This window comes from Lontra canadensis, unplaced genomic scaffold, assembly GCF_010015895.1.
Source record: "Lontra canadensis isolate GAN:19392208 unplaced genomic scaffold, GSC_riverotter_1.0 scaffold5, whole genome shotgun sequence".
NCBI classification, from domain to species: Eukaryota; Metazoa; Chordata; class Mammalia; order Carnivora; family Mustelidae; genus Lontra; species Lontra canadensis.
This window is the reverse complement of record NW_022630999.1, coordinates 27557623-27629711: the sequence shown is the minus strand read 5'-3', so window position 1 is coordinate 27629711 and position 72089 is coordinate 27557623. Positions and strand designations below refer to the sequence as shown.

General features: G+C 37.1%; 2 protein-coding genes across 2 annotated transcripts; one reads left to right on the top strand and one right to left on the bottom strand.

The window, feature by feature from the left end:
• Nucleotides 1-16179: 16179 nt before the first annotated feature.
• On the bottom strand, nucleotides 16180-53063 carry HMMR (hyaluronan mediated motility receptor). The gene is made up of 18 exons (XM_032851738.1): nucleotides 52929-53063; nucleotides 47488-47586; nucleotides 46944-47023; nucleotides 42962-43009; nucleotides 42607-42795; nucleotides 41353-41439; nucleotides 41163-41263; nucleotides 39684-39758; nucleotides 39339-39517; nucleotides 38751-38899; nucleotides 33349-33563; nucleotides 30171-30287; nucleotides 24876-25022; nucleotides 24438-24590; nucleotides 24259-24358; nucleotides 22980-23156; nucleotides 17035-17197; nucleotides 16180-16334 (listed from the first exon to the last, which is right to left on the bottom strand). The coding sequence occupies exons 1-18, from the start codon at nucleotides 52972-52974 to the stop codon at nucleotides 16315-16317; spliced, it is 2145 nt and encodes a 714-aa protein (XP_032707629.1). The 5' UTR covers nucleotides 52975-53063; the 3' UTR covers nucleotides 16180-16314.
• A 257-nt stretch (nucleotides 53064-53320) lies between these two features.
• On the top strand, nucleotides 53321-59502 carry NUDCD2 (NudC domain containing 2). The gene is made up of 4 exons (XM_032851739.1): nucleotides 53321-53814; nucleotides 55628-55676; nucleotides 55904-56055; nucleotides 59015-59502. Exons 1-4 carry the CDS (start codon nucleotides 53626-53628, stop codon nucleotides 59096-59098), a joined length of 474 nt encoding a protein of 157 aa, XP_032707630.1. The 5' UTR covers nucleotides 53321-53625; the 3' UTR covers nucleotides 59099-59502.
• The last annotated feature ends 12587 nt before the right edge of the window (nucleotides 59503-72089 follow it).

Here is a 72089-nt window from a genome sequence, read left to right as displayed (position 1 = left end):
GAATATTAATTGCAGCTTAATTCAAAATAAACTAAAACTGGAAATAAGCCAAATATCCACTAATAGATGAACAGATAGATTGTGATATATTCATAGTGTTGGAATATTACTTAGCTATACAAAGAAATGACCTGCGTGAATGAAACTCAAAATCATTGTGCTGAGTTAAGGAAACTAAAACAAAAGAGTATGATTCCATTTATGTGAACTTCTGAAACAGTTGAAACTATCTATGATGAAAGACACTAGCTTGGGGGAGGGGAGACAGATTGATTGTGAAGGCCATAAATGAACTTTGTGGGGTAATGGAAATATTTTATAACCTTTTTTAAGTAATGTTAATATGAAATATTTTATAACTTTTTTTTATGTTATGTTGATTAGCATATGGGTAACAAGGGTATACATGCTTATCAAACTATAAGAGTTAATATCTGGGGGCGGCGGGCTAGCTTGGTAGCTTGATCTCAGGGTCATGAGTTCAAGCTCACGTCAGATATAATAGGTTGCTTAAAAAATAATAAATATATATATACATATATAGCAATTGAATTTTTTAAAAAGAATTAAGATCTGTTCATTTCACTTTCTATATTACTATATATAATTTATAACTCAGTTTAAAACAGTAACAGTCATGTTTTGGTTCATTTGGGTCACAGCCTTAGACTCAGTCAACAATTCCCAAGATACAAGTTTGAAGTAGTGTTCACTACTTCACTGGTACTGTTAGCTAGGATGCAATGGGAAGTTATTTAGATCAGAGACCTGAAAGCTATTAGCAGAAGGGGGGAAGGGGAGTAGGGACAAAAGCAGGAAAGTAATGTGTTTTGTTTTGACAGATCAGTACTTCCTGTTAACACCTAGCTAGGTATTTTCCTGATAGCCCCTTGCAAGAGCCATTCTGAACTAATTTGGAGCTAAGGACTTGTACAGAAGTCTCCCTGAGCCGTCCTGAAGTTACTTTAGCTCATTATAACACTAAGATCTCCTCCAGTGGGTGGGGTTTTCTGCCATTTTTTTGAACGTAACAATGTATGCTCTAGCATGTTGGAGTGCTAGGCATGTGTAATTGAACCAAAGTGCCTAAGTAATAGAATATGTATACGCTCCTTAATATGCATGCAAACTCCCCGCCCACTAATACACTGAATAAAAGCTTCCTTTACCAACTCCATGGGGAGCTAGTGCTTTGAGAGCTATCCCTGTCTCCTAAAAGTAATAAAAATTTCTTTGCTTTAGCCCTTCTCTGGGTTTTAATTTAGTGCACCCGGAGAGGTGAACCCCTTGAGTTCAGTTACAGTATAAATGATGAGCTAAATGGACAGTATTTAAATTTTTAAACTCATTAGGACCTAAGAAATCAAAATCTTTTTCCTTGATAGGATATGCACACATTTTTCAAGTTTAAGAAATATATCCCGAGGGGCACCTGGGTGGCTCGGTGGGTTAAACCTCTGCCTTCGGCTCAGGTCATGATCCCAGGATCCTGGGATTGAGCCCCGTATAGGGCTCTCTGCTCAGCAGGGAGCAGGGAGCCTGCTTCCTCCTCTTTCTCTGCCTGCCTCACTGCCTACTTGTGATCTATCTCTCTCTCTCTCTCTCTCTCTCTCTGTCAAATAAATAAATAAATAAATCTTTAAAAAAAAGAAAAGAAATATATCCCTAAGTTATAATGATACCCCAAGGGCAAGAACAAAGGTTTTTGTTTTTCTTGTTTTTCTCCTCTCATCTCCACACTCCTATCCATTTTTTTTTTAAGATTTTATTTATTTATTTGTCAGAGAGAGAGAGACAGAGAGCACAAGCAGGCAGAGTGAGAGAGAGAAGCAGGCTCCCCACCGAGCAAGAAGCTGGATGCAGGACTTGATCCCCGGACCCTGGGATCATGACCTGAGCCAAAGTCAGCGGCTTAACTGACTGAGCCACCCAGGCGTCCCTACTATCCATTTTTAAAATAGCCTTTGATTCCACCATCCCAGCTGTTCCTATCTCTGTGACTCCTATACTCATATTAATGGCTCTGTCCCAAACTCTCTCTCAAGCTATGGTTTCCCATTTCCAGATGCCTAAAAGACATCTTCACCTGTGGCAAACGTATGTTCCTCTGGTATATCAAACTCACATGTCCAAGGAACTAAAAGTAAATTTAATATTAATTCATCATCTTGTCCCCCAAAACCTGATCTTCCTTGTAACCCCCCAGGTTTGTGAGAAAGATACTTTAATACTAATTAACTCATAGACTCAAATTTAGATATGGGAATTTATTAGGGAATAAAGATAATTTAAAAATGAATCATTAGGGGTGCCTGGGTGGCTCAGTGGGTTAAGCCTCTGCCTTTGGCTCAGGTCATGATCTCAAGCCCCGAAATGGGCTCTCTGCTCAGCAGGGAGCCTGCTTCCTTCCCCCTCTCTCTCTGCCTGCCTATCTGCCTACTTGTGATCCCTTTCTCTATTAAATAAATAAATAAAATCTTAAAAGAATCATTAAAAATAATAAACTGGATTCCTACTTCACTTATACTAAAATAAGCTCTCAACAGATTTAAAATTTTAAGATTTGGGGAAAACTGCTAGAGAAAAATGTGTTGGAGTACCTGAGTGGCTCAGTCGCTTGGGCATCTGCCTTTGCCTTAGGTCATGATCCCAGCGTCCTGGAATCGAGCCCCGTATTGGGCTACCTATTCGTGCGGGAAGCCTGATTCTCCCTCTCCCAGCCTTTCTTTCTCTCATTCTGTCAATGGACGAAATCTTAAAAAAAAAAAAAAAAAAAAAAAAGATGAAAATATGCATAATAATCTTGGAGTGAGGTAACCCTTTATGAGCATATCATAAAATTCAGAAACCAAAAGTAAAAATAACGACATAGACTATATAGATTTTTGTAAATCTCTGCATACTATTGTTGGTATGCAACAATAATAGTGATCATTAACCAAGTCGAAAGACAAAACTGGGAGAAAATACATATGATGCATGAGAAATCCAGAGCTAATTGCAACGCTATATAAGGAAATTGAAAAATCAATTCAAAAAAATCAATTGAAAATTCAGCATTTTAAAGTGTAGAATTCAATGGTTTTCAGTATATTCGGAGTTGTGCAACCATCACCACTATCCAAGGGACACTGCCAAATTCTCTGAAGTGGCCACTGGACTTGGCAGGTTAGTGGAGGACTGGTATAGAAGTTCAAGTAAAGGGTGAGAGAAAGGACTGGAAAAAAAGGATGTGGAACTCAGTATTGTAGAAAACTCTTCCAAACACTGTTTCTGTGAAGAGATCAAGGTGTGGAAGGGTGGAGGGTGCTATATGATCCAAGGAGGACTGTGAGTTTTGTTTGGCCTTGTTTTTTGTTCAGTTTTAGAAGGTCTACTACTAGAGCACATTTGTAGGACAGTGGGGATGATCCATCAAACTAATAGGAGGTGTTACAAGTTGAAATGTGACAATGACATGGTGAAGTCCTAATCCCCAGCACCTGAGAATATGACCTTGTTTAGAAATAGGGTTGTTGTCCAGTTCACATTTACAGAGACAGAAATGTAGAATTCTCCTGAAAGGAGGGGCACCGAAAGTTTCATGGCCCAGCCTGCCATCAGTGGAGTGGAGGATAATCCTCCCCTTCGAATTACTGTCTTTCAAACAATAATACAAGGTACTACAAGGAGTAAGAGAATATAAGAACACATGGTTTCAGATTGGAAAATTTAATAGAGGGAAAGTAAGGAAGTCCTGTCTGACTGCTTCAATTTTCAGTTAAGTATGTGGTAATGCCATGAGTTGAGGGTAATGAGGAAGGAGGGATACATGAGTCATAACTTTGAGGACAGGACTGAACTAAAATTGTACCTATGTAACTTTTTAGCTAATGCAGGAGGATTTTAAAAACTTTTTATTATAAAAATGTTCAAATTTACAGAAAATTTTAAAGAGCTTAATGAACATCCTTATACTTTCTACCCAAACAATTGTTGGTATTTTACTATAATGGCTTTCTCTGTATAGATTTTATTTTATTAAAGATTTATTTATTTATTTTAGAAAGAAAGAGCACACAAACAGGGAAAGGGGCAGAGGGAGAGGAAGAGAATCTCATGAACTTCCGCTGAGCAGGTAGAGCCTGACACGTGGCTCAGGGCTTGATCTTACCACCCAGAGACCATGACTTGAGCTGAAATCAGGAGTCAGTAGTTTAACCGACTGAGCCACCCAGGCACCACTCTCTCTCTATATTTTAAATTAAATTTGTTTTCCTGAAACATTTCAAAATAAGTTGTAGACATCATGACATTTTACTTTTTTCCCCTTAATGTCATGACATTTTACTTTTTAAAACATCAGCATTCATTTTCTAAGAATGAGGTCATTCTCTCATATGACTACAATACCACTGTCACACTTAAGAAGATTCACAATTCCATAACATCATCTATATTTAAATTTCTCTAATTGTATCAAGAATGTATTTTATAGCTTTTTAAAAAAATCAATATATCACCAAAGTTCCCACATTTTGTTTACTGTTTTCATCTTTTTTAAAAAGCTTTAAATTCGTGGGAAAAGTGAGTAGAAGGTACAGAGATCCCTCATATTGGCTTTCCCGGTCACCCCCCACCCCTCACACTTGCAAAGCCTCCTTAGCAACAACCTGGCAAGAGTGATACGTTTGTTACAGTGATGAACCTACACTGATACATTGTAATCAACAAAAGTGCACAGTTTACATTAGTAAACTCTTGGGGTTGTACATTCTGTGGACTTGGACAAATGTATAAGGGCATATATCTGTCTCTTGGTGCCAAACAGAGCATTTTCACTGCCCTAAAAATCCTCTGTGCTCCGCCTATTCATCCCCGCCCCCCCCCCTGCCCCCCTGCCAGCTCCTGGCAACCATTGACCTTTTTGTCTCCAGATTTTGCCTTTTCCTGAATGTCGTATAGTGAGAATCACAGAGTACACAGCCTTTTCAGATGGACTCTTTTCGCTTAGTAATATGCATTTATTTCCCCCATGCATTTTCATGCCTTGATAGCTCATTCTTTTCAGCACTGATTAATGTTCCATTGTCTGGACGCACCAAAATTTATTTAAACATTCACCTACTCAAGGAGGTCCTTGGCTGCTTCCAGGTTTTGGCCATTATGAATAAAGCCGCTGGAAACATTTGTGTGCGGGTTTCTATGTTAACATTCATATTCTCCCCCCTTCACATTAGCTTTTTGAAGAGACAATACCAGTTACCTGATGATTTTCTTCAGGGATTCATATAACATTCCACTAAGCCTTGTATTTTCTGTAAAGTGATTTTTTTTTTTTTGAGACTTGATTAGATTGATAGTGCTGTGCATACATATTGTATTGTATCAGGAGGCAAAAGGTCATCCTAATATGAATGGTGTTTTACCATTTGGTGTGGTGGTCCTTCCTCCTTTTCACCTTCCTTTCCTCCTTCCCTCCCTTTCTTCTTTCCTTTAGTAATCTCTGCATCCAAGGTGGGGCTCCCGTTCATGACCCCATGATCAAGTGTCACATGCCCTATCGACTGAGCCAGCCTGGTGGCACATTCTTTTATCCTTTGCAATTAATAAGTAATCTTTAGAATCCTACTTTGGGACCTGTGAGTATCCTGTAACCTAACAACATTCACCTAATTGCCTCCACTGATATTCCTCTTCTAAACTAGTGATTATGTTGGAAGGGGCAAAGTCCCTAACACTTAATGAGGTCACCTAGGGAGTGAGTGTAGCTAAAGAAGAAGAGAGAGTGGGTGTGGCTAAAGAAGAGAAGAGAATCCAGGTTCAACTCCTTACTCTAGTAATTACAAACCGGATACAGGACAGTGCAGCAAAGGAGTGAGAAAAGCAATAGTTAGGTGAAAGGAAAACCAAGTACATGGCATTGGCTCTCTGGACAAAGAATTTCAAGAAAGAGGAAGTTCTGTTAGCATAAGATGAAATTAGAGAAGTGCCCATTGGATTTGGTAAGATAGCAGGAGCTTTGCAGAGGACTAGGGACAAAAATCAGACTACAGTGAGTTAGGATGAGAAAGACAAGGGAGAAAGAGCTATAGCATGTACTTTTTTTAGAGTTGGATTTATTTATTTATTAAGATTTTGTTTATTTCTTTGAGAGACAGAGCGCGTCCGTGTACGCTCAAGGTGGGGAGGGTTAGAGGGATAAGACTTGCCACTGAACAGGGAGTCCCAGGACCCTGAGATCATCACCTAAGCCAAAGTCAGACACTTGAAGGACCGAGCCAGGCACCCTTCAGAGGTGGCTTTAAATATCTCTAGCACGTGCTTGTCAATAAATATTGTTTTTCACAAATTGTACACTTACTTCTCTTCCTTTGGTCATTTCTTTCAACATGAGCTTTGAAATACAGTGTAGTGACAGAAGATTTTGAAATATTAATCTTTGTATTTTTTAATTTCTTACAGCACCCTCCTAATTTTCTCCTACCCACTTTGCAGCATTCATAGAGCCAGGAGGAGAACTAGGATGGTTCAAGTGAAAATACACAAAAACAGCAAGTATTTGTCCTGCTATTGTTATTCTCTAGAATCTAGAGCTAATGAGGACTATGAAGTGGATGGGGGGGGGGGTGACAGATCAGTCCTTTCTCCCTGATTGAGGGAGAAGAGATAAACATTATTGTGACTGAGATGGGAAGAGAGAGTATTGGAGCCACGCTTTGTATCGTAAGAGTCTCCAGAAAATCAGTTGACAAAATTTGACTTGTGATTAAGGCTCCAGTGACTCCTAAATTGAAGGAATATTAGACTTGGAGTCTCAATGAAAGCTTTTGTAAGGAGAATGAATGTCTCCCACATCTTTGAGCTCTAGGGCCTTCTCTTTTACTTTGCCACTACTTTGGGGGCCCCCACCCTATTTCCAGGAGATAGTCCCATACAGTCATGAATAGCAACAAGAGATCTGGAGTGAGGGTTTCCAGGGATGGTGAGGAAGGAGGTCAGGGCATCCCACACAATGGTGCTCTCTTGTCAGTAGTGTGAACATGGACAGGTATTCAAGGTTAAGGGCTAATGTGGATATACAGGGCCTGAGTGGAAGTAGACATGGCCCTCAGTTCTGAAGCCCAGGCTTCCTATCACTTGGGGTTTTACCTGTCAGCCTCAGCACACACAGGCCAGGTCCTGCATGTTCCCTGGGAGGCAGCATGTCAAAAATCTTGAAGCAAAACTTGAAGGGTCAATAAAAAGTCGAAAGTTCAGCTCTTTCTTTCTAAAGAAACCTCATCCACACCTTCAGTACACACTAGCCTGGCACTCCCTCAGAAATGTAGTCCATTCATTTCACAGCTGATTTCTGAAAGGTCTAAAATTTCTCCCTTCGATATCCTCCTCTGGGGAGAACTGGGACTGTGATGATGATGATGATGACGACGATGATGACGACTACTTTTGGCAACACTTTGGAAAGCTAACATCATTGGCCGCTCACTCATGTAGTCCTTGATGTAATCCATTGCTGGTCATTTATTATCCTCCATATCTCCATCCTCATATTATGAAAGCTGTGCTACTTTTTCTTCAGCATAATTAAATCAGTTTGTAACTTTATGTATGCCTAAGTGTAACTGTCTTTCTTGCTAGACTGAAAGCTCTGTGAAGACGAGAACCATCTTCATACATTTCTTTGGCCTCTAGCATAGTAGTTATTTAAAAAAATCTTGGTAGCTGTTAAATGACTCTAACACTGGCAAATCTCACCGATCCATAAGAAACAGTTGCCATCCACACATTCACCATTCCCAGATGTGTCCTTTTGTTCAGGGCCTTCTCCCAAGCCACCTATATATGCAATGTTCTGCCTGACATCTCCACTCCACCTCAAACTCAGTGTGTCCCAAACTGAATGTGTCCACCTCACTTGACAAATGTGCTCTTTCACCCAAGTACTTTATCTCAGGGAACAAGCTCATTCACCCATTGTCCAAGCCAGAAAGCCTTTAACTCTCCCTCAGGCTCATCTTCTGTTTTTACCTGCCTTACTATCTTTTTTTTCTTCTAAAGCAACTAGACGGTGTCTAATGGATACTAGGTCCAAGTAAATATTATTGGATAAATGATCTGACTTCTGGTTTATTTCCATAGAATTAATTTCCCACTCAGCAGTCAATGCAACATTTGGAAACATCTCATGTTGATCCGTTGCCCTTTAATGACTCACTATTGTCACAGGTTAAAGATCAAATTTCATATTATACATTTTTCTCTTTATCATTCACACAATCAGATCCACTTATCCTTGCAGTTCAACTTCTTGCCACTTTTCTCCTGGTGATACTGAATGTTGCTTACCAAAGGGGGCAAACTCTCTTACTTTCCCATTTGATAATACATTTCCATTGAATCCTCATATCTCTGATCTTCCTGACACTCCTACACATTTCTTCAGTTCCTAGCTTAGTACTCACCTCCTGACCTGACCTGGAAGGGTTGGAAACTCCTGCTAGATTGCTAAGTACTTCGCAAACCAAGATCTTAGTTAACTACTTAGCTAATCAAAGACCTACATTGTCTTTGCTTCCAAACAATTTTGTAGGGGGCATTCTTACACTGAAGTCTTTGTATAGATAGCTGAAAGACAAAGCCCTGGGAGAAATATTTCTGGGTCAAAGGGCCAATGATTTTTTATTTTAGCAGATACTGTCCAGTTGATTTTTATATAGTGATATACCTATAGTGTATCATCATTGATCATTGTTAATCTGATATAGAAATGTTGGAATTTCATTTTATTTTGCATTTTCTTGGATGATAAGTCAGATTATCCTTTCCAAAATAAAGAACGCTTGCATTTCTTCTGGGTTCTATCTGCATAGATCTTGCCTACTTTCGGACAGTTGGTGTTATCCTTAATTTATAAAACTCTCTAATCAGAAGAAATTTGCTTTGTTGGTTATATGTGCTTGTCAGTTGACCATGGAATTTTTCTCCATTTGGATTCTTTTACTTTTTATGAAATCACAGCTATGTTTTGTGGCTTCAATCTTCTTTAGAAAATCTCTCCATTTTGAAATTATGAAGACACATTATTATGTACTATGATTATAGTGGCTTTTTTAAAAAAAGATTTTAGTTATTTATTTGAGAGAGACCATGAGTTGGGGGAAGGGGAGAGGGAGAGAGAGAAGCAGACTCTCCACTGTGCGAGGAGCCCGATGCGGGACTCGATCCCAGAACACTGGGATCACGACCTGAGCTTCACTGAGCCAGGAAGGCGCCTGTGTGGTTTTTTTTTTTTTTTAAAGATTTTATTTATTTATTTGACACAGAAAGAGCACAAGTAGGCAGAGTGGCAGGCAGAGGGAAAGGGAGCAGCAGGCAGGAAGCCTGATTCAGGGCTCGATGCCAGGACCCTAGGATCATGACCTGAGCTAAGGTAGACTCTTAACCAACTGAGCCACCCAGGCACCCCCCCCTTCTTTTTAAAAAAATTTAAATCAGTAATTTATTTTTGGTTTGAAAGTGACACAAAAGATACAACTTTTTCCCCCTAAATGGAAAGCCGGTTATCCCCAAACTACTTATTGAATAACCTGTCTTTTGTAGACATTCCATCATTGATTATTTTTCTCTTTGTGAAGTGGAAGTAGCTCTCATTGGCTAAGGGTGGGGCTGAAGTCTGAGGTTTGGGAAAAATTAAAAATGGGAAAGAGGGCTGCCTCGCTGGCTCAGTCAGTAGAGGATTCGACTCTTAAGGTTGTGAGTTTAAACCCCACGTTTTGTGTGGAGCCTACTTTAAAAAAAAAGTGGGAAAGAAAAAGAAACATAGAATTATTAGGTGACTTCAAGAGCCTAGTTAAGGTTGGAAAGCAGGAACTTGCCATGGCTACTAATTTTGATATTAGAGGATTTTATTTAGTACTTTTCAACAGCCTGGGTACAAAATCATAAGATGCAGACAGTTCAGTTTGTACATGTTGAATTTTAACAAGAAGGTGAGAGGAAATAAATGGAAAGATAGAGTAGTGAGCCATGACATCTAAGTAGTAAAGTGAATTAAACAGAAGGTGGTCTGGTAAGAATTTTAGGATCAATTATTGTTATATTTGATGTTATTTATTTTGCCCAAGAATCTGTAATTTGGGCAGGGCTTGAACCAGGCCATTCAGTACTGCTCCACATCACCTGGGGCAGTTGGCTTTAAGGCAGGGAATCAACTGAAGAAGGCAGGATTCCAAGAGTGAGTGTTCTAGAACACCACAGAAATGCTGTAGCATCTTTGATGACTATGGTAAACAAAATAATGGCTCCCTCAGAGATGTTCAGATCCTAATCTCTGGAATCTGTGGCTATTACTTTACATGACAAGGAATTTCATAGAGGTTGTTAGAGACTTTGATGATTTGTGTGGGTCCAATATAATCAAAAGGGACCTTAGAAGAGGGAGGAAGGAGTGTCAGAATAAGAAAGGTGTGACAACAGAAGCAGAAGTTGGAGAGTTATGCTTTGAAGATGGAGGAAGGGGCTATGGGCCAGGGAATGTAGGTGGTCACTAAAACTTAGAAAAGACAGGGGGCACCTGGGGGCTCAGTCAGTTAAACATCCAACTCTTGATATCAGCTCAGGTCATGATCTCAGGGTCATGAGATTGAGCCTTAAGTGGGACTCTGTCTAGTGGGGAGTCTGCTTGAGATTTCTCTCTCTGCTCTCCCCCTGCCCTTTCTCTCATACCAATCAATCAATCCGTTAAAAAAAAAAAAAAATTTAAAAGAGAACTGATTTGTCCCTGGAGCCACCAGAAGGTAGGTAGCCCCACCAATACCTAGATTTTAGCCTTATAACATTCATTTCAGACTTCTGACCTCTAGAATTGTTGGGTAATAAATCTGTGGTCTTGAAAGCCATTAAATTTGTGTTAATTTGTTAGAGCAGCGATAACACTAATGTAGATGAGTTAGCTGCTGAAGTTGAATAGTGCCACTTCCACTGTAGTTATAGGCCCCACCCAGACTCATGGGGAGGAGAGACCACCATATATCTCCCAATGGAAGTGTGTCAAGGTCACACTGAAGAAAAGCATGTTGGGTGGGAGATAGTAGTATAGACCATCTGTGGGGTGCCTGGGTGGTTCAGTCAGTTAAACATCTAACTTTAGTTCAGGTTATGATCTTGGGGTCTTGGTATCGAGCCCTGTGTATCAGGCTCCACACTCATGGGAGAGTCCGCTTTTCCTTTTCCCTCTCCCTCTGCTCCCGTTCTCTCAAATAAATAAAATAAAAAAAAAAAAAAGGAAAAAAATATTGTCGGCAATAGGAGGAAAACTGATATCAACTCAATCACTTAAGGCCTAGATCAGAAGCCTAGTCTTTAGGAGCTGAGTATCTGTCAATCTTCATTAGGCCTTAACTATAAACACTTTCCAATATGTGGAAGACTAGAAGCTTCTCAGAAGTTACTGAGGTAGTGTTAGCAAAATGCTAGGAATACACTTTAATAAAACTGTTCCAGATATCTACTATGGTATTTTCTTTAATGAGATGAAGATATTTATATCATACTTGAAGGATTATAATGTTGGGGATGATGAGGATTAGGAGAGGAAAAAAAATAAAGTTTGGGACTCAACCTTCTCAGTCTGAAGCCATCACAAACGTGGTATTAAAGATTCCTCCCAACAAGCTGTTCCATTTTCTTCATAATCTCAAAAGGGAAGAAACTGTTAGCTTCATATTGTTTATAGTCATTTTTGAAAACGCAATTTTAACAAGGGCATATTTTCTTCTCTTGAGAATTTTCTTTCAATGATTAAAAAAAATTTTGAAGCCGTCCTCACAAAACTCAAATTAAAAAAAAAAAATGCAAGAAATACCCCCACATCAGACTCCCTGCTGAGTGGGAAGCCTGCTTCTCCCTCTCCTCTCCTTGCTCGTGTTCCCTGTCAGATAAATAAATAAAATCTTTAAAAAAAAATGCAAGAATGCAACTTAATTTGATTTAAAACATATTAACAAAAAACAACACATATAAAAGTAAACAAGTCTTCATAAATAAAGCCATTTTATACCAGTAGTCCAAAAAATAATCCCAACATTAAGACTTTAGTTTGAGAATAAACTACTTAAGAGCTTTATTGAAGTATAAGTGACAAATAAAAAACTGTATATATTAAAGATACACAATTTGATGTTATGACATATACACATACACACCCCTATGAGACCATCACCATAATTAAGGTAGTAAATATATTTATCACAAAAATAATACCTCTTTTATTCCTAATATTGGCGGTTTTTTCCCTGATCAGTCTAGCTAGAGGTTTATCAATTTTATTGATCTCAATAAATAAACTTTCATTGACTTTTCTCTATTATTTTTGTTTTCTAGTTTATTGATTTCTGCTCTGATCTTTAGTATTTCTTTTCCTCTACTTAGTTTGGGTTTAAGTTGCTTTTCTGTTTCTCATTCCTAAATTAAAAGCTGAGGGCATTGATTTGAGACCTTTCTTCTTTTGAAATATAGGCACTCAGTGAGATAATTTTGTTCTAAATCTGCTTTAGTAGATTTAGATATAGCAGCATTCCCTATATTCTGATACACTGTGTCTTCATTTTGATTCTCTTCGAAATAGTTTCTAATTTCCCTTTTGATCTTTTCATTGACCCATGGTTTATTTAGAAGTGCATTATTTAGTCTCCCAACTATCTACGGGTTTCCCAGAGATCTGTTATTTCTCAGTTAATTCTATTGTGGAAGAGAATATATCAGGTATGACTGGAATCCATTTACACTGAGAACTGGTTCTGTGGCCTAGGATATAGTCAATATTGGTAAATTTTGTATGTTTACATAAAAAGAATGTATATTCTACAGTTGTTGGTTAGTTTTTTATAAATGTCAATCTAATCAAGTTGGTTCAGGGTATTGTCCAAATCTTCAATATCCTTTCTGATTTTCTATATATTTATTCTACCACTTATTGAGTGGGGCTTTTTTTCCCCCCAACATAGGGCTTGAACTCACGACCCTGAGATCAAGACCTGAGCTAAGATCAAGAGTCAGACACTTAACCAACTGAGTCACCCAGGTGCCCAGAGAGAGGGTATTGATATCTCTAATTATAGATTTTTCTGTTTCTCCCTGCAAATATTTTTGATTTACACATTTTGAAACTATGAGTGGGTGCTTTGTTTACATTTTGTGCTCCTACTGATCTGACCCATTTATCATTATGAGATGAACTTTATATTCCTGGTTATATTCTTTGCTCAGAAATCTGTTTTATTTGTTCTTAATATAGCCACTCTAGCTTTTTGTTTTCAATTGGTTTACATTATCCTGCCCTATCTTTTTTTTTTTTTTTAATTTGTGGTAAGACTACTTAACAGATTTACTCTCTTAATAAATTTTAAGTGCAAGATACAGTGTTTTTAACCATAGGCATGATATTGTAGAACACATCATTACAACTTACTCATTTAGCATGACTGGATTAAACATTCTCCATTTCCCCCTCCACCCAACCTCTGGCAACCACAGTTCTACTCACCGCTTCTATGATTTTAACAATTTTAGATAACTTATGTAAGTAGAACTGCATGTATCATTTGTCTTTCTTTGATTGACTTATTTTACTTAGCATAATATCCTTAGAGTTCACCCATGTTGTTGCATATGGCAGGATTTCCTTCTTTTTTTTAAGGCCAAGTAATATTTCCTACATTTTCTTTATCCATTCATTTGTCTTGGGCATTTGTTTATACACCTTGGCTACTGTGAAAAATGTTGCAATGAATATGGAAGTGCAAGTATCTCTTTGTGATTCTCATTTCAATTCTTTTGGATAAATACTCAGGAGTGGAATTCCTGAATCATATGGTAATTCTCTTTTAAATTTTTTGAGAAACCCCTATACTATTTCCATAGTGGCTGCTCTATTTTACATTCTCACCAGCAATGTACATGGGTTCCAATGCTTCCATATCCTTGCCAACACTTTTCTCTCTCTCTCTTTTTTTCTTTTTCTGATAATAGCCATCCTAACAGGGTGAAGTGATAGATCTGTGTGATTTTGATGTGCAATTCCCTGACAACTAGTGCCTCTGAGCATCTTTTCCTATCTGTTTGACACTTGTATGTTTTCTTTGGAGAAGTAGCTATTCAAATTCTTTGACCATTTTGCAACAGGTTTTTTTTTTTTTTTTCTATTGAGTTGCAGTTCCTTATACATCTTAGAAATTAACCCCTTTGATATACAGTTTGCAATTATTTTTTTGAACTCTGCAGGTTCTTTTCACTCTGTTGTTAGTTTGTTATGCAGAAAAAACCACAAAGTCCCACTTGTCCGGTTTTGGTTTTGTTGACTTTTAGTATCATAACCAAGAAATCATTGCCAAGACCAATATCATGAAGTTTTCCTGTATTTTCTTCCAGTTGTTTTATAGTTTAAGGTCTTTGAGATTATTTTTTTGTGTGTGTGGTTTGTTTTGCATTTAGATATCCAGTTTTCCCAACACTATTTGTTGAAGAGACTTTCTGATCCCTACTTATATTCTTGGCACTCTCAACTAGTTTCTGGATTGCTCACAAAGGGAATTTGTCTCTGCATTATCACTGATTCAGTATGTTTATGGGGGAGAGGAGGGTCCAAGGTTTCTATTCTGCCATCTTGCTGATGTCATGTCTCAGCACGGTATATCTTTTAACACTCAAAGTTTTATGGGGCACCTGGGTGGCTCAGTCAGTTAACCATCTGCCTTAAACTCAGATTATGATCCCAGGGTCCTGGGATCGAGTCCCATGTTGGGATCCCTGCTCAATAGGGAGTCTGCTTCTCCCTTTCCCTTCGCCGCTGCTCTCTCTTGCTTACTCTCTCAAATAAATAAAGTCTAAAAAAAAAAAGTTTTAGTTTTCACCTATTTTTGTCTTTATATTTGAAGTGCATTTTTTCTAATTTCTAATTTCTAATTTTTAAATTTCTAGTTTCTATATCATATGATCTCCCTGATATGAGGAAGTGGAGATGCAAGGGGGAGTGCGGTTAGTGGGGGTAGGAAAAGAATACATGAAAAAAGATGGGATTGGGAGGGAGACAAACCAAAAGAGACTCTTAATGTCACAAAACAAACTGAGGGTTGCTGGGGGGAGGGGTGTAGGGAGAGGGTGGTGGGGTTATGGACATTGGGGAGGGTATGTGCTATGGTGAGTGCTGTGAAGTGTGTAAACCTGGCGATTCACAGACCTGTACTCCTGGGGCTAATAATATATGTTTATAAAAAAATTTAAAAATTAAAAAAAAATTTCTAGTTTCTACATTTCTTCTGAACTTGTGGCTTATAGTAGCATACCAACTTTGTAAATCAGTTATTTTAGATGAAGAATCACCATTTTCTAAATGATATACTACCATGTGTGATTCTGGGGACAAGGTAGGGAGGGCAGAGCAAAGAAAAGAAATATACCTTAAATAAAACCATTAATGTAATTTTATATAATACAAGTTGAATAATGCGTAAATGACTAATGTGTGGTTTTATTTCCTATTACACAAATATTAATCAAGCAGCCAGTTGTCAGAAGCCAAACACTCTAAGACAAATTCTCTTGAGGATAGTTTCTTAGATTTTTAGTGTACCTAAGAATTGACTGCACATTTTATTAAAAATGCAGATTTTCAGGTGAAACTCTAGATTTTAATTTAGGAGGAATCTGCAAATTACTGACCAACTCAGTGACCCTGATAAGAGACAAAGAGATTACTGTGGAGTTCAGCATAACCTTTTTTCTTATTTTAACTGGATAAATGGATGATGGGTATGACAGAATGAGCCTTATTAGACAATCCAAGTAGAGGCAGGAACAAACCAAGGTGTTTTAGCCTAGCTTAAGAGGTTCAGATTAGAAAAGGCCTCCGGTATCAAGCTAAAAACCTATGATTAGAATCTGGAAACCATCTAAGGTTTCAGAGTAGGGGAATAATAATCTGAAAAATTTTTAAAGGAATGTTGATTGGATGGGATGAGTTGTAAGTTGGAAAGCCTGTGAGAAGGTGTAGAATAAGGTGATAAAGGTAAGCATCGAGGAGGAGGTACAGACAATACAAAATAAAATATCAGAAGTCATGCTGGTAAAAAATATTGAACTTCCCTTCACATACTTAAAAATAGGAAGTTAATATTAAATACATTAAAAACATTCATTAAAAACATTAAAAACATTCATTAAAAACATAGTAACAGCAACAATAGCAATAACAATAATAAAAATAGTAAGAATAAAATAATTTTTAACAGGTCTTTCCGATGTTTACTTGCATCATTCTTAAAAGTCCATAGGAGCTCAAGAGCAGTTTGTATTGCCTGGAAGAATCATCAGAAAGAGGTATTAGTCTTCTAAGTTAAAACTAATCCATCAGTCATTATAAACTAAAAACAGGCATTTCTTATCTTCTGTAAAGTAGGTGAAGCAATGTTTGCATTCTATAGCATAATTATATTTCTATTTGAAAAAATTTTTTAAAGTTTTATTTATTTAAGTAATCTCTATACCTAATGTGGGGCTCGAACTCATGACCTGAGATCAAGAGTTGCATTCTCCTCCAACTGAGCCAGCCAGGTGTCCCACATAATTACATTTCTTCATTCACTATTTCAACCAATGTTGATTTATTGTCAAAGATAAAAAGATTCATAGTCAAAAAAGAAAACTTTACTTCTCCACACCTACAAATTCAACATTTAGGTTAAAATTTTGAGGGTATGAAAGAGGGAACAATTCTGGGGGTAGGTGGGGTTGGTGGGTAGATAGAAGCAAAAAAGTCAGACAAGGCTTCAAGGAAGATGGGAACTAAACTGGGCTTAAAGGTGGGACCTAGACATGTGGTAAATTGAGAGTAAAAAAGGAGGAAAGAAAAGGCATTTACACAAAAATCTTAGTATGGATTTAGTACTTCAGAAATTGTCAACAAATTCTCACAGTTCATAAAAAAAGATAACTTGGGAAATGCTGTCAAAGCAAATCCAAAGGAAGAGGTCACTTACACATTTATTCATTTCTTACCTTCTTTCAATGGTGTTTTGAGAGGAAAATTTTCTTTGCTTTCATGAAGAAAAGCCTTTGAAGGATCAAAATGTTTGATACCAAGAACTTTATTCAATTCCTCCTGAAGTTTTGTCTCATTTTGTTTTCTTTTAGCAAGCTGAGAGCGGAGTTTTGACACCTCCTATGTAAGAAAAATATAGACAGTAAATAATTAAAGTTCATGTTGCTGAAATGTGTTATCCACTTTACTGACGAATTCCAAAGTTGTTCTTTTACCAAATTAAAAGGCAAAAATCACTACTAGATACAGGCTTTAAGAATACAAATTAAAAATGACTCTGAAGGGCTGTGACAAAATGGGACATTTAAATCTGCTTGCCACTCTACAGTGACAAAGCTATGCTTCTGATAAAAGTTCATCTCCAAATTAAATGCAGAGATCAACCACTGGAACGACAGCTCCACTAACCTGCTTCCCAGTGAAACCACGAGAGGCAAGCTGAGAGAACCACAGGCTGTTCCCCTTTCCCCTCTCCCCCAAGTCCACCAAGCACTCAGTTCCTATGCCAGATGTGTCACTCAGAGAAAAGCCGGTCATTTTCTCCAACTTCAGCTCCAGAACCCTGTCTCAGAGATTTTTTCTGGGGGCTGGGGCTGAGGTGGGGGGGAGAAAGTAGGCTATAAAACACATAGCTCCTAATTTCTTGCCAAAGGGGCTGATTTTACTTGGAATAGAACTGAGAGAAGTTCAAGCTGAAGGGTGCTGTGAATAATCATAGAGCTGGTGGTGAAAGGGAACTGGGCGTTGATTCAAAATGTAGGCTAAGGGGTACCTGGGTGGCTCAGTGGGTGGGCCTCTGCCTTCAGCTTGGGTCATGATCTCGGGGTCCTAGAATCGAGACTGACATCAGTGGGGAGCCTGCTTCCCTTTCTCTCTCTTTTTGCCTGCCTCTCTGCCTACTTGTGATCTCTGTCAAATAAATAAATAAAATCTTTTAAAAAATAATGTAGGCTAAACTGTAGGTTTAAAACTGATGAATAAGATAGCTGGGAGGAGCCCTTCTGGAGTCAGAACATAATCACTGACCTCAGACACAATTCCAATGAAAGAGCAAGAATTTAATTGGGTTAGTTTGTAGAGCAATTATATACGAGGGCACTGCTGAAGGTAATAGAGCAATAGCAACTAGTAATCTAGCAACTAGCAAGATTTTAACAAGTGATTAGGGAAATAGAGGAAGACAGCCCTACCAAAATCAGTGTCATGCCAGGGTAACTGTGGGCATATTCTAAACCAAACCGTCCTGAGTAGCAATATCAGAGGGACAACACTACTTGGGGTGGAGAGAAGGAACAGAATTCACTGGCACAATCCAGCCAATTACCAAACAAATGAACAAGAAAATAACAACAGGCCTGGAAGGAGAGGGCTGTAACCAGAAGTGCTAGAATATGTAACCTAAAATATCCACTACCTGACAAAAATGTACAAATAGACAGGAAATCATGACCTATACAAGGGAAAAAAGCAGGGGACCAAAACTGCCTGCAAGAGTAACCAGATATTGGAATTATCCAAAAAAGATTTTAAACTAGCCGTTACAAATATATTCATAGAGCTAAAGAGACATAAATAAATAAATAAATAACTAAGATGAGAATATTCAAATTATTAGAATCAGAAATGAAAGAAGGGATATGATAACTGACCTTACCAAAATTATAAAGATTATAAAAAAAGTACTGTGAACAGTTACATATCCATAAATCAGATAACTGGAATGAAATGGACAAATTCCTAGAAAGACACAAACTACCGAAACTGTCTCAGAGAGTAAATCTAAATGGATTCATAGTGAAAAGACTGTATAGTAATCAAAAGCTAACCACAAAGAAAAGTCAAGGTCCAGATGGCTTCACTATTGAATTCTATTGCACATTTAGTGAAGAATTAATACCAATTATTCACAAACTATTTCAAAAAGTAAAAAAGACAAAATTTTTCCCAACTAATTTTATAAGATCAGCATTACCTTGATACCAAAACCAGACAAAGATATTACATAAAACCTATAGACCAGTATCTCTTGGGAATATGGATGAAAAAATCCTTAGCAAAAATTAGCAAAGTGAATCCAGCAACATAAAAAGGGAATTATACACCATGACCAAGTGAAATTTATCACAAATGCAAGGTTAATTACATATCCAAAAATCAATTAATTTAAGAAATCATATCAGTAGAATGAAAGTCACATGATTATGTTATAGACACAGAAAAGGCATCTGAAAAATTTAACACACTTTCATGATAAAAACACTAAAAAAACTAGTAATGGAAACTTTCTCAACTTCATAAAGAGTATCTGACAGACCCACAGCTAATAGCCTACTTAATGGTGAAACTGTGAAAGCTTTCCCCAAATCAGGACCAAAACAAGGCTGTTCACTCCTATCACTTCTATTCAACATTGTCTGGAGGTTCTATCCAGGGACTTAGGCAAGCAAAAGTAATCAAATGCATTGTTAGAAGAGAAGTAAAACTACCTCTATTTACGACAGATCTTCTATACAGAAAATCCTAAGGAAGCCACTAAAAAAACTATTACAACAAATAAATGAGTTGAACAAGATTGGAGAATACAAGACCAATACACAAGAATCAATTTTATTTCTATATACTTGCAATGAACAACCTTAAAATGAAATTCATATATAACTTCATATACAATATCATTAAAAAGAATAAAATACTTAGGAATAAATTCAACAAAAGAAGTGTAAAACTTACATTTTGAAAATGCCAAAACATTGTTGAAAGAAATTAAAGATCTAAATAATTGGAAAAACACCTCACTTTCATGGATCAGAAGACATAACATAGTTAAGATGGTAATACTTCATGCCTATCTACACACTCAACATAATTCCTATATGAATCTTGAATGACTTCTTTGTAAAAGTTGAATAGCTGGTTCTGGAATTCATATGGAATTGCAAGGGACCCAGAAGAGTCAAAACAATCTTGAAAAAGGAGAAAGTAGGATGATTCATGCTTTCTGGTTTTAAAATTTATTACAAACCACTAGTAATCAAGACAGTATGGAAGTACAAGGATAGATCAGTGGAATATATTTGAGAGTCTAGAAATAAACCATAAATAAACGGTCAGTTGATTTTCAACAGGGTGTTAAGACTATTCAATAGGGAAAGAATAGTATCTTTAACAAATGGCAAGAGAACAACTAGAGGGGTGCCTGGGTGGCTCAGTGGGTTAAAGCCTCTGCCTTCGGTTCAGGTCATGATCCCAGGGTTCTGGGATCGAGCCTTGCATTGGGCTCTCTGCTTGGTGGGGAGCCTGCTTCCTCCTCTTTCTCTGCCTGCTTCTCTGTCTACTTGTGATCTCTGTCTGTCAAATTAATAAATAAAATCTTTGAAAAAAAAAAAAGGAAAAGAGAACAACTAGATATCCACATGCTAAAGAATAAAGTTAGACCCTTACCTCACACTGTATATAAAATCCTCAAATGGATCAATGACCTAAATGTAAAAGCTAAAACTGTAAAACTCTTAGAAGAAAACAGAGATAAATCTTCATGCCTAGGATTTGGCAAAGGATTGTTAAATGCCAAAGAACAAGAGACAAATGAAAAAAGAGATACGTTGGGCTTTGGCAAAATTTTGTGCTTTAATCAACATCATTAAGAAAGTGAAATGACAGGGGCGCCTGGGTGGCTCAGTGGGTTAAGCCTCTGCCTTCGGCTCAGGTCATGATCTCAGGGTCCTGGGATTGAGCCCCGCATCGGGCTCTCTGCTCAGCAGGGAGCCTGCTTCCTCCTCTCTCTCTGCCTGCCTCTGCCTACTTGTGATCTCTGTCTGTCAAATAAATAAATAAAATCTTAAAAAAAAAAAAAAAAAAAAGAAAGTGAAATGACGGGGTGCCTGAGTGGCTCAGTGGGTTAAGCCTCTGCTTTCAGCTCAGGTCACGATCTCAGGGTCCTGGGATCGAGCCCCGCATTGGGCTCTCTGTTCAGCTGGGAGCCTGCTTCCTCCTCTCTCTGCCTGCCTCTCTGCCTACCTGTGATCTCTCTGTCAAGTGAATAAATAAAATCTTAAAAAAGAAAAAGAGAAACGACAATGTACATAATGAGAGAAGACATTTTCAAGTAATAAATCTGATAAGGAACAAACACATATAAAGAACCCTCATAATTTAATTAAAACAAACAAACAAATAGTAATCCAATTAAAAATGGGCAAAGGACATGAATAGATAGTACTTCCAGGAAAGAGATACAAACAACTGATAAGCACATGAAAAATGGTCAACATCATTAGTCACCATGGAAATGCAAGTCAATCACAATTAGGTATCTTTTCACAACCACTACTATGGTCAGAATGAAGAAATAAGGTAACAAGAAGTGTTGATAAGGATGTGGAAAAATGGAACCCTCATATATTGCAGGTGGAATACAGAAAGATACAGTTGCTTTGGAAAATAGTTCTTCAAACAAACGCAAAGTCACCCAAGTTACCAAGCAATTTCACTTTTAAGTATAACCCAAGAGAACCAAAACATGTCCACACAAGAACTTGCATATGAATGTTTATAGTAGTGTTATTCATAATAGCTTAAAGGTGGAAACAAGTAAAATGTCTATCAACTGAAATGGATAAATAAAATGGGACATATCCACAAAATGAAATATTATTAGGTCATAAAGAAGAATGAAGTACTGATACACACTACAACATGCATGAACTTTGAAAACACTGTTAATCAAAAGAAGTTAATCACAAAAGACCACATATTATTTGAGTGCACCAATAGAAAATATCCAGAACAGAGAAATTTATGGAGACAGAAAGTAGATAAGTGATGGGAGGGGTGAATGAGGAGATGGGGAGATGACAGTTAAAAGGTAAGGGGTTTGGGGCGCCTGGGTGGTTCAGTGGGTTAAAGCCTCTGCTTTCCGCTCAGGTCATGATCTCAAGGTTCTGGGATCGAGCCCTGCATCGGGGCTCTCTGCTCAGCAGGAAGCCTGCTTCCCCCACTTTCTCTCTGCCTGCCTCTCTACCTACTTGTGATCTCTGTCAAATAAAAAAATAAAATAAAAAAATCTTAAAAAAAAAAAAAAGGTAAGGGGTTTTGGGGCGCCTGAGTGGCTCAGTGGGTTAAGCCTCTGCCTTTGGCTCAGGTCATGATCTTAGGGTCCTGGGATTGAGCCTCAAATCGGGTTTTCTGCTTGGCGGGGAGCCTGCTTCCCCCTCTCTCTGCCTTCCTCTCTGCCTACTTGTGATCTCTCTCTCTGTGTCAAACAAATAAGTAAAATCTTAAAAAAAAAAAAAAAAGGTAAGGGGTTTCAATTTTCATTTTGATACAAATGTTCTAAAATTGTGGAGATGGTTGCATATCTGTGAATATCCTAAAAACCACTGACTTGAATACTTTAACTGGGTGACTTGTATGGTATGTGAATTATATCTTAATAAAGCTGTTAAAAAAAAAAAAACTTAAATACTTAACTATCTTTTTCTTAAGTAATCTCTATGCCCAATGTGGGTTTGAACTCATGAGCCTGAGATCCGGAGTCGCATGTTCTACCAACTGAGCCAGCCAGGTACCCCAAATGCTTAAACTATTAAACAAGCAGTCTTTATATTTATTTATACCAAGGACTTTGCTGTTTTGTAAATCGAAATGGATGTGTAAAGCTTTACGAACTCTTCCAATTACACTAGTGATTTCCATTATACTAAGGAGGTAGTTGGAAACCTGAGAACATTAATAGCCATCTGGTCAACACTCTAAAATAAATCTGTAATTTTCAGATGGATGTTCCTCTATAAACTTAGTTTTTGCTGATACCAAAGTCCTTCCTTTAACTTAAATTTTATAGTTAGAATAACAAATGCCCCACCCTAATACCTTCAAGAGAACGAAGTGTTATTTTACAAACCGATTTGAGTTGGCTGTTTTCATCTTTCAGTTTCACAACATGCTTGATTTTTTGCTTTAGATTTTGATGACCCAGTAATTTAGCATATGAATCTCTTAGTTTATTTAGTTGTTCCTGAGCTTCACCATGTTCATTCAACAAAGCCTGTTTCTCTGCTTCAAATGCATCCAGTTGTAGCTGAAAAAGAGTTTTTTTAAATAGACTTAGAAATGTTAAATTTACATGTCTTATATGAACTACAAATGAAACTCAAATACAAAAAAAAAAAAACCCACAAAAAACAAAACGATGGATGAAAACAGATCATGTTGGCATATTCTCAGGGCTCTCCATAAATTCTGTGAGACTCCTTAAAAAAATTTTGGTGTATTTCATTTCCAAGATCACTAAAACACAGGGAAAGAAGGCAAGCTAGACAGCCTAATCTGTGTGTCAGCTGGATCACCATGTTATAATCAACACTCTCACTTTTTTAAGTGGTAAGATTAGTGTTTATCTTTTTTAAAGATCAGTATATATACATATATATGTGTATATATATATATATATATTTTTTTTTTTTTTAAGATTTTATTTTTATTTATTTGACAGAGATCACAAGCAGGCAGAGAGGAAGGCAGAGAGAGAGGGGGAAGCAGGCTCCCTGCTGAGCAGAGAGCCTGATGCGGGGCTCAATCCCAGGACCCTGAGATCATGACCTGAGCCGAAGGTAGAGGCCCAACCCACTGAGCCACCCAGGTGCCCCTTAAGATCAGTATATTAATTTGAGAAACACAGAAAAAATGTAACAAAATTAAGGATCACAGATTTACATAAATTATCAAAAATTTATATCAGGACAGCCTGCTAAGCTATTAATGTCTCTTATTAGAAAGTAATTTTTAGGGGCGCCTGGGTGGCTCAGTGGGTTAAGCCTCTGCCTTCAGCTCAGGTCATGATCCCAGGGTCCTGGGATCGAGCCCCAAGTCGGGCTCTCTGCTCATCGGGTAGCCTGCTTCCCCCTCTCTTTCTGCCTGCCTCTCTGCCTACTTGTGATCTCTGTCAAATAAATAACTAAAATTTTTTTAAAAAAGTAATTTTTAGCTTATAAAGACTATACAAAAAATGTATGCATAAGAATGTAAAAAAATTTATAAGTCTCCTTTAGTAGGAGTTAAAATGGCACTGTAAATATACAGCAAAGTGATCTTTCAGAAAAATCAAGTCACTGTGTTGACTGACAGGGAACAAAGTGAATGCCTAAAAGAAACAAAAGTGAGCATAGTCCCAATAGACAAACCTGAAAAGGTTTTGTTTTATTATATAGTTCTTCATAAAGGAGACGCCACTTATTCATTTCCTCAGTTAACTCTGCCACTGTGTTTTCTTTTCCAGCTTTTCTGTAAGGAGAAATGAAATTTTAAAACATAGTGCTTTAGAAAAATTAACTGAGGCAGTCAGGTTCTAAACCTAGATTACCGTGCTTCTTCCTCTTCGAGTTGTTTCTTGAACTCTTCACCTTGTTCCTTGAGTTGGTTCTGCAAATCAGTTATTGTTTTAAGAGAGGAGACTGTGATTTCTTTAATTTCTGCTTCTTTACGTGCTGACTTGGTCTGCAGGTCTAGAAGCATCCTTCAGTTTGAGAGAGAAGAGTCCATTAAACATTTTATAGCCACTTTAGTAACTTTTCCTCTTTCTTTTACTTAACAAAACAAACCAACAAAACAAACTCAAGGAACTCCCCAAAATTGTACTTTTTTAACTATGTAAACTTTTAATTTGTAATTGAAGATCACCCAAAGCAAGTCATGAAATTACAATTCCCTGCATCACTTAGCAGCTGACTTTCAACAACATTAAATTATCTTAACAGTTGTAAGGCTACAAGTGTGGGCAGGTTTTAGTTCTCCCACATACCTTGCATATTCTTGATTTGCATTCTCAGTTGCCAATATCTGATGATGAATGTCCTCTGCACTTTTCTCGGCCTTGGCCACTTTTTCCTGAAGTGATGAATTCTCCAGCTTAAGATCTTCTATCTCACTAGCTGTTAATGCTTTATAACTTATTAAAAGGAAAATAAAAAGTTGAAGGATTTTTCTAACTATCGTATGCATGATAAACATATAGCTCATTAGTTTTTATTTTATACAGTTTAAGGTAACACAAACAAACCCCTTATAAACCATGCATTTACGGAGGTAAAAATTCAGTTGTGCCTATGTGCAAGTGTGCTTTCTCTCTCATAAATAAGTATAAAAATAAATCTTTAAAAAAAGGAAAAGAAAACTAAAGCGCACCGTAAGCTGCGCTTAAAGGCACCCCCATATGATCATTTCAACAGAAGCAGAAAAACATTTAACAAAGTACAACATCCATTCATGATAAAAACTCTCTGCAAAGTAGGTCTAGAGGGAACATACCTCAACATAATAAAGGCCTTTTATGAAAAACCCACAGGCAACATCATAGCCAATATTGAAAAACTGAGAGCTTTTCTTTTAGGAAGAGCTTTTCCTTTAAGAAAAGAGCTTTTCCAGGGCTCCTGGGTGGCTCAGTGGGTTAAGATTCTGCTGTAGGCTCAGGTCATAATCTCAGAGTCCTGGGAACAAACCGCATTGGGCTCTCTGCTCAGCAGGGAGCCTGCTTCCCAGCCCCCCTTTCTCCTTGCCTCTCTGCCTACTTGTAATCTGTTAAATAAATAAAATCTTTAAAAACAAACAAAAAATAAAATAAAATAAAAGAGCTTTCCTTTAAGGTCAGGAACAAGACAAGGATGTCTACTCCACCACTTTTATTCAACATAGTACTGCAAATCCTAGCCACAGCAATTAGACAACAGAAAGAAATAAAAGGCATCCCAATTGGTAAGTAAGTACATGACATTATGTATAGAAAACCCTAAAGACCGCACCAAGAAACTACTGGAACTGATAAATGAATTCAGTAAAGTCACAGGATACAAAACTAATATACAGAAATGTGTTGTATTCCTTTACACTAATAATGAAGCAGAAGAAAGAGAAATTAAGAAAGTACCATTTATAATCGTACCAAAAACAATATCTAGGAATAAATTTAACCAAAGAAGTGAAAAACCTGACTCTAAAAACTATAAAACATTGATGGAAGAAATTCAAAATGACACAAGGAAACGGAAAGGCATTCCATGCTCATAGGTTGAAAGAACAAATATTGTTAAAATGCCTATAATTGCCCAAAGCAATCTACAGATGTAATGCCATCCCTATCAAAACACCAAAAGTGACGGTATGTGATATGGTAAGTGCTGTGAAGTGTGTAAGCCTGACAATTCACAGACCCGTACCCCTGGGGGCAAATAATACATTATATGTTAATAAAAATTATAAACAAAACAAAACACTGAAAGCTTTTGCATAGAACTAGAACAAACAATCCCCAAATGTGTATGGAACCACAAAGACCTCAAACAGTCAAAGCAATCTTGAAAAAGAAAAACAAAACTTGAGGTACTACAACTTTAGATTTCAAGTCATATTACAAAGTGGTTGTAATTAAAACAATATTGTACAAGTATAAAAATAGACACAAAGATCAATAAAACAGAACAGAAAATCTGGAAATAATCCCACAATTATATGGTCAATTAATCTTGGACAAAGGAGGAAGGAATATACAATGGGAGAAAGATAATTTCTTCAATAAATGTTGTTGGTAAAACTGGATAGCTACCTGAAAAAGAATGAAACTGGACCACTTTCTTTCACCATACACAAAAATAAGCTCAAAATGTATTCAAAACCTATATGTGAGACCTGAAATCATAAAAATCCTTGAAGAGAGCAAAACATTAATCTGACATTGGTTATAGTAATATTTTTCTAGATATAGTCTCCTGAGGTAAGGGGAATAAAAGCAAAAATAAACTACTGGGATCACATCAGAATAAAAGGTTTTGGCATAGCGAAGAAAACAATCAACAAAACTAAAAGGCAACCTACTGAGTGGAAGAAGGTATTTGCAAATGACATATCTGATGATGGGTTAGCATCCAAAATATATAAAGAACTGATAAAACTCAGTATCTAAAAAACAAATACTGCAATTAACAAATGAGCAGAAGACATGAACAGAAATTTCTCCAGAGATCCAGATGGCCAACAGACACATGAAAAGATGCTCAATATGACTCATCATCAGAGAAATGTAAATCAAAACTACAAAGAGATATTACCTCACACGTATCAGAATGGCTAACCTCAAAAACATAAAAAACAACAAGTGTTGACAAGGATGTGGAGAAAAAGGCACCCTCTTGCACTACTGTTGGGAATGCTAACTGGTGCAGCCACTGTGGAAGACAGTATGGAGGTTCATCAAAAAACTAAAAATAGAAATATCCTATGACCCAGCAATCACATTACTGGGTATCTTCCCCCTAAATACAAAAGCACTAATTCAAAGGGATACAGGCACCCCTATGTTTACGGCAGTATTATCAACAATAGCCAAACTATGGAAGTGGTCCAAGTGTCCACTGATAGATGAATGTATACAGAAGATGTGGTAGATATATACAATGGAATAATATTCAACCATAAAAAAGAAATGAAATCTTGCGATTTGTTACAACATGGATAGAGCCAGAGAGTACGCTGCTAAATACAATAAGTCAGAAAAAGAAAAATACCATATGGTTTCACTCATCTGGAATTTAAGAAACAAACAAGCAAAAATAAATAGATTAACCAAGAAACAGACTCTTAATTATAGAGAATAAACTGATTGTTACCAGAGGGGTGGGTGGGGGGGATGGGTGAAATAGGGGATGGGGATTAAGGAGTACACTTATAATGATGTAAAAAGATAAAATGAAATAAATAATAAAAGAAATGAAAAACCACCCAAAAGCCCAAAGTGAGAATGGGTAAATTATATTAATAAAGTCAAATATTCTACAGCAGTTACTATGAACAAACTATAACCTCAGTCAATAATGTGCCTCAATTCTTGAAACATACGTATTGCAGAATATAAAGACAAGTCTCAGGAAATGACATCCAGCATAATGACATTTTTTGGCAAGATTCAGGAAAAAGGCAAAATTCAAAATATATTTGTATGGAAATACTGCTATAAAATTACACACAGGAAAAAAGTGAGGAAATTGTTAATGTAGGCTTTAAATGGTGTTATTTGTTGGTGGAAAGCAGGCAGATGGGATAGTAGTAGAACTCCTATATAACACCAAATTGTTGAAACCTTTTGGCTTACTGGTTTGGTTGTCTTTTACTGACTCATAAATTTTTTTTTTTCAAGATTTTATTTATTTATTTGACAGAGAGATAAATCAGTAGACAGAGAGGCAGGCAGAGAGAGAGGGAGAAGCAGGCAGAGAGCCTGATGTGGGGCTCGATCCCAGGACCCTGAGATCATGACCTGAGCCGAAGGCAGAGGCTTAAGCCACTGAGCCACCCAAGGTGCCCTGACTCATACATGTTGGTTTTATCTTTATGTTTTATAATTTATGTGTTGTATACCATTTGCATTTATTAAATATACTAAAATAGATATAAGAAAAAGAGACTTCATTCCAAAATGCTCTAAATATAATAAAAATGTTTGTATCAATATGCTCTTGGTGTGAGATGAAAACAAATTTCTTAAATTATCCCTGAAATTTATAGTTCCCCCCCGAAATAAAATTTTTTTTAAAAAGGGAAGTAAGTAGATAGAATAGGAAGTGAGGAAATGGATATAGTAGATATAATCTTCTATCAAGACAATCTATAGAGGAGTACAATTTTGGATTAAGAAGGGTGTTGTGAGTGAGAGGTGTTGCTGGATAGCTGCAAAAGGATATGGGGGAGTGAAAGGAATTAATAAAATTTATGTATTTTAAAGAGTTTATTTATTTATGTGAGAGAGAGAGAGAGAGAGAATGTGTGTGAGTGAGTGGTGGGGAGGCGAGGAAGAGACAGAGAGGCAGGGAGAGGAAGAAGGAAAGAATCTCAAGTAGACCACATCTTGAGCGTGGAGCCTGAAGTGCAGTTTGATCTAATGACCCTGGGATCAAGACCTGAGCTGAAACCAAGAGTCTGATGCTTAAAAGACTGAGCTACCCAGGCACCCCTAAAACTTACATATTTTTTTTATATATATATATATATATATATATATTTTTTTTTTTTTTTTTAAAAGTTTGGGGGGGTACGCTAGTGGGGGAGGGGGAGAGGGCGGGGGGGGGGGGGAGAGAGAGAAGCAGACTCCCTGCTGAACACAGGGCTCTATCTCATGACCCTGAGATCATGACCTGAGCCGAAATCGAGTCAGACGCTTAAATGATTGAGCCACCCAGATGCCCCTAAAATTTATGTATTTTATTTTATTTTTAAGATTTCATTTATTTATTTGAAAGAGAGAGAATGAGAGAGAGAGAGCATGAGAGTGGGGAGGGTCAGAGGGAGAAGCAGACTCCCGCTGAGCAGGGAGCCCAATGCGGGACTGGATCCTGGGACTCCAGGATCATGACCTGAGCCAAAGGCAGTCACTTAGCCAACTGCCACCCAGGTGCCCCTAAAATCTATGTATTTTATTTTATTTTCTTAAGATTTTATTTATTTATTTGACAGAGAGAGACACACACACAGAGATGGAACACAAGCAGGGGGAGTGGGAGAGGGAGAAGCAGAGCCTGATGTGGGGCTCGATCCCAGGACTCCGGAATCATGACCCGAGCCGAAGGCAGACACTCAATGACTGAGCCACCAAGGTGCTCCAAATTTATGTATTTTAAAGATAAATGCACATTAACATTTTTTTATACTGATTGAGACAAATTCAGTAGAAAGTTTGAAAAGGACAAATGGAATAATGTTACTAAAGACTGGAACACTCCTCCTGTAATAGGTGAGATGATAGGATGAGCATAAATGCAGGTGTGTTTACAGGTTTGGAAAAAGATGTGAGGAAAAAGATGGTGTCAGGAGAGTAAGACAGAAGTGCCAATGGTTTGAGAGTACATGAAATTTGATGGAGATGGCAGGAAAGGAAATTTGTATACATAGTAAGCTTACCAGGTGATAATCCTAAATGCCCATTTATGGCTGATAATTATGGAATTTAGAGTAATACCAACGCCTCTATTAGTGCGGTTATTTTTTCAGATTTCGCTAAACATGCCTCCCCACTCATATTATATTTGAGAGTACAGGCTCCTGATAAAAATACCTTTCAAACTGAGCAGTAACGTCTCCAAGGTTTTGCACTGTACTATCATACTTCTCCTGTAAAAGCAGGGTAGTCTGACTGAGAGTAGCATTCATTTTTTCCAGTTCAGCTTCTTTCCTAAGGAACAATGAAAAGATAAAACACTAATTACAAATCATTATTCTAAGGAAGGGATTAGTATTTACCTTTTGATACTGTGAATCATGTGTCCAATGTCTGCATCTTTGTATCTACTACTGGATAGCTTAGATCTAATTTTACAGTCTGCTTCTAATAGCATGTTTACTTATGCACTAACTTCTCTTCTGGATTCATCTTATCTTTCCTGCCCTTATCTTACTTTTGTTTTTATCCTAATTTACTCATTTCTAAATTTATCTTTCAATATTACATGTACTTATATAGGTAGTTAAAACATTCTTTTTTGAAGGAGGTAGGGTAAAAAGACTAAAACAATCTTAACAGCAGCAACCAAAACTAAAGAAAAATTACCAGTTAAAAAACACTTGGATTGAATAAAGTCTCTGCATTTAAATATTTAAGAAATACTAAGTGTCTTTAACTACACTTGGCATTTCTTTGAAAAAAGTTTATAGGGATCCCTGGGTGGCTCAGTCAGTTAAGTGTCTGCCTTCAGCTCAGGTCATGATCCCAGGGTGCTGGGATTGAGCCCTGCATTGTTTCTTCCTCTCCCTCTGCCAGCTGCTGTCCCTCCCACGTGCTTTCTGTCAAATAAAGAAATAGAATCTTGAAAAACAAAAAAGAAAAGAAAAGAAAAGAGTTTTTAGGACTATATAGATTTATTTCAGTAATCTTCATAATAAATTGTTATTACTTAAAGATTCAATAACTTATTTGGTAGATTATTATTCATTTATAGGCTGTCAGACACAGAAAATAACAGCTAATCAAATTCCTTGATTTTTTTAAAAGTTTTTTTTTTAAAAGATTTTATTTATTTATTTGACAGAGAGAGATATCACAAGTAGGCATAGAGATAGGAGGGGGCAGGGGGGTGGGGTGGGGAAGGCTCCCTGCTGAGCAGAGAGTCTGATGTGGGGCTCGATCCCAGGACCCTAAGATCATGACCTGAGCTGAAGGCAGAGGCTTAACCCACTAAGCCACTCCGGAGCCTCAAATTCCCTCCTTTTTAAAAATGTTAAATTATTTATTTATTATGTTCAATTAGCCAGCATATAGTACATCATTAGTTTTTGTTGTAGTGTTCAATGATTCATTAGGTGTATATAACATCCTGTGCTCAGCACAACACGTGCCTTCCTTAAGGTCTATCATCACCTGGTAACCCCATCTCTCCTCATCAAATTCCTTCTATAATGAGTATGGGTTTTCAAAAGTATATACACCAATAGCTGAAAGCAATCACATAGTAGTATAGGATTTATGACAAAAATATTCTCTTCCCTATCCCATAGAGAAATCACTTTCAATTTTCTTAGTTTTGTCTTATGCTTCTAAAATTTCCAGGCTGGAAGGGACTTTAGAGATCATGTCATTAAAACCTCTTAATTTTGTATCTAATGAAATAGAAAATTAAAGAAATTAGAATTGTCTTGCTTAGGATCACAGAGCTGGTTAGCAGATCCAGCAATAAAATCCTTATATCCTGACCTCTGTACCCAGCTCCTTGAGTTCGCATAAATGATTGTTTCAACTTCCTTTCCTCCCCGAAACTGACATCATCTACTCAGTTTCTTAAAGTGCTTGTTCCCTGAGCCTGGCTCCAGTATAGAATAATTTCCCTAATAACACTTTGGTACTTACTGCTCCCCTCAAAAGCAGGTTATATATAAAAGCTTTGTGTCCTTTTTATCTCTGATTACCACAAGAAAACAGAAAAAGGATTTTAGCAAAAATATGTTAACAGGAGAGAGATACACAGTTGTTAGATACATTATAATTCTGTGGACTCATGTATAGTTCTTGATTCCTTCTTAGAAATATTTTTAGTACAGAAATCCCAAGGACTAAAATAACATTTATTTTAGGTGCAACTTGAACTTAAGAATCAACCTTGATATTTTAATTTAAATAATGTGGTGCAGAAGGATGCATAATGTAATAAAAATAGGGGATTAGAATTAAAAGCAAAGTCCAAGGGGAGCCTGGCTGGCTCAGTCAGTGACTCTTGATCTCGGGGTTGAGTTCAAGCCCTACAGTGGGTGTGGGAAATACTTAAAAAAAAAAGAAAAAAGAGGGGTGCCTGGGTGGCTCAGTGGGTTGGGCCTCTGCCTTCAGCTCGGGTCGTGGTCTCGGGGTCCTGGGATTGCACCCTGTATTGGGCTCTCTGCTTGGCGGGGAGTCTGCTTCCCCCTCTCTCTCTGCCTGCTTGTGATCTCTCTCTCTCTGTCAAATAAATAAATTTTTTTTTTTAAATCTTAAAAGAAAAATTAAAAAAAAAAAAAAAAGAAAAGAAAAAGAAAAAAGATGGGTGCCTGGATGGCTCAGTCATTAAGCATCTGTCTTTGGCTCAGGTCATGATCCCAGGGTTCTGGGATCGAGTCCCACATTGGGCTCCCTGCACAGCAGGAAGCCTACTTCTCCCTCTGCCCCTTGCTTGTGTTGTCTCTCTTTCTGTCAAATAAATAAATAAAACCTTAAAAAAAATGAAAAAAAAGAGAAGTTTGAGATCTCTTAAATTTCTTATTTTTGAATATTTCCCAGGGTTTGGTTATTCTTTTCTATTCTTTTGCTTTTTTGATTGCTACTTCTGAGAGCACAGGTACTAAGTTATTAAAGGTGCAACTTATGCAACGTAAACTTATGTACACATAGGTGAAAAGCGGAAATGTTTCTTATTCAAGGGTGGGATTCTGACCTTTGTTTTCTTTCTAAATCTGTTATTGTTATAATGTTGACATCCAATAATTTTAGACAACACACGAGCAGTAAGAGAACCCCAAATTTTGGTCATTTATTAACATCCTTTTAAACTTTGGGCCTGAAAAAAAAAGAAGCTACGCTTCTGACTTCGGCTGTCATACTTGTTTGCATAAACATTCTATGGATATACTTTACTTCTCTCTATTCCTTACTTGTGAAATAATTCCAACCTCACTTACTTGCATGACTGACCTACGAATCCTGAGAGAATGTACTGGAAAACACTTTTTAACATCTGAAGTCATATCAGACACAAGGTCTTATCAATACAAACCCTCTCAGCTTTTCTTCTAGGAGTTTCAGTTCTTCAGCTCGAGATTTTGTTTCCTCTTCCAACTGTCTGACTAGCCTTTCAGCTTGTTCCTCCTTTTGCTGTAATTTATCTAGTTCATCCAGTGTTTGCTTTAATTCTTCCTCAAAGAGATTCCTCTCTTTCATCATTTCCTCTTGAAAAGAACATAGCTTCTGTTGAAGACTGGAGGACAATTCCTACATCCAAACAGAAAACCACTGAAATAGTATGAAATGGCCTTCTGAGGCTTTTACTAAGCACAAAAAAGAATGACAGATAATAAAGTATGAATACTAAATTCGAGAACTTCAAAGAAACTTGGAAAGTACAGATGTCACCTGTGTGTCATCATGGATTATATCCTGCACCATGTTAACACTGCGGTAAATGTTGTTTCAGTCTTTATTCTATGTATCACACCCCCACAACACATTTCTTGTAAAATTAAAATTATAATTTACAACTGAATTTTAGCATTTATCTTTCTCAGATGATACTATTTGAAAGGTATACTGTGATTTCAATAGTATAAAAATGTATTTGAATGTTATATTATAAACCACTACTGTCAAAAAATTCTAACATTAAAATAAAGTAAAGAAGGGGCGCCTGGGTGGCTCAGTGGGTTAAAGCCTCTGCCTTCAGCGTGGGTCATGATCTCAGGGTCCTGGGATCGAGTCCTGCTTCGGGCTCTCTGCTCTCAGGGAGCCTGCTTCCCCCTCTCTCTCCCTGCCTGCCTTTCTGCCCACTTCTGGTCTCTATCCGTCAAATAAATAAATAAAATCTTTAAAAAATTAAAAATAAAAAATAAAATAAAGAAGATACAAATAAATGGAGGGATACTCTGTCCTTGTGCATTGGAAAATTAATATTGTTAAAATATCCACACAACCATAGCAATCTATAGATTCTACGCATTCCCTATCAAAATGGGAAATTTTACAGAAATAGAACAATACTAAAATTTGTATTGAAACATAAAAGACCCTGAATAGACAAAGTGATCTTGAGAAAGAAGAACAAAGTTGGGGGCATCATGCTCCCTGATTTCAAACTCTCTTACAAATCTATAGTACTCAAAACAGTATGGTATTGACATAAAAACAGACACATTGAGGGATGCCTACTGGCTCAGTTGGTTAAGTGTCTGCCTTTGGCTCAGGAAATGATCCCAGGGTCCTGGGATCAAGCCCTACATTGGGTCCTTTGCTCAGCAGGGAGCCTGCTTCTCCCTCTGTGTGTGTCAAATAAATAAAATCTTTAAAAAAAAAATAAGACATATCAATCAATAGAATAAAGCCCAGAAACAAAAAAATTAGACACATCAATCAATAGAATAGAGCCCAGAAACAAACCCATACATACAGTCAATTAATTTATGATAAAAGAGGCAAAAAATATACAATGGGGAAAGAATAGTTTCTTCAATAAATGGTATGGGGAAAACTGGAAAACCACAAGCAAAAGAAGGAAGGTGGACCTACTACCTTATACCATAAATAAAAATTAACTCAAAATAGATTAAAGACTTGAATATAAGACCTGAAAACATAAAACTTCTAGAAGAAAACATATTAAGCAACTTGACATTGATCTTGGTGATGATCTTTTGGATATGACACCAAAGCAAAGGCAACAAAAGCAAAAATAAACAAATGGGGTGGTATTAAACTAAAAAGCTTCTACAAGAAGGGAAACCATCCAGAAAATGAAAATGTAGCCTACTAAATGGGAGAAAATATTTGCAAATCATATATCTGATAAGGGATTAATATCCAAAATATGTAAGGAACTCTTACAGTTCAAAAGCAAAAAAAAAAAAAAAAAAAACCAAAACCAAAAAACCCTAACAATCTGATTGAAAACTGGGCAGCAAGTGTGAATAGATGTTTCTCCAAAGACATATAGACAGCCAACAGGTACATGAAAAGATGCTCAATAACACTCATCATCAGGGAAATGCAAATCAAAACCACAATGAGATTTACCTCATACCTGTCAGAATGGTTTTCATCAAAAGGACAAGAAACAGGAGTGCCTGGCTGGCTCAGTTGGTAGAAAATGTGACTCCTGATCTTGGTGTCATGAGTTCAAACCTCACCTTGGGCACTGAAATTCCCTCCCCCCAAAAGGGACAAGAAATAGTAAAAGAGGAAGTGTTGGAGAGGATATAGAGAAAAGCGAACCCTTGTGTGCTGTTGGTGTGAATATCAGTTGGTGCAGTCACTACGGAAAACAGTATGAATGTTTCTCAAAAAATTAAATACACAACTGCCATACAATCCAGCAATTCCACCGCTAAGTATTTATCTGAAGAAAATGAAAATAGAAAAGATATATGCATCCAATGTACACATCAGCATTATTTACAGTCATCAAGATATTGAAAAAACTTAAATATCTACTGATGGATGAATGGATAAAGAAAATGTGGTATATACACAATTGAGTATTATTTATCCATTAAATAAAGAAGGAAATCTTGCTATCTATGATGTTATGGATGGACTTTGAGGATATTGTAATAAATAATAAATCAGACAAAGAAAATTACTATATGATCTTACTTATATGTGGAATCTAAAAGCAAACATTTAAAAAATCCAGCTACAGAGAACAGACTGGTGCTTGCCTGAGGCAGGGGTGGGCAAAATGGGGAAAGGAGTCAAAAGGTATAAACTTCCAGTTATAAAATACTCAGTCATGGGGATATAATGTACAGGGGGGTGACTATAGTTAACAATACTGTATTGCATATTTGAAAGTTGCTAAAAGAGTAGATCTTAAGGGGCACCTGGGTGGCTCAGTGGTTAAGTGTTGGCCTTCGGCTCAGGTCATGATCCCAGGTGCTGGGATTGAGCTCTACAATCGGGGTTTCTCCCTCTCCCTCTGTCTGCTGCTCTGCCTACTTGTGCTATCTCTCTGTCAAATAAATAAATAAAATCTTAAAAAAAAAAAAAGAGTAGATCTTAAACGTTCTCCTTAGAAGGAAAAAAATTCTTTAGCTATCTACAGTGATAGATGCTAACTAGGCTTATTGTGATAATTTTGCAATATACACAAATATTGAATTGTTATGTTGTTTATTAGAAACTCATATACTGTTGTATGTCAATTTATACCTCAATCAAAAACAAAAAGAAAAACCTGATATAGGTGTGCCCAGAGCACTTAATGAAAGAAAACCGGACCCTTTGCCTTTAAGAAGAATGGTCACTGTAAACAAGCATTCTCTCTACACTTTATACTCCTAACAATGCATTTAGGATCTTAAATACTAAGATACAAAAAAACATTTGAAAGGTCTGCCAACAATAACTGCAGTTGCGGGACTGGATGGCAGAAAAAAATAACAAAAAACAAAAGAACCCAGGTAAAGTGAAAATTGCCTCTGATTATACACCACCTCAATCTTAATGTTTTCTCAATGTAGAGATAACCATTAGTTTGGTATATATGCCTCCTGGTCTTTTCCTACACACTTATGTACTTAAAAAAATACACCCACACATACACATATAAATAACATAAACTACATATGTAAAGATCACATAAAAAAATCCTAAAAATGATTGTTGAAATCTTTAAGTCAGTATATATAGATCTACTTAATTCCTTCAGTTGTTGCAGGTTGCCCAACAATATTTCATATCAATGCATTCGAGTATCTATTTGCTCCACTCTCACTAACATGTTATGTATTATCAAATGTTTTAATTTGTACCAATCTTTTTTTTTTTAAAGATTTTATTTATTTATTTGACAGAGAGAGATCACAAGTAGACAGAGAGGCAGGCAGAGAGAGAGAGAGAGAGAGAGAGAGAGGGAAGCAGGCTTCCTGCTGAGCAGAGAGCCCGACTCGGGGCTCGATCCCAGGACCCTGAGATCATGACCTGAGGCAAAGGCAGCGGTTTAACCCACTGAGCCACCCAGGTGCCCCTAATTTGTACCAATCTTTTAAGGGAAAAACAATTATTTCCATTCTCAATTTCTTTGATTATTACTAAGGTAGAACATCTTTTTCATGTTTACAGATTATCTGAATTTTGACCTCTGAGAATGATGAATTTCCATCCTTTGCTCATTGGTTTTTGAGAACTGTTTTTCTCACTAATATGTACATTATTCTTTATGTAATCTAGATTTTTAAAAATGTCACTTTCGTTTCACATGCATTTAGATACCATTTTAAAACATAACTGTAAATGCCCAAGTAGTAATCTAACACATGTGCCAGGAAAATACATATTTTTTAAGATTTTAGTGTTAAGACTTTATTTTTTTAGAGATTTTATATATTTAAAGTCAATCAGAGAAAGACAGTTATCATGTGATCCTCTGATATGAGGAATTTGAGAGGCAGGGTAGGGGTTTGGGGGGGGTAGGGAAGGAAAAAATGAAACAAGATGGGATCAGGAGGGAGACTAACCATAAGAGACTCTTAATCTCACAAAACAAACTGAGGGTTGCTGAGGGGTGAGGGGGCAGGGAGAGGGTGGTTGGGTTATGGACATTGGGGAGGGTATGTGAAATGTTGAGTGCTGTGAAATGTGTAAGCCTGATGATTCACAGACCTGTACCCCTGAGGCAAATAATACATTACATGTTAATAAAAATAATTAAATAAAAAAAGATTTTATTTATTTATTTGACAGAGAGACACAGCAAAAGAGGGAACACAAGCAGGGGGAGTGAGAGAGAAGCAGGCTTCCCACTGAGCAAGGAGCCTGATTCAGGGCTTGATCCCAGGTCTCTGGGATCATAACCTGAGCTGAAGGAAGAGGCTTAAAGATAGAGCCACCCAGACACCCCAAGATTTTACTTTTAAGTAATTTCTTAACCCAAGGTGGGGCTGGTACTCATAATCCTGAGATCAAGAGTCATATGCTTGACCAACTAAACCAACCAGGTGCCCCACAAGAAAAAAAAAAAAATTTTAAGATTTTATTTACTTATTTGACATAGAGAGAGAGACAGCAAGAAAGGGAACACAAAGTAGGGGGAGTGGGAAAGGGAGAAGCAGGCTCCCCACGGAGCAGGAAGCCTGATGCAGGACTCAATCCCAGGACCCTATGATCACCGCCTGAGCTAAGGCAGATGCCTAATAACTGAGCCATGCCTAATAACTGGCGCCCCAAGAAAAAATTTTTAAACAATTTTCTTATTTTGGTTCATTAGTTGCTTATAATTTTTTCAAATTATCGATAAACCTGTCATAAATATCACTGCAGCATAGACAGGACAATTTACTCAGGATAAGATTCTAAAAATAGAAATGTCAGAGTGAAGCACATATACAATTGAAAGGTCTTCTGATACACAGGGAAATGTATGACATATAATAAGCACAAGTTGTTTTCTTTTCTTATATTGTAGTAAACTACCTTCTCTTGTTGCAGAAGTGAATCAATCTGTAATTCTTTTTGTTGTAGTTTTTCATGTTCCTGTTTTTCAAGAGTAAGTTTCTCCTTTAAGTTTTGCATTTCAGAATTTAGAGTTTCATTCCGTACTCTATCCCTCTTGACAAGGTCTTCTATAAAAGCGAAAAACGCGGAAATTAGATACTAACTTTGAGAAATCAGATTTCCATATTTTCTGCTATTAGCATGTTACACAGATCAAGTATTTGCAAAGAAATAAAGCCAAAACATAACTCAGAAGTTTGTATCATTTACTATATAGAATATAGTAATTCTATAATAAGTAAATAAATTCTATAATAAAACCTTGAAAATTGGTTCTGTATCTTCTCATTTTAAATGGCCACCTAATGGGGAAGTAAAAAACTGCACCACTGCATGTACTTCAATGAAGACAAGCAATATATTGAAATAAATAGAGAACAAACATTATAAAAGATAAAAATTCTCACATAGAGAACAGGATTTTTATGTTGTTTACATAATTATTAAAAAATGTTTTCAGATAGCAGTACTTTCCTTAAATATTGTACATATTATTTCTTTAAATACCTTTTTCTTTCTCGAGCAGCTGACACTTAGCATTCAGGTCTTCTACTTGTTTAGAAAGTAAAACAACATTTTCCTCAAGAGACTGCTTAAGGCTTACAACTTCATGATTCTTTTCTTTCAAATTTTCCTCTAACTGGGCAATATCTAGCTTGTATTTTTCCACTTGATCTGATGCACAACTGCATTAAAACAAATTATTTTGAAGAGCACATGATTTAGGCACAAGGAAAATGAACTAAAAAAGTATGAAATGATGTACTCATCACTATTCAACAAACTAAGGTCCAATTAAAAAATACTATTCAAAAAAAAAAAAAGAAAAAAAAAAACTACTATTCATCTTACCTAATTTCTTCGATGTATTCTAAGAGTTTTTCTGTTTCGGATTTTTCGTCAATCTTTTCCTTCTCTATTGAAAACCTGAAAAAAATGGCATATGTGACTATATACAATAATCACACGTAATGCTTAGTCTGTACCAAATACTGCCATATTGATATGCTGTTTCTAGAGTCCAAATTCTTTTTTTTAATGTGGGTTTTTTTTTTTTCAAGATTTTATTTATTTGACAGAAAGAAACACAGCGAGACAGGGACCACAAACAGCGGGAGTAGGAGAGGGAGAAGCAGGCCTCCCGCTGAGCAGAGAGTCTGATGTGGGGCTTGATTCCAGGACCCTGGGATCATGACCCGAGCCGAAGGCAGACACCCAACAACTAAAGCCACCCAGGAGCCCCTAATGTGGGTTTTTTAAATAAAGATTTTATTTTTAAATAATCTCTACACCAAATGTGGGGCTCAAATTTACAACCTTGAGATCAAGAGTCACATGCCCTACTGTAGCATCCAAATTCTAAACCATTATTTTATGTGACCTCAGGTTGACAATTTCAAATATACAAATAGGAAACTGAAGTTTTTTTTTTTTAAGAGTTCCAAATAAATTCTGATAAAATGGCTAAGATGATGAGAATTATCACCTATAACAACCTAAGTGTTAGAAATGATCTTTCCTATAGTTTTCCTGGCTTCCCTACCCACAACACATAGAAAACAGCACTTTATTGCTATAAAGCCTTTGTTTTAGGTTGCCTTTTATCTAAGTGCTCGTGTGTTACCTCCTCCAAACAATTCAATTTAAAAAATGAGCAAATGATTTAGATACCTTATAAAAAGATTTTTATGAATGGTCAGTGAGCACAGGAGAAGCTTGACCCTTATAGTAACAAAATTACAAAGGAGACACTACTTCCTACCTACTAGAAAGGCTAAAATCAAATAGACTGACAGTATCAAACTTTGGAGAGGAAGTGGAACTGGAATTATATCATATACTGCTAAGTACGACTGTAAAATGTGACAACCACTTTTGAGTTTTTTAACACATTATATGTATACTACACTACCCTATGATCAGGAATTCTAATCCTAGATGTTTATTCAAGAGAAATAAAAACCTATGTCCACAAAGACATATATAGTAGTCTTATTCACAATAGAAACTGGAAATCCAAATAATGATCAACAGAGAAATAGTCAACAAATGGAGGTATATTCAGGAGGTATAATAATGGTGCTACAACAAAGATTATGAGGCCTTTCCTCATCATTTATACGGAAGATAGACAAAATTAAGACATTCATACATCTTTTCAGCATAAAATGTTTGGGAATCATCAGGGCTCAGTTGAAGAAGAGAAACAGGGCAAGCAGGGAGCAATAAGTTAAGTGAAGGAAGGTTTAGTCTTGGTAAACAAGAGCAAGGTGAGAGAGGAAAATCAAGAATAGTTACACTTAATAATTTCTTTCTTTTTTAGTCACTCACAGTTTCCCCTCAAGTTGTGCTATTTTCCCCTGAGACTCCTCAAGATTCTTCTGAGTGACCTGTAGCTTCACCTCCATGCCTTCCTGTTTAGCCATCATACTCTACACAACAGAAATAACTGTTTTAGGAAATGAGAGATCATTCAGATCCCCAGATCCAGACACAGCAAACTCACCAAGATATCACTCACCCTCATCTTCGTTTCTCTTTTGTTTCTAAGTTTCATTAACTCAAGGCTTAGAAGTCTCATAGTCTTCTGGTTATTATCTTCAGAAAACTAAGTACAAGAAACATAAAAAATTCAGAAATATTTTCTACAAGGTCCTATATAAAAATCACAGAAATATTGATTATTCTCTTATTGGGCCTATTATTTACCTACATTATACTCTGGTAGAAAAAACAGGCTTTGACCACACCCAGATTACTGATTTTACACTATTACTGTTCTTGTCCCTCTCTTTGATTAATGTGACTTTCTGGTTCATTTATTTAAATTTTTGGGAAGGTTTTTTTTTTTAAGTAATCTCCACCCAATGTGGAGTTCAAACTCACAACCCCGAGATCGGGAGTTGCATGCTCCACAGATTGCGCCAGAAGGGCGCCCCTTTCTGGATTATTTTTGAGAGTGTTTGGGTGGTCACCTACCTCTGCATGCTGCAGAGTCCACTGCAAGCCTCTATAACAAGCTTCTTGGGAAGGATTCTGTCAAGTGTGTTTGCTTAATAAAATGCATCTGAATTGCCTGATCTCTTTGGAAATATGTAGATTACAGGGTCCACCTCAGGCCTACCAAATCAGAATCTCCCTCAGTGGGGTCCAGGAATCTGCTCCCTTCCACGAGCTTGATTCTTATGCACCCTCGTTCTCTTTGTGATCAAAGAGCTCAGCACATTACAGGCCCTGAATAAATGACTGTTATTAAACTGAACAGTGATTTACAGCCTCCTTATACTTCAGACAAAAGCAGATGACCATATGATGTCCTTTAAGATCTATTAGTATGGTAATACTAATAGACAAATTTATCTATTAAATATAGTTAGTCCACAAATTTATTCATTTCCCACTTCATTTCCAAAAGGATTTGCGATGGAAGCTTGCTGTTCTGCCCTTATTTATTTCAGAGAAAGATCTTTACAGTGGCTTCTAGGTGTAAATTTTGTAAGTTTTATTAATGGTCTTATTTACTGGGGGTGACTATGAAGAAGGATGAGAAAATGTCAGACATTAAAACAAAAGTAACTTGTTTATCACCTCTTATATGTCAGGTACCATAACAAAAAAGACCATAATAATTCTTCTTGGAAGCAGTTTAACATTTAAGATACATTTGCTGAAGGAAAAATACTAAACTAGAGCCTAAAATTCCCAAACAACTATATAAGAAAAAAACATGTTTAGAATTTATTTCATAGTAAATATTCTTGTCAGGTTCAAATACCTTTGATTTTAGTAGTTCATTAGTCCTGGTTAACTCAATAAGCTGTTTTTCTAGTGAAGCATTACTTGCAGAGAGAGATGTTTTCTCCCTGACTGTAGCATTTAGCTTGGCCTCCATTTTTTCCAACTCAGCTTCCAGATCCTGGATCCGCTTGTCCTGAGCACCACGTTCTTGCACAAGAATACGAATCTGGACAGAAACAAGGTGATAAATGAATGAATCACCAATACAGTGCCAACATAACTATATGCTATTGATAATGAAAACAATGCTTAAGTGATCGAGCCACCAGGCGTTCCAACTCTTTCCATTTTATAGCACATTTATTTTTCAGTTAAGTTGAAGCTCTGCTTACCTCTTTTTCTAATATCTTCAAATCTTTATCATTCTTTTGAGATTCCCTCTATTTAAAAGTCAAAGAACAGAGATAAACAAATTTAAATGCCACAAATACCACAAATTTGATTTTCAGCTATAAAAAAACATTAAAGTTTAATTCCTCTTTCTTTTCTTTTTCTCTTTCTTTTCTCTCTCTCTTTTTTTTTTTAACTAAACTCTACCTACCAATGTGCAACTTGAACTCACAACCTAAGATCAAGAGTCACATACTCTACTGAGTCAGCCAGGCACCCCTTTCTTTTTATTTTTTTTTCCTTAAAGATGTAATTGGCTTCATTAAGTGATTCATGAATCAGGCAGCAACCTATCTAGCAAGTGGAGGGGAGCTCCTCACCAAACAGCTAATTTCTATTTAAAACATTTTACTTAGCCTAGTAAACATTTTGTAGGAGACTTACCTGGTAGAAGAAGGAAATGTTCTTTAAATCTTAAAATATTTCAGGTTTAAGTTTTCACCCTACTAGATTATTAGGCTTTTCCTAATAAGTCCAAGGAAAAGAACAGGTGGAACTTCATGAATAAAGCTACTGAATGCCTTCTTTCTAATGTTAAACATTAATACATTTTGAATATTTAATTATGTTATTCCAGAAAGAAAAGAATCTTACAAAGAGAAATAAAGTTAAACCTTGATACCCAAAGAGAGAAAAAAAGCTACACATGCAAAGACATAAAAATTAAAATGGTGTAAGCAGATTTTTTTTAAAGATTTTATTTATTTGGGGTGCCTGGGTGGCTCAGTGGGTTAAAGCCTCTGCCTTTTGCTCGGGTCGAGATCCCAGAGTCCTGGGATCGAGCCCAGCATTGGGCTCTCTGCTCCTCAGGGAGCCTGCTTCTTCCTCTCTCTCTGCCTACTTGTGGTCTCTGTCAAATTAAAAAAAAAAAAAAATCTTTAAAGATTTTATTTATTTGTTTGAGAGAGAGAGAACACAAAGGGGGTAAGGTCAGAGGGAGAAGCAGACTCCCCACGGAGCAGAGAGCCAGATGTGGGGCTAGATTCCAGGATCGAGACCTGAGCTGAAGGCAGACGTTTAATCAACTGAGCCACACAGGTATCCCCTGTCAGCTGATTCTAATTTACTTATTGCCTTTATTCTAAATAAGACACACAATTTTGCTCTATGTATTTTTATATCCAACAGCTTTTCTGAAATAACAGCCCTAAACAGAATATCCATCTTTTCCACCTAAAATGGAATAAAATGGATAAACATACTGCACACAACTTGTTTTATGTGCTTCTAAGTTGAGGAGGCCTACATCATTCTCATATTTATTAATTTTCCACAGGATGGCATTTTCTATCAAGGATGGCCAATTATTTAGGGGTTTTATACAAACCTGTATGCAATTTAGTTTTCTAAGAGTTCTGTAGTCAATTCAAAATTTTAGAATCGTTTCTTTAAGAAATTCAAATCAGGAAATTTAAATCAACTTCTTAAAAAAATTTTTTTTAATTTTAATTCCAGTACAGTTAATATACAGTGTAATATTAGTTTCAGGTGTACAATATAGTGATTCAATACTTCCATACAACACCAGGTGCTCATCAAGACAAGAACACTCCTTAATCCCCACCACCTATGTCACCCATCTTTCCACCCTCCTCCTCTCTGGTAACATCAATTTGTTCTCTAAAGTTAAGAGACTGTTTCTTGATTCGTCTCTCTCTTTTTTTTCCCCCCTTTACTCATTTGTTTTGTTCCTTAAATTCCACGTATGAGTGAAATCATATGGTATTTGTCCTTCTCTGACTTATTTCGCTTAGCATTATCCTCTCTAGGTCCATCCATGTTACTGCAAACAGCAGGATTTTATTCCTTTCTATGGCTGAAGAATATCTCATTGTATATACATTTAAATCACTGTGTAAGAAAAGACTGTCTATATCAGTGCTGCCCTATAATATATCACAGACCACATATATATTTTCTTTTAGAGAAAAAATGGGGAGGAGGGGGAGGGAGAATCAGATCCCCGCTGAGCAGGGAGCCCAACCTGGGGTTCAATCCCAGGATGCCGAGATCATGACCTGAGCTGAAGACAGGCGCTAAACCAACTGAACAACCCAGGTACCCCCACATATGTATTTTCAAATTTTCTAGTAGTTACATATATAAGTTTTAAAGTTATTTATTTATTTAAGCAATCTCTATGTCCCATGTGGGGCTCAAACTCATGACCTCAAAATCAAGAGCTGCACAGTCTTCTGACTGAGCCAGCCAGGCACCCCTCTAGTAGTCATATTTAAAAAGTAAAAATTTTGTAATATATTTTATTTTACCCTAAATGTAAGAAGTATTATTTCAATTATTGTCATTAGTATAAAATTATTAGTGAAACATTTTATGTGTTTTGTATTAGGTCTTCAAACCTTGCTGTGTATTTTACATTTATGGCACATCTCAATTCAAATGCTAGATTTTTATCAGAAATAGCTATCTATGGGGCACCTGAGTGGCTCAGTTGTTTAAGCATCTGACTCAATCTCAGCTCATGTCTTGATCTCAGGGTTGTGAGTTCAAGCCCCACACTGGGCTCCAAACTGTAATGCTGGGTGAGGGACTACTTCCAAAAAAAAAAAAAAAAAAAAAAGAGAGAGAGAGAGAGAGAGAGAAAGAAATAGCTATCTATATTTAGATTCCATAAACTGTGCAGATGAAGAAGTAGATTCATATCCCCAATATGTTCCAAAAAAAATTTGTGTTTTCCAACAACAGAATCAAGTACTGGTTTTTAAATATATATTAAATAAAATTAAATAATATTAAAAATTTAGCTCTTCAAGTTCTCAATAGCCACATGTGGCTAATCACTTCCATATTGGATAATGAAGCCCTTTATTATAAAATGAGAGACTTAGGTAATTGCTGAACAAATGAACAAGGCTAAGCTTAACCTACAGCCTTGGTTTCCTAACTTTGAATCTTTTCCATATTAACAAATTTCTTTTGTAACTTCTTAAGAAACTACAACTTGCTTTATGAACTAATGGAAACAGTTACAACATGTAGGCTGTTGCACAAGCCATAACATGAAGTTAAGAATTTAATCTCCTACCACTCAAAAACTGAGAGTTTTTGAGCAGCACATCTCTTTAAGGCATTAGATTTTTTTTTGCTTTTTCTTCACCTATACTTACCTTTCCACACAAATAAACAAAACTAAAACAACTCAAATGATATTAACTACCAAATCAAAGAACTGCAAACTTTTTTTTTTTTTTTTTAAGATTCTTTATTTATTTATTTGACAGACAGAGACCACAAGTAGGCAGAGAGGCAGGCAGAGAGAGAGAGGAGGAAGCAGGCTCCCCGCCGAGCAGAGAGCCCGATGCAGGGCTCGATCCCAGGACCCTGGGATCACGACCTGAGCCAAAGGCAGAGGCTTTAACCCACTGAGCCACCCAGGTGCCCCAGAACTGCAAACTTTTTAAAGACTTACAAGGAGTTGGACAAATTACCTAGATAGAGAAATGACTGAGAAGTGGGTATCATATTGTAATTCTGAGCTATGCACATGTTTATTTTTTATTTTTTATTTTTTTAAAGATTTTATTTATTTATTTGACAGTGAGAGATCACAAGTAGAGAGGCAGGCAGAGAGAGAGGGGGAAGCAGGCTCCCTGCTGAGCAGAGAGAACCCGATGCGGGGCTCGATCCCAGGACCCTGAGACCATGACCTGAGCCGAAGGCAGAGGCTTTAACCCACTGAGCCACCCAGGTGCCCCTATGCACATGTTTAAACAATATATTTAGTAATGATGCAGGCAGAAATGAAATCTTGGTATAGTCCTAATGGTAATATTTTTTATTAACTTATAGGTTTACTTATAACCTTACTTTATACACTTAATCCATTCTAGTCAAATAAAAAACCTTTCAGAAATATTTTCATGATTTAGGTGATAAACCAGCTATAATATCAGAGTTCCTCACCTTTAATCCCAAGGTCTTAACTTTTCTTGCTGAAGCAGGCAAGGTAGTATCTTTGTCAACATTAAGATTTTGTTGAGATTCTACAATAAAATAAATTGTACAGATCCTGGTTGGTGCTTACATGTTTGAAACACAAACAAAATCCATTTCTAAATTTCTTATTGTAATTATTAGTGAAGTAATATAAAGTTCTTTTCTTAATTGTACATGTCCAAATAATTAGTTGCACAACACAATTTTCACATTCAACATTTTTCTGATTTTCCTAATATTCCCTGACAGAAAGTTAAGGTGATTACCAAAAGGAAAACTATATATTTATGTGAGTATCTTGCTTAATTTTTCTGGTTATATAATAGTGAAATGATTAAAGCATTATTCTATAGTTGACTCATTTGTAAATGCATCAAATAAGAAAATCTAAATATAACTGTAGCTCCACCTTTTTACAAATAGTATAGAATCTTCTAATTTAAATACTGTTAGTCATAACTTTAAAACTTAAGAGGTCATATACCCATTATTTTACTTTGGAATTCATTACCTTTTTGTTTTTTAAATCTTTGTGATTTCTGAAAGGACACTGGTCCTTTCAATACTTCTGAAGTCTTAACATCATAAGCACCTGGAGATGGTGCACAACCTAAAGGAAACATATAGAACATTAATGTCTCATCTAATGTTCCTTATGATCTTACATGGTGATGAATGTAAAACAGTTATTGGATGTGAAACAGTTAAAAACCGTGTCATAGTAAAGTAATACAAATTTAAAATGCCATTAATAAATTGTTTATTTTTTCAAATGTAAAAATAGCACCCATCTGATATTACAAATAGGTCTCTCTATGAAAAACATCATTATCTTCCCAAATGCTCTTTATTTCAATGAGTCAAAGAAACACAGGTAATTCAACAAAACTGCAAAGACAGTCTTGAGATAAACATCATTAAGAACAAGCAACATGGCTTTGTTATTAAGGATTAAGTCTAAGAAAAAAATATTTGGAATCAATTCTAACTCCAAGAGCGTCAATGAGGCAACCACCATCAGATTCTAGAAATGAAGCAACTAAAAGTCTAGCCTGCAAGGTTTAGTGTGAAAAAAAATTTATAGTGATAATTCATCTCTGGCTAATATTGACACAACAGGAAATTTATAAAGTCATGTTATACAAAGTACAAACTACTAGATAATATTTCTTTCCCTCTCTCTCTTTTTAAAAGATATTATTTATTTATTTATTTGACAGAGAGAGAGAGAGCGAGCGCACGCGCACACACAAGCAGGGAGAGCAGCAGGAGCGTGGGTGGGTAGGAAGCATGCTCCCGGCTGAGCAGGGAGCCTGACCTGGGACTCGACCCCAGGACCCCGAGATCATGACCCAAGCTGAAGGCAGTCATTTAACTGACGGAGCCACCCAGGCATCCCTGTACTAGACAGAAATTTATACATTATAACCTCACTTAACTGGAGTCTCAAACTGAAGGCATTTTGGAGTGTTTATGCATAGTCAACTTGAGATCTTACTCTCAGGACTTAACAATAATAAAAATCTCATTTTTATTATTGTTAGCAGAAGGGGAGCCTGGGTGGCTCAGTCAGTAGAGTATGTGACTCTTGATCTCAGGGTATAAGTTTAAGCCTCACATTGGGCATAGAGCCTACTTAAACAAAAAAGGTAAAAATATCATTAGCATAAAGCTTTAACTGATTGAGAATAGATTCATACTGCTCACTGAAAAGCCATTTTCTTCAGCATAGAGTTTCATGCAAGTGAACAGGAACTAAAAGGAGTTCGAACATTAAGGTAACTCCAGCTGTCCCTTAAGTGTTTTCTAAATGGAATGATAGGGGTGCCTGGGTGGCTCAGTAGGTTAAAGCCTCTGCCTTCGGCTCGGGTCATGATCTCGGGGTCCTGAGATCGAGCCCACGTGGGGGGGGGGGTGGGGGGTCTCTGCTCAGTAGGGAGCCTTCTTCCTCCTCTCTCTCTGTCTGCCTCTCTGTCTACTTGTAATTTCTGTCAAATAAATAAATAAATAAAATCTTTAAAAAAAATAAAAATAAATGGAATGATAGATAAGAACTTGTTGGTATACCTTGACTAGCATTAAAAAAAGTGAAACACAGGGGCGCCTGGGTGGCTCAGTGGGTTAAGCCTCCCCTTTCTGCTCAGGTTATGGTCTCATGGTCCTGGGATTGAGCCCCGCATCTGGCTCTCTGCTCAGTGGGGAGCCTGCTTCCTCCTCTCTCTCTATGCCTGCCTCTCTGCCTACTTCTGATCTCTCTCTCTCTCTGTCAAATAAATAAATAAAATCTTTAAAAAAAAAGTGAAACACAATAGAAAATATCAGCATGACTCAAATGTAGCAAAGTGAAGCACTGTTTTGTAGGACTTCTTGTTTCAGTGATAGCTGTATAAATATTAAAAAATCTATCTTGGATAGAGATACACAATTTATTTCTCACTCTAGGACACAATTAAAAAGTATTAAAATCACCCCTTTTATCAATTCTAAGAGGCCATAAAAACATCAAGGAAGTTTCTATTCCTCCACCTGGAATTAAGGTAACAAAAATAATGACACATGGGGCGCCTGGGTGGCTCAGTGGGTTAAGCCTCTGCCTTTGGCTCAGGTCATGATCCCGGGGTCCTGGGATCAAGCCCCGCATCGGGCTCTCTGCTGGGTGGGGAGTCTGCTTTCTCCTCTCTCTCTCTGCCTGCCTCTCTGCCTGCTTGTGATCTCTGTCTGTCAAAAAAAAAAAAAAAAAAAAAAAAAAAGACACAAAAATTCCAATCCTGGGAGCTTTTTGATCTAAATGTGGTCAATAAGGAATTGAGATAGTTTCTAATCAGTTTCTAATCAGAAGAGAGTCTCAAAATGAAATACAGAATTCAATGGAGTATCTAAGGTAAAGACAGACTTACCAAAAACCATTAATCTTGGTTAGCTCAAATCTCTCACACTTTACAAACTGTTTACAACCTGGGGTGAATAGGAGGCTGGCAGGGGTTTCCCTAAAATCAGCTTAAGGATGGTGGCACATCTTAGAGCACCTATGTTACTCATTTGCGATAGGGGTTGAGGGAGGCAGTGGGGAACATATTATGTTTTAAAACAAACGAGAGATTTCCACCATTACTATTAGCAATGCTTTTGTGGGGAAGAGGGGATGAGGATATGCAGAGCCTATGGTTATTCTGTGCTTTCTGCTTTTATTATTATTATTGTTGTTGATTTTAAAGTTAAGCTCTAGGCCCAACATGGGCCTTGAACTCACAATCCTGAGATCAAGAGTCACATGTTCTACCTACTGAGACAGCCAGGGGCCCAGCTTTCTGATTTTAGGAATGCTTCTGTGGGAAAGCGTGAGAAGCACCAGTCTAGACTCATCAAAGCAGCAAGAAAATCAAATGATGTTGAAATCTTATATTCTGGGGAACTTGGGTGGCTCAGTGGGTTAAAGCCCCACATCTGGCTCTCTGCTCAGCAGGGAGCCTGCTTCCCTTCCTCTCTCTCTGCCTGCTTGTGATCTCTGTCTGTCAAATAAATAAATAAAATCTTAAAAAAAAAAAGAAAGAAATCTTATATTCTGGTTCATCATTAGGTTTACACTCTCAAAAGGGGATATGGGCCAGCAAACAATGGGATGGTGGACACTGACTAAAGAGCATCAGGAGGGGCGCCTGGGTGGCTCAGTGGGTTAAGCCACTGCCTTCGGCTCAGGTCATGATCTCAGGGTCCTGGGATCGAGTCCCGCATCGGGCTCTCTGCTCAGCGGGGAGCCTGCTTCTCTCTCTCTCTCTGCCTACCTCTCTGTCTACTTGTGATCTCTCTCTGTCAAATAAATAAATAAAGTCTTTAAAAAAAAATAAAAAAATAAAGAGCATCAAGAGAGTTGAAAACAATTAAAACCACACTTAACAAAAACTTCCTTAGAGACTGAAGAATCACATTTGGTTGTTAGATTTAGGATTTAGATTGAAGAACTAGGTTGAAATCCAGCCTGTATGTCTAGCTTTTAATATACTTATCCACCTCACACCTCAGATAATGTACTTATCCATCTTCCATGTTAGACAAAACTGCCTGAAGTTAGGAACTCTCTTGATCATGCCTGTACCCCCAGTATTTAGCTTACAGTTGAGTTGGCGAGTGTGGTAAAGAAAACATAGAAAGTCACTGGGGATGTGGAAATGGAAATAGAGTTTTGTGATTATCCTAGTCAGGATTCAAATCCAGCTTTATATGCCAATTAATAGACATTACTATGGGCCAAGTACTTTTTAGTCAGAGGGAGAAGATGGTGAATAAGAACATTATACTCTCTCCTTTTCGAACCTATTTTCAAGACCCCTGGAAAGTTATTTATTTATTTTTAAAAAAGATTTTTTTACTTATTGACAGAGACAGAGAGAGAGGGAATAAAAGCAGGGGGAGAAGCAGAGGGAGAGAGAGAAGCAGGATTCCTGCTGAGCAGGGAGCCCAATGTGGGGCTCGATCCCAGGACCTGAGATCTTGACCTGAGCCGAAGACAGACGCTTAACCGACTGAGCCACCCAGGCGCCCCCGGAAAGTTATTTTTATTTGAGGTTACGATTCTCCACTTATGGAACAGGAATAAAAAAGAGTATCCACCTTATAGTTGATGGGATTACTGGAGTAATTGGAGAACTCACTACAGTGCCTCACATATGCATAAAGCATCAAATAAATGATAATTACTCCTGAAACAGTGAACCTGGAATATTGTGGCATTGGTAAAGCCAGTTTCATCTATTATAAAGAAAATAAATTCTCCTTAAAAGACACACTGCTGAGAGAACTTAGAGAAGGTTCTTTGAATATCCAGGAAACAATATATGCTTTGATCTTTCAATTAAGAAAATAAGCTTGTGCTGATTCATTTGCTCTCTTGGCCTTCCTATGTGAGCAGAGTGATTCTTATGTACATTTGCATTTTGGCTAACAAGCTAAAGATGCAACAAGTGACTGCTAAAAAGGGTGTATCATAATGGCTAAATCATGGGCTTTGATGTTCAACCAAACCACTTACTGGCTGCTCAGAACAGTGACAAAACCTCTCTGTTTCCTCACATGCAAAATGAGGACAGTATCAATACCTTCCTCACTGGGCTGTTGGACTAGATAGAATAGGGAACCAGTCAGAATAGGGAACACCATAGCATACAGTTTGCATGCATTCAATGATGAGTGCCTCAGTAACCCTATCAGTCTTCCAGGTTAGTTGCTTACTATGAACCACAGTGGTTAAAAAAAAGCACACGATGGATTCATGGAGGCTTGATTTCCTGTCTCAGTTCTGCTGGTTTGGTTCTGTAACACTGAGCAAATCTTTGTCTCGGCTTTTTTATCAGTAAATAATGAATAATAGGATAACCTCTCAGGGATGTTGGGGAGTTAAAAAAAGAACTAATAATCAATGTAAATACTTAGTATGGTGACTGGGGTACTATCTTCTTATTACTTCATTACTAATGTTTTCAGTAAGTGCTGCCACCATATTCTCACCCATAAACTGTTTTTACCAATCATCCTTCTTTTATTCCTGAATGGAATATCCAAAAGAAATCCACAAGTTCATGCGAAAAGCCGCTGGTCAAATGTTTTATCAGTGAGGTTTCCGCACATGACCATCACACAGCTGCCAACAGTTTCCTTATTCCGATTCCCTTTCCTCCGCTTTAATTTCTCCACTGCACTGTTTATTGGCTGTATTCTCCAGTTGAATGTAAACTCCACGAGGCAGGGGTTTTGCCTCATTCACTGCTGTATCTTTATCACTCTGAATAGTATTAGGCACGTAGTAAATGCTTAGTATGGTTTTTAGAAAAACTAATCAATTGAATGAGACCCATCGCAGCCCTAAAATTGCCTGTTAGCCTCGGATAAAGGGAACCAAAAAGGGCAAGTGCGTCGTGACAACATATCCCGACCCCCAGCTCCTTTCCCCGTACGCACCGGAAGGGTCATTGAATCGTTTCAAGGGCGCCTTGGGAAAAGACATGCTGACGATCAGCTCCACAAACAGAAGGTCACTATCTCCCCTCCGCAATTTTGTGCCGCTTATTACAGCCTACTTGCTCCGAATTCAAACCTCCCGGCTTATTCCCCGCCCATCTCTAACGTCAGCAAATTTGAAAACCAAAATCCTGGGCACACCAATCCAGGACCGGACACCTAAGAGCATGCGCACCTGTCCTCGCCGCGCCCAATTAAGGCTTCTGTGAGTTTAGGTAACCAGCCAATAGGAGACTAGTATTGCCTCCTCCCCCACCCTGTGTCCAATCAGTCCTGGCGATACTCAATTGTAATTTACGTACTAGCAACATTTGCGCAAGCGCATTTTATAGCTGAGAAGTTTGAGGGTACGCTTTTGGCGTCATATTGGTGGCAGTGCAGGGAGTTCTAGTTTCACAGGTTCCGACCTTCTCCCACCGTTCTTTGGGTGTAAACGTCCCCGGATTTTAATTCTTTCAAACGGCCAGCGTCCTAAATGGCCACTGAAAAGGAAAAAGGAACATGCCGAGACATCAGCCTGCATCCCTGCGCATGTGCAGTGACCTGAGCTGCGAATCCTGGGCGTGGCCTGAGCGTGGATAATTCGCGCTTGCGCTCATCTCGCTTCGTGCGGCTGCTGCCGGGAGGCTACTGGAGTATGTCGGCCCCGTTTGAGGAGCGCAGTGGGGTGGTTCCGTGCGGGACGCCGTGGGGCCAGTGGTACCAGACCTTGGAGGAGGTGTTCATTGAAGTTCAGGTGCCGCCTGGCACTCGCGCCCAGGATATCCAGTGCGGCCTGCAGAGCCGGCATGTGGCGCTGGCCGTGGGTGGTCGCGAGATCCTCAAGGTAGTGGCAGGTCGGGGCTTGTGCTCAGTTTCTTCCCGGCCTCTAAGTCCCAGGGTCCTAAAGTGCATTTTTTTTTCCGTGAAAATACTGTTGGAAGGCCGAATAGCTCCTTTGGCCGAAAGAGCGGTATCATTGGCCTGGTTTTGGTCTGGTCGGAGCCCCCACTCTTAAGGCTAGTCCTGAGTTAACGTAGAGATTTGAGGAGCCCGGTTTTCCGGCTTTATTTCTAAAGCAAATGAAGCTGCTGCTTTTGTGCCTCTGCGGGTCGTCACTTTAGATCTATAAAGGAACGACTATTTATAGTACGTATATTCCAGGCACTGATGAGTGTTGAGAGGTCAGCGGTGAACAAGACAAGTTTCCTGCACTCAGGTCATGTTCTTGCAAGGAGGCATAATAAAGCTCACCTAATAAATGTTCAGGGAGTTATAGGACAGTAAAGAAGAAAATAATAAGGATATCGGGATGAGGATTCAGAGATGTTGTCAGGTGATTTATTTTTTTCATCAAACTAAGAAAAATTTTGCATGTTCGTGGAGTGGTTAAGGAGGTAGTTAAGAGGTGTTCGAAGAAAATAATACCACTTTTATTCTCATGTCCGTTGGACCTGTTAAATTCAATAACGTTGAAGTTAGATTTCTTTCCCACATTAGATACTCAAGATGTTTGATGACAGTGTAGTGAAGTGGTGAAGGGAGATTCCTCAATGTAGGATACCTGGCTGTGCCATTTTTATAATTTTGTAACCTCAGGCAAGAGATTTTTCAGTATCCCTATGCCTTCACTCACAAAGTATGGTAATTATAGTAACTTTCTGATAGGATTGTTTTGAGCATGACATGGTATCCAGGGGAATTAAGAGCTTGGACTTGTTTCTGGCATGTAAGGAGTGTACACTACATATTATTTATATGGAAATGATTTAAGTGCCTCAGAGGAAAGGAAGATTCATGTGAAAGACATTTGATTTGTGTCCGCTTGGATCTTACTGACTTTTCTGGATAGTTGTGTAAATCATAGTTTCCTGAACAGTGGTTTAAGATTACAATTCAAATTTCTTTTAGTAATTCCAGTAACTTTGGGAATTTAGCAGTAATTTTAGGATTTTAGGTATACATTTAAACAAGTAGGATTTTTTCACACTAGTACTGACATATTGAAAAAATGTGTGTTTTTTTATATGACCTTTTAATTTAATTTCCTAAAACTTAAATTTGACAAGTAGCAGCAAGTCAAAATGGATTCTAGCAGGTGTATTCTCTTTTAAACTTAACGTTTTACTGATTTCTTTCTTAAAACAACAGTTTCTGAAAAATCAGTCACAGCTAATCTGTATCAGAACTACAGTATGCACTTTAAAATTTTTTTGGTGCTACATTGCCCAACAAAGAGATTGAACCAGTTTTTTAATGTTTAAGAGATACCATTTATTAATTTCAGCCGGAAAGCTCTTCTAGTAGTTTTTTTCAATAGGTAAAGTTAAATCATTTCAGATATTAATTCACATTTGGCCCTCTGATCAGTAATATTTATTCATCTCCTAAAAATTAAGGAGCCCTGATCTTTCTTTAGAGGGCTCTGTGTTTTTTGTCATAGTAAGGTAAACTTGGTTCCATTCCACTTCCTAGGAGGAAAGATAGGGTTGTGCACCCAGCAGTATGTTGGAATGGTATGAAGTTTTATCTCCTTACTATAACCAAACTAGATAGTTACATGTGGATTAGATAGAAAATTAGGAAAGTCAAATCATGAAAGCCTTATAAAAATTAATGAAATATCTATGTTTTTAGTACCTTATTTATTTATTTTTCAGGGCAAGCTCTTTGATTCAACAATAGCTGATGAGGGAACATGGACTTTGGGTAAGGGTAATCTATAATTCTTGGAATCTTTTTTTAAAAATTAATTTTGTCTTGGAACTTAGTAAGTTTCCCTCTGTTGTATTAGGTCCTTTGTCTTTGCAGCTTTGGAAGAGAATAGTGATGGAAATGTATTGAAAATAATTGTATGTCAAAGATTACCTAATGATGTTTGAAAATACAAAATCCGATGATGAACTCTAATTTATTTGTGATTTTTATTTGTTTAGAGGACAGGAAAATGGTCCGTATTGTTCTTACAAAGACAAAGAGAGATGCAGCAAATTGTTGGACTTCTCTTCTGGAATCTGAATATGCAGCTGATCCTTGGGTGCAAGACCAAATGCAGAGAAAACTTACATTAGAGAGATTCCAGAAGGAAGTAAGTCAGATGAATGTATGAATATGTATTGTTAAACATCTTAAAATCATAGAATAATTATTATTGAAATTAAAACTCAAATGTAGTTACAAAAAAATTACAAAAGTTCTTTAGAGGAATTTAAGTGAAATCGTTAGAAAAATGACTGGTCTTTCTTTGTGTGGATTTTATTTTTTCAAATTTTCTGTAGAGGAATTTCTTTGTACTGTCTTGATTTCTAAGTTTAAATTTATTTAATGTACACCAGTAGGGTAAGTGAACTCAAAAAACTTAGTCATTATAGGGGCGCCTTTGGTGGCTCAGTGGGTTAAGCCTTGCCTTCAGCTCAGGTCATGATCTCGGGGTCTTGGGCTCAAGCCCCGCATCAGGCTCTCTGCTCAGTGGGGAGCCTGCTTCCCCTTCTCTCACTCTCTGCCTGCCTCTCTGCCTACTTGTGATCTCTGTCAAATAAATAAAAAAGTCTTAAAAAAAAATTCAGTCAATATAGACTTACATAATGTAATAAAGTAAAAGTTCCTTTCATCAACATCTCTCCATTATGTGCTTCTGTCTTTTTTTTTTTTTTTTTAAAGATTTTATGTATTTATTTGACAGACAGAGATCACAAGTAGGCAGAGAGGCAGGCAGAGAGAGAGGAAGGGAAGCAGGCTCCTGCCGAGCAGAGAGCCAGTTGCGGGGCTCTATCCCAGGACCCTGGGATCATGACCTGAGCCAAAGGCAGCTGAGTTGAAGGCAGAGGCTTTAACCCATTGAGCCACCCAGGCGCCCCCTTTGTGCTTCTGTCTTATTCTTACCTCATTGATGTATTGGTTTGCTACTCTGTCTTTAACATAAATTCAGGATTACACTATGTGTATTGTTCATGTTGTTTTTTTTTTTCCATTTAATAATACATCTTGGGTCTCTTTTCCTACCAGTACATATAGATAAAACTTGTTCCTTTTAACTGTTTTAGAGTGTTTTCTAGCTTGAATGTACCAACATTATTTATTTAGCCATTCCTTTTTGATAAGATTTGGATTTTTCAGTTTGTATCTGTTTGAAACAAAATTTGTGCTTTGATCTCTGTAGAACTATCCCATGTTCTGTTAATTTATGTAGGAGAAGAATTACTGGACCAAAGCACTGTTAAAGTTTTGATGGATAATTTCTTTCTGTCTGATGGTTATTTCCAAATATGTATCTCTAGTCTAGACTTTTTTCCCAAATATTGGAGTCACATTTCCAATTCAACATCTCTACTTTACAGTCTGACAGACATATCAGACTCAACGTATTCAACATGAACTCTCTAACTTCCTGCTACCCATTTCTACCTCTAGTCTTCTCATCTTGGTTGATGGAAACTACTTGATCAGACCAAAAAACAAAAATGGGGAGTCATCCTCCACTCCTATCTCTCTCTCACACAATGTGGCCAATTTGTTAGGAAACCTTACTGGTAGTACCTTCCAAGTATATTCAGAATTTGTCTATTTCTCACCACCAACTCTACTACCATTTTGATCTAGACCATCTGTAATGACTTGCCTAGATTACTTTTACAACCTTCTATTTGTTCTCTTTTACCCTTGCCAAGCTACGGTGTTCTCAAAATAGTATAATAGTCCTTTTAGCATTCAGGTCAGAACACATTGCTTCTCTTCTCAGAACTCTTTCATTCTGTCCAATCTGGTCCTCATGATCTCTCTGACTTCTTCTCCTACTAGTCTCCCCTTACGTTATTCTGATCTAGCCATACTCGTCTTTTTGTTATATTTGAACATTTTAGGCCATTCCTTTACTGTCCTTTTGTCTACAGTGTTATCCCAGAACTTGGCTAACTTCTTCACTGTTTTGAAGTCACTGCTCAATAAAGTGTACTTTTGGGGCGCCTGGGTTTCTCAGTGGGTTAAAGCCTCTGCCTTTGGCTCAGGTCATGTTCCCAGGAGCCTGGGATGGAGCCCCAAATCTGGCTCTCTGCTCAGCAGGGAGTCTGCTTCCCCATCTCTCTGCCTGCCTCTCCGCCTACTTGTGATCTCTCTCTCTTAAATAAATAAATAAAATCTTTAAAAAAAAAAAAGTGTACTTTATCTTTGGTCGTCCTATTTAAATACTTAATCTTCTCATTTTTCTTACTCTGCTTTTCTTTCTTTTCTTTTTTCATCTTCTGTAGCACTTGCACCAACTTTTAACACTCTGGATCAGGGGCTCGCAAACTGTGGCCTACAGGTGAAATCTAGCCTGCTGGTTGTTTCTAAAGTAAAGGTGTACTGGAATACACCTGTGCTCATTCATTTGCATATTGTCTATCTTATAGTAATACCAGACTATGGCAGAGTATATGGCTTTCAAAGCCTAAGATATCTAATTACTTGGCTCTTTATAGAAAACTTTGCCAACCTCTGCATTAGATAACTTCTGGTTTATTATTTGTGTCCTCCTGTAAGAATGTCAGCCCACCAGTGCAGGGATCTTTGTTATGTTCACTCTTGAATTCCACATGCCTCTAATGGTGTCTTTTAAACAGTAGGAACTCTTAATAAATGTTTGTTGAATAAATGAAATGCCCTCCAAAAAGACTAAAGTATGAGATAGTACTTCCTAGGATTGTTATGAGGTTTGAATATGTTGATAAATGCATAGCTCTTAGAACCCTGCTTGGCATGTAATAAACTCACAAATGAAGCTAGTTATTAAAATCTGTTTTTATACTCGTACTAAAGTATATGTTTGTCTATACACTTGTCAACTTACAATATACATACTGATCTTTTAAGTATTTGTAGATCTGAAAGTTAAAATATACATCCTAGTTTTAAGTTCTATTTTGGTGATTACATCTTTTGACATATTTATTGGCCATGTAGATTTCCTCTTTTGTCAATTGCTAGTTTATATCTGTACCATTTCCCTTTTGAGTTACTTATATTTTTCCTTAAAAGATTTATTTTATCATAGTTTTTTTCATGTCTTTTAGAATCCTGGTTTTGACTTCAGTGGAGCAGAAATCTCAGGAAACTACACTAAAGGTGGACCAGATTTCTCAAATCTTGAAAAATAACTACTACTTTTCTTTCACTGCATTCTGTGGATCCCAACAAAGTTGCCAACATAAAGGAACAGATTATGTGGGGGAAGGAAATGTGGATACCTGCAGTTAACAAATTGCAAAATATATTTAACTATGGTTCTAAAAATTGCATTCAAATATCATTTACATAGGAAACAAATACTGTGGAAACTATTCTACTGATATAGAGTAACTTTTTTTGGACTTGTTTTTTTTCTCAGCATGAAGTTTTATATGCTGCATTTTACTAATTTCATATTTAACCTGTATTTTTAATACAAAAAACATTAGGGTATAGATCATGTGAAATGACCGGTGCCTTCAGGGACAATTAAATTTTTCTTTCGATAAGTGTAATGCAGGAATAATGTTCAATAAACTTTTCTAAATAGGAATCATGCACCTCTTTGTGTAAGTATGCCAGTTCACACCAGGAATTACATTACTGAGAAAAATTTTAAGGAGGGAAAAAGCCCACAAATATATTCTGAGTAAGTTCATTTTAAGAGTTAATGAAAATTTCTGAAGTAGTACATTATTCCTTGGGAGATGAATTTGTCAGGAAAGTGAAAAATAGAAACTTAACAATAGGAATGGATTAATATAAAACAAACAGTGAAGTGAATGTGATCATTGGGTGAGTCCTTTGTATGAGACAAAAAGCAAATAATGGTTAATGTTTATAAATCAGGAACATAATTTTGCTCTTCAGTGATCCAGACATATAAGGAAGGATTGTTTTAAAATTTTATTTCATTATTTTTATGTCCTTTTGAATTTTAAAATCTCTCTCTTTTTTAAAGATTTTATTTTTAAGTAATCTTTACAACCAATATGAGACTTGAACCTGCAACCCTGAAATCAAGAGTTCCACACTTTATGAACTGAGCCAGCCAGGTGCCCCTGAAAAATATTTTTAATAATCCCAAATGTATAGCCAAGTTATATGTAAAGTAAAAAGGACTGTTTTCTTCCTGACTTGTTTGTAAGTTTATGATATGACACTGCATCATCTCTGAGTACCTTAGTGTATATTTCCTTCAGAGGACATGCTGTTACATCACTACAACACAACCATTAAAATCAGGAAATTAGCATTGGTACATTATGACCATCTAATCCTCAGATCTTTATTGCATTCAAATTTAACTGATTGTTTCAGTAATGTTCTGTGTGGCAAAATGGTCCAGTCAGAATCATGTGTTGTCTTTAGATTAGATGTCAGTTGTCTGGTCTGCTTCAGTCTGCAACAAGTCTTCATTTTTCTCTTGACTTTTACAACCTTGGCACTTTTGAATATTATAGGCTAGTTTTGTACAAAATCCTCATTTTGAGTTTTGTCTGGTACTTCTTCATGATTAGATTCAGGTTATGCATCTTTGGCATATTTTGTGGGAAGGTAGCTTCAGAGTACTACCCTCTTTCTCATCAAACTTCCAGCTTATTTGTATCTTTATTGATGCATAATTTTCTACTTTATTCAGTAGATTAGAATCTATTACTTGCATTATTGTGATGCTAAACAATTTTTCTTGACTTAGCTAGGGGAAAACTATTTTAGATGGCTTTTATGTCCTTTTGACATGTCCTGTCATTATTTGAGTAATTTCTTATTTTCTGGCACAAGTTATACCAGGCTTACGCTTTCCCTGCCCTAACTGAAGAGTAAGCCATGTTTTTAAGGTGCCATGCGTCTCTTAAATGGAGAATGGTATTCAGAAGCCAAGATTTGGGGGTACCTGGGTGGCTCAGTTGGTTAAGCACCTGCCTTTGGCTCAGGTCATGATCCCAGGGTCCTGGGACCGAGCCCTGCATAGTGCTCCCTCCTCAGTGGAGAGCCTGCTTCTCCTTCTCCCTCTGTCGCTCTGCCTACTTTTGTGCTTGCTTGCTCTCTCTCTCTGTCAAGTAAATAAATAAAATCTTAAGTCAATTATTGTGCTAGTGAAAATTGGTATTTGTGTATAATGGTTATATGTATAGCTATATTTATTTCTATATATTGAGAACCATGAGTTCACACTTCAACTTTCATGTCTAATCCCATGGAGTTCATTTTTCTTTTCTCCCTTTCTATATTTATAACAACAGTGAGAAGTCTGATTCCGATTATCCTCAATATATTTGTTCTCTCTTCTCGGTCATCTCAACATGAATGCCTTCCTTATTCTACTCAGGCTCCAACATCCTGCGGCAAACAGGGATAGCTCACTGTCTTGGACCCAGACACACCCCATTGTGGGCCACTGAATCCGTCATACTCTTTGACAAAATGGCCATCTTGTTCACTTTAGCCAATAACTTTAGGAATAAGTTTTTGGGAAAGAGGCTTTTTTTTTTTTTTAAATTGGCCTCTCTTCTTGACTTTCAAAGAAATTCATATTTTGAATAAGCAGAGTAAAATTAACTCTCCTATTCATAGTATGTTTTTTGAGTTTTTAGCATGTAGTTTCTGTTTATAGTTTTGTGAATTTTTAACATGTTAGAGGCATCTGTAAGCACCTTCAAAGTCAGGTGATTGAACAGTTAAGTTTTGTTTTTTGTTTTTTTTTAAGTGAACTCCACACCCCCACATTGGGCTCAAACTTGTGACCTTGAGATCAAGCGTTTCATGCTCTACCAGCTGAGCCAGCCAGGTGCCCCAAGAGTTTTAATAGTTTAATCACTACAAAAACTTAATGCTCTCTCTTTGTAGTCATACCACACTCCTAGTCTCAAATGCTAGAAACCACTGGTTAAGACCTGTCTTTATAGTTTTGTCTTTTCAAAAGTGTTTATCAGTGGAATCATATGTAATCTTTTTTTCTTAAAGGTTTATTTATCCATTCTAGAGAGAGAGAGTGAGCGAGCTTGGGGAGACGGGGTGGAGGGGCAGAGGGAGAGAATTCCCCAAGCAGACTCCCAACTAAACACACATTCTGATGTGGGACTCAATCCCTTGACCCATGAGCCCATGACCTGAGGGGAAACCAAAAGTCATGCCCAACTGACTGAGCCACTCAGGCACCCTATTTTTCTTTTTAAACAGCGTTATTGAGATATAATTCACATACCATACATTTTACCCATTTAAAATATATTAATTCAGTGGTTTTTAGTATAGTCATCTATTCAACCATCATTATAGTCAATTTTCATTCTCATCACCTCAAGAAGCCCCATACCTTTTAGCTATCAACTCCCTCTACCCCCAACCAAGTGACAACTAATTTGTTTTCTATCTCATAAATTTCCTTCTTAGTGATATTTCATATGCGTTGAATCATAATATGTGGTCTTTTGCTACTGGCTTCCTTCATTTAGCACAATGTTTCATCCATGTTCTAGTATGTCAGTATTTCGTTCCTTCAGTATGGCTGGGTAATATTCCATTTATCCATTATCCATTTGTCAGTTGATTGACATTTGGGAGGATTCTACCTTTTGGCTATTATGAATAATGCTGCTATAAACATTCAGGTTGGGGCACCTGAGTGGCTCAGTTGCATAAGTGTATGCCTTCGGCTCAGGTCATGATCCTGGAGTCCCTGGATCAAGTCCCAAGTCGGGCTCCCCGCTCAGCAGGCAGCCTGCTTCTCCCTCTCCCTGCCCACCCACACTCATGCGCCTGTGTGTATGCTATGTCGAATAAATAAAATCTTTAAAAAAAATAAACATTCAAGTATAGGTTTTTATGTCTATGCATATTTTTCTTATTTAGTAATAGAATTTGGAGTTACATGGAAACTATGTCTGATCATTTGAGGAATTTCTAGATTGTTTTCCAAAATGGCTACACAATTTTACATTCCCACCAGTAGTGTTTGAAATTTCTAGTATCTCCACAAATTTGCTGATACTTTCTACATGATTTTTTAAATTTTAGCCATTCTAGTGGATATGAGGTGGTATCACACTGTGGTTTTGTTTTCTGTTTCCCTGATGACTATGTTGAGCATCTTTTCTTGTGCTTATGGACCATTTATGTATCTTCCTTGGAGAAATGTTCATTAGTATTTCCCATCTTTTATTGGGTTATCTATTAGTGAGTTTTAAGAGTTATTTATATATTCTGTATACAAGTCTCATATATATTATTTGCATTTATAGTCTTCTATTGTATAGGTTTTTTTCATTTTCTTGATGGTGTCTTTTAAAGCATGATTGTTTTTAAATTTTGATGTATTCTAGGTCATTCTAGTTCATTATGGTTTTGGTATTCTAGTTCATTCTAGTTCATCATGCTTTTGGTATCATGTCTAAGAACGTGGTGATCCCAGGTTATGAGGATTTTTTCCAGTGTTTTTTTTCCAAAAGTTTTATTATTGTGTGTTTTACATGTAGATATATGACCCATTTTAAGTTATTTTTTGTGTAAGCTGTATAATATAGGTGGAACTTCATTTTTTGCATGTGGATGTCTATTTCAAAATTTGTTGAAAATACTGTCCATTCTTCAATAAATTGCTTTTGCACTTTTGTCATAAATCAATTGCTGTTTATATGGATCTGTTTTTGGTTTTTCTGTTCTATTGATCCATGTGTCTGTCCCTTCACAAATACCAAATTGCCTTGATAATTATAGCTTTATGCTAAGTCTTAAAATTGGGCAGCATGAGTCCTTCAACTTAATTCTTTTTTAAAGTTGTTTTGGCTGTTTTAACTTTCTTTGCCTCTCTGTATAAAGTTTAGAATCAGCTATATTCAGTCTATCTCCAAAAGGTCCTGCTAGGGTTTTCACTGGTATAGCGTAAGTCTTATAATCCGTTAGGATGGGGCATCTCTCTATTTAGGATCTCTTTGATTTCAATCATGAGCATTTTGTGATTTTCAGCTTATAGAATACTTACATCTTTTCTTAGATTTATTCCCAAGGGTACCTTTTCTGGAGCTGTTGTAAATGATATATATTTTTTGAAATTTGTTTCTAGTTGTACATAGCTAGTGCATAGAAATGTTTGATTTTTGTTTGTTGAGCTTCCTGTGACCTTCCTAAACTCGCTTGTTCTAGGAGTTTTTTTTGTTACGGATTTCTGGAATTTTCTTCATAAACCACAAACAGGAGGTTTTATTTAATCTGTACTACTCCATATGTCTTTATCTTTTCTTGCTTCATTGCACTTGCTAAAGAACAGAAGTGGTGGGAGTGACCATCCCTGTCTTGTTTGGTTTTCAAATTTTGATTTGATTGATTCTCCGATTTTGAACCTGCTTATATTTTAACACATCCCAAACTTGGTCATGGAGTTTTCCTGCCATTTATGTATCTGGATTTGTTTGTTGAAGATTTTCGTGTCTATTCACTGAGATACTGGTCTCATTGATTAATTTGAGATATTGGTCTCATCAATTGTTACCTTTGTCTTGGTTTGGTACCAGGGTAATGCTAGCCTCATTAAAATGAATTGGGAAGTGACTCTTCTGCTTCCTAGAAGAGATGTGTAGAATTTGTGTTGTCTTCTTTCAGTATTTTATGGTATTTGCCAGTAAGATTTTAAACAACAAATCCAGTTTTTAAAAAAAGAGCTTACTCAGGAATTCTAGTTTATTTGTTTTAGTTTGGTTTAGTTAAGTGCTGGTAGTTCTTCTATTTCAAGGAATTAATTTATTTAACTTGATGTGCATTGTATGCATTGTTTCTTTAGTGCCCTTTTAATAGCATTATCTCTTTCAGTCCTGAGATTAGTCATTTCTTTTTTTGTCATTCTTGCTAGAGATTCATCAGTTTTATTGCTTTTAAGGAAGAATTAGTTTTTGGCTGTATTGATTTTCCTTATTTTCAGTTTCATTGATTTTTTTACCCCCTCCCTTTTTTTATGACCTTTTCCCATCTGCTTGCTTTGTGGGTTTATTCTGCTCTTTTTCTAGTTTCTTTGTGTGGAAGCTTTGAGACTTTTTTTTCTTAATAAAAGCCAATTGATAATGTGAATTACTCTAAGCATTCATTTAGCTACATTTCATACATTTTGATATTTTCGTTCAGTTCAAAATATTTTACTCTTTAGAATTCCCCTTAGAGCTCTGAATTATTTGAAAGTATGTTATCTCCAAGTGTTTATAAATTTTCCTTTTACCTGTATTAACTTCTAGTTTATGATCAGAGAACATGCTTTATAATTTTAGTTCTTTTAAATTTCTTAAGGATTGTTTTGTGGCCCAGGATATCGTTTGTCTTGGTGAATATTCCCTGTGGATTTTTAAAAATTAACATATAATGTATTATTTGCCTCAGGGGTACAGGTCTGTGAATCATCAGTCTTACACAATTTATAGCACTCACCATAGCACATATCCTTCCCAATGTCCATAACCCAGCCACCCTATCCCTCCCCCAAACCCCGTAGCAACCCTCAGTTTATTTCCTGAGATTAAAAATCTAATAGTTTGTCTCTGTCCTAATACCATCTTGTTTAATTTTTTCCCTCCTTACCCATCATGACCCCCGCCCTGCCTCTCAAATTCCTCATATCAGAGAGATCATATGATAATTGTCTTTCTCAATTGACTTCTTTTGCTTGGCATAATGCCCTCTAGTTCCATCCACGTAGTTGCAAATGGCAGGATTTTTTTGTTTGTTTGTTTGTTTTTGTTTTTGTTTTTTTTGTTGGCTGCATAGTGTGTGTGCATATACATGTATGTATGTATATATGTGTATATGTGTGTGTGTGTGTGTGTGTGTGTATACCACATCTTTATCCATTCATCTTTTGATGGATATCTAGGTTCTTTTCATAGTTTGGCTATTGTGGACATTGCTGCTATAAGCATTAGAGTGTACGAGCCTCTTTGCCTCACTACATTTGTACCTTTAGGGTAAATACCCAGTAGTGCGATTTCTGGGTCATAGAGTAGCTCTACTTTCAACTTTTTGAAGAACCTCCATTTTCCAGAGTGGCTTTTTTTTTTTTTTTTCCCAGAGTGGCTGCACGATCTTCCATTCCCACCAACAGTGTAGGAAGGTTCCCCTTTCTCCTCATCCTCGCCAACATCCGTCATTTCCTGACTGGTTAATTTTAGTCATTCTGACTAGTGTGAGGTGGTATCTCACTGTGGTTTTGATTTGTATTTCCCTGATGCCAAGTGAGGTTGAGCACTTGTTCATGTGTGTTTTGGTCATCTGGATGTCTTCTTTGCAGAAATGTCTGTTCATGTCTTCTGCCCATTTCTTGATTGGATTATTTGTTCTTTGGGTGTTGAGTTTGGTAAGTTCTTTATAGGTTTTGAATACTAGCCCTGTCTCTGATACACCATTTGCAAATATCTTTTACCATTCTTTCAGTTGTCTTTTGGTTTTGTTGACTGTTTCCTTTGCTGTCCAAAAGCTTTTGTTCTTGTTGAAGTCCTAATAGTTCATTTTTATCCTTGCTTTCCTTGCCTTTGGTGATGTTTCTAGGAAGAAGTTGCTGCCTGTGTTCTCCTCAAGGATTTTGATGGATTTCTGTCTCACATTGAGGGCTTTCATCCATTTTAAGTCTATTTTTGTGTGTGGTGTAAGGAAATGGTCCATTTTCATTCTTCTGCATGTGGCTGTCCAATTTTGCCAACATCATTTGTTGAAGAGACTGTCTTTTTTCCACTGGACATTCTTTCCTGCTTTGTTGAAGGTTAGTTGACCATAGAGTTGAGGGTCCATTTCTGGGCTCTCTATTCTGTTCCATTAATCTATGTTTCTGTTTTTGGCCAGTACCATACTGTCTTGATGATGACAGCTTTGTGATAGAACTTGAAGTCTGGAATTGTGATGCTGCCAAGTTTGGTTTCCCTTTTCAACATTCCTCTGGCTACTCAGGGTCTTTTCTGGTTCCATATAAATTCTAGGATTCTTTGTTCCATGTCTGTGAAAAAATTGATGGTATTTTGATAGGGATTGCATTAAATGTGTAGATTGCTTTAGGTAGCATAGACATTTTCACAATATTTGTTCTTCCAGTCCATGAGCATGGAATGTTTTTCCATTTCTTTGTGTCTTCCTCAATTTCTTTCATGAGAACTTTATAGTTTTCTGTGTACAGATTCTTTGTTTCTTTGGTTAGGTTTATTCCTAGGTATCTTATGGTTTTTTGTGTGACTGTAAATGGGATCGACTCCTTAATTTCTCTTTCATCTGTCTTGCTGTTGGTGTATAGAAATGCAACTGATTTCTGTGCATTGATTTTTATATCCGGACACTTTACTGAATTCCTATATGAGTTCTAGGAGTTTTGGAGTGGAGTCTTTTGAGTTTTCCACATAAAGTACCATATCATCTGCAAAGAGTGAGAGTTTGACTACTTCTTTGCCGATTTGGATCCCTTTTATTTCTTTTTGTTGTCTGATTGCTGAGGCTAGGACTTCTAGTACTATGTTGAATAGCAGTAGTGACAGTGGACATCCCTGCCATGTTCCTGACCTTAGGGGAGAAGCTCTCAGTTTTTCCCCATTGAGAATGATATTTGCTGTGGGTTTTTCATAGATGGCTGTGAAGAGTTTTGATCAAGAAAGGTTGCTGTACTTTGTCAAGTGCTTTTTCAGCATCTATTGAGAGTATCATATGGTTCTTGTTCTTTCTTTTATTACGGTATTGATTGATTTGTGGATATTGAACCAACCTTGTAGCCCAGGAACAAATCCCTCTTGGTCATGGTGAATAATCCTTTTAATGTACTGTTGGATACTATTGGCTAGTATTTTGGTGAGAATTTTTGCATCCGTGTTCATCAAGGATATTGGTGTGTAATTCTCCTTTTTGATGGAGTCTTTGTATAGTTTTGGGATCAAGATAATCCTGGCCTCATAAAATGAGTTTGGACGTTTTCCTTCCATTTCTATTTTTTGGAACAGTTTTAGGAGAATAGGTATTAATTCTTTAAATGTTTGGTAGAATTCCTCTGGGAGGTCTTTCGACCCTGGGCTCTTGTTTGTTGGGAGATTTTTGATGAGTGCTTCAGTGTCCGTACTGGTTATGGGTCTGTTCAGGTTTTCTATTTGTTCCTGGTTCAGTTTTGGTAGTTTATATGTCTCTAGGAATGCATCCATTTCTTCCAGATTGTCAAATTTGCTGGTGTATAGTTGCTCATTATATGTTCTTATAATTGTTTGTATCTCGTTGGTGTTGGTTGTGATCTCTCTTCTTCCATTCATGATTTTATTCATTTGGGTCCTTTCTCTTTTCTTTTTGATAAGTCTGGCCAGGGGTTTATCAGTCTTATTTATTCATTCATAGAACCAGCTTCTAGTTTCGTTGATCTGTTCTATTGTTCTTTTGGTTTCTAGTTCATTGATTTCTGCTCTGATCTTTATTAATTTCTCTTCTCCTGCTGGCTTTAGGCTTTCTTTGCTGTTCTTTCTCCAGCTTCTTTAGGTGCAGGGTTAGGTTGTGTACCTGAGACCTTTCTTGTTTTTTGAGAAAGGCTTGTATTGCTATATACTTTCCTCTCAGGACCTTTGCTGCCAAAGATTTGAACAGTTGTGTTTTCATTTTCATTTGTTTCCATGAAATTTTTAAGTTCTTTTTTAATTTCCTGGTTGACTCATTCATTCTTCAATAGGATGCTCTTTAGCCTCTATGTATTATAGTTCTTTCCATCTTTACTCTTGTGGTTGAGTTCTAGTTTTTAAGCACTGTGGTCTGAAAATATGCAGGGAACGATCCCAATCTTTTGGTACCAGTTGAGACCTGATTTGTGACCCAGGATGTGATCTGTTCTGGGGAATGTTCTCTGTGCAGTAGAGAAGAATGAGTACTCTCTTGCTTTGGGATGGAATGTTCTGAATATATCTGTGATATCCATCTGGTCTAGTGTGTCATTTAAAGCCTTTTTTTCTTGTTGACCTTTTGCTTAGATGATCTATTTCAGTGAGGGGGTGGTTAAAGTCCCCTACTATTACTACTATTACTGTATTATTGTTGATGTATTTCTTTGATTTTGTTATTTATTGGTTTATATAATTGGCTGTTCCCATGTTAGGGACATAGATATCTAAAATTGTTAGATCTTCTTGTTGGACAGACCCTTTAAGTATGATATAGTGTCCTTCCTCATCTCTTATTACAGTCTTTGGCTTAAAGTCTAGTTTATCTGATATAAGGATTCCCACCCCAGATTTCTTTTTTCTTTTTTTTTAAGATTCTGTTTATTCATTTGACAGACATAGATCGCAAGTAGGCAGAGAGGCAGGCAGAGAGAGAGGGGGAAGCAGGCTCCCGGCTGAGCAGAGAGCCTGATGCGGGGCTCTATCCCAGGACCTTGAGATAACGACCTGAGCCAAAGGCAGAGGCTTAACCCTCTGAGCCACCCAGGTGCCCCCCCCAGATTTCTTTTGATATCCATTAGCATGGTCAAATGTTTCCCACTCCCTCACTTTAAATCTGGAGGTGTCTTTGGGTCTAAAATGAGTTTCTTGTAGACAGCTATCAACGGATCCTGTATTTTTTATCCATTCTGTTACCCTATGTCTTTTGATTGGGGCATTTAGCCCATTTACATTCAGGGTAACTATTGAAAGATATGAATTTAGTGCTATTGTATTGCCTGTAACATGACTGTTATTGTCTGTTGTTCTGTTCCTTTCTGGTCTGTTACTTTTAGGCTCTCTTTGCTTAGAGGACCCCTTTCAATATCTCCTTTAGGGCTGGTTTGGTGTTTGCAAATTCTTTTAATTTTTGTTTGTCCTGAAAGCTTTTTATCTCTCCTATTTTTATTTATTTTTTAATTTTTATTATTATTTTAAAAAAGATTTTATTTATTTATTTGACAGACAGAGATCACAAGTAGGCAGAGAGGCAGGCAGAGAGGGGGAGGAAAGCGGGCTCCCCTGCAGAGCAGAGAGCCCGATGTGGGGCTCGATCCCAGGATCCTGGGATCATGACCTGAGCTGAAGGCAGAGGCTTTAACCCACTGAGCCACCCAGGTGCCCCTCTCTTTCTATTTTTATGAGAGTGTAGCTGGATATAGTATTCTTGGCTGCATATTTTTCTTGTTTAGGGCTCGGAATATATCATGTCAGTCCTTTCTGGCCTGCCAGGTCTCTGTGGATAAGTGTGCTGCCCATCTAATATTTCTTCCATTGAATGTTAAAGAGCACTTGTCTTGAGGTGCTTTCAGGATTTTCTCTTTGTCACTAAAACTTATAAGTTTTACTATTAGATGATGGGGTATGGACCTTTTTTTTTTTTTTTTAATTGATTTTGAGGAGGTTCTCTGTGCCTCCTGGATTTTGATGCTTGTTCCCTTCCCCAAATTAGGGAAATTCTCAGCTATAATCTGGTCCCATATACCTCCTGCCCCCCTCTCTGTTTTTTCTTCTTCTGGGATCCCAGTTAGTCTAATGTTGTTTTGTCTTACGGTGTCACTTATCTCTTGAATTATCCCCTCGTGGTCCAGTGGTTGTCTTCTTTTGCTCAGCTTCTTTATTTATCATTTGGTCTTCTATATCATTAATTTTCTCTTCTGCCTCATTTATCCTAGCAGTGAGAGCCTCCATTTTTACATTGCACCTCATTAATAGTTTTTTTTTTAAATTTCAACTTGGTTAGATTTTAGTTCTTTTATTTCTCCAGAAAGGGATTCTCTAGTATCTTCCATGCTTTTTTTGAGCCCAGCTAGCACCTTGATAATCATCGTCTGAATTCTAGTTCTGACATATTACTAATGTCCATATTGATTAGGTCCCTAGGTGTTGGTACTGCCTCTTGTTCTTTTTTTGAGTTTTTCCACCTTGTCATTTTATCCATATTTTATCCGTATGAGAATAGATGAATGAGAGAACAAAATACAAATAGGGTAGAAATGACCCCAGAAAGATATACACTAACCACATCAGAAGAGACTATAAATCGGGGAGAGAAGAAAGGAGGAAAAAAAGAAAAAAATATATATATATTAGGCTGGTGAATATAATAGAGCCACACACTTGATTCTGGGTGTATTTTGGTCTGTTAGAAACTGCCTCCCAAAATTTTAAAGAAAATAAGGATAAACATGATGAAGGGTTGGAAGATGACTAAAGATGAGAATTTAAAAAGATTCTAAAAACGGAATTGATGAGATAAGAAGTTGGTTGAGAAAAAGAAAAAAAAGGAGGAAAGAATGTTATCAGTCTGGAGACTAGAACAAAGCCATGCATTAGGTTTAGGGTCTATTTTGATCTATTAGAAGAAACTGTATTCCAAAATTTTAAGGAAAGAAAAACCTATATGTATATAAAAAATACGATTAAATACAATGTAGGGATAGAATATGACTATAACAATGAACATTATAAAAGATTTTTAAAATGGTATTGATAAAATAAAATAGTTAAAAATGTTAAAATAGAGGAAAAATTTTAAAAAAATAGAATAAGAAAAAATAAAATTAAAAAATTTAACTTTGAAAGACTAAAGCATCATGGGAAAAAAGCCATGACTTCTTTGTGCTGTATTCCTGTATTTCTGAGGTTTTGCATTTCTCATTGATCGGTGGTGGAGTTTGTCGTGGCTGGATATTCTTTTTTTGTTTTTTTTAAAGAATTTATTTATTTGACAGACAGAGATCACAAGTAGGCATAGAGGCAAGCAGAGAGAGAGAGAGAGAGAGAGAGGAGGAAGCAGGCTGCCTGCTGAGCAGAGAGCTGGACGTGGGGCTCGATCCCAGCTGGGATCATGACCCGAGCTGAAGGCAGAGGCTTTAAACCACTGAGCCACCCCGGCACCCCTTGGCTGGATATTCTTGCTGATTTTCTCCGGGAGGAGCCTATTGCAGTGATTCTCAAACATCTTTCCCTAAGGCAGAATTGCACCGCCCTTGTTAGGGGCCTGGCTAAGTAATCTGCTCAGATTCGCTCTCGGGAACTTTTGTTCCCTGAATGCTTTCCGTAGAGCTTTGGAGGATGGTAATGAAAATGGTGGCCTCCCAGTCTCCAGCCCAGAGGAGCCTAGAGCCGGGGCCCCACTCCTCAGTGTGCCTTCAGAGAAAAGCAGTCAATCTCCTCTGCCTCCTTGGTCTCCGCCTGCACTTCGTGCTCACTCAGCCTCTGACCGAGCATT

Bases quoted from the DNA above. Each gene is read 5' to 3' on its own strand.
- NUDCD2 (XM_032851739.1), top strand. From the start codon at position 53,626: ATGTCGGCCCCGTTTGAGGAGCGCAGTGGGGTGGTTCCGTGCGGGACG. The intron at 53,815-55,627 runs GTAGTGGCAGGT...TTTATTTTTCAG, and splicing joins GTGGTCGCGAGATCCTCAAG to GGCAAGCTCTTTGATTCAAC. The intron at 56,056-59,014 runs GTAAGTCAGATG...CATGTCTTTTAG, and splicing joins TAGAGAGATTCCAGAAGGAA to AATCCTGGTTTTGACTTCAG.
- HMMR (XM_032851738.1), bottom strand. From the start codon at position 52,974: ATGTCTTTTCCCAAGGCGCCCTTGAAACGATTCAATGACCCTTCCG. The intron at 38,900-39,338 runs GTATTTAAAGAA...TCGCTTTTATAG, and splicing joins GCTGCTCGAGAAAGAAAAAG to AAGACCTTGTCAAGAGGGAT. The intron at 23,157-24,258 runs GTTTGTCTATTG...ACTCTTTTTCAG, and splicing joins ATAAAACAAAACCTTTTCAG to CTACAACTGGATGCATTTGA.